The 72089-nt window shown below is 41.0% G+C and overlaps 2 protein-coding genes across 3 annotated transcripts in view; both read left to right on the top strand.

The window, feature by feature from the left end:
* Positions 1–4275, top strand: part of LOC138873670 (uncharacterized) — a 4421-nt gene extending 146 nt beyond the window's left edge. The window contains exons 1-4 of the mRNA XM_070152147.1: positions 1–86; positions 1014–2133; positions 3240–3556; positions 4112–4275. The exon at positions 1–86 is cut by the window's left edge and continues 146 nt beyond it. Of these exons, the coding sequence (XP_070008248.1) occupies positions 1–86; positions 1014–2133; positions 3240–3556; positions 4112–4275 (1687 nt within the window). The remainder of the gene's footprint in view (positions 87–1013; positions 2134–3239; positions 3557–4111) is intronic.
* Positions 4276–38084: 33809 nt separating this feature from the next.
* Positions 38085–63315, top strand: LOC104231273 (neutral ceramidase 2-like). 2 transcript variants are annotated; one of them, XM_009784239.2, is made up of 10 exons: positions 38085–38245; positions 38689–39101; positions 39258–39466; positions 40005–40349; positions 54338–54602; positions 54703–54973; positions 55069–55194; positions 55932–55995; positions 61721–61890; positions 62572–63315. In XM_009784239.2, the coding sequence occupies exons 2-10, from the start codon at positions 38752–38754 to the stop codon at positions 63118–63120; spliced, it is 2349 nt and encodes a 782-aa protein (XP_009782541.1). In that variant the 5' UTR covers positions 38085–38245; positions 38689–38751; the 3' UTR covers positions 63121–63315. The 2 variants fall into 2 exon arrangements, with proteins under 2 accessions (XP_009782541.1, XP_070006596.1); XM_070150495.1 differs by having other exon boundaries at positions 38174–38245; positions 38673–39101.
* Positions 63316–72089: the final 8774 nt, after the last annotated feature.

Genomic DNA, 72089 nt, shown 5'->3' with positions numbered 1-72089 from the left:
TCTTGTAGATCATCTGAGGGGTTATTGTAGTAAAATGAGATGCGCAAGGGGAAAAGATGAATTACTGATGGCATACTTCAGCCAGAGTCTGAGTGGGGCAGCTTTAGAATGGTACACCCGCCAGGACGCCAGTAGGTGGTACACATGAGACGATATGGCTCAGGCCTTCGCCCGACACTTTCAGTACAATATAGACATTGTCCTAGACCGCCTATCTTTGACCAAGGTGGAAAAGAGGCCCAGTGAAAACTTTAGAGAATTGGTTCTGATGGAGGGAGCAAGATGCACGAGTCAATCCTCCGATAGAAGAAGACGAGATGGTTGAATAATTTCTTCAAGCCCTGGAGCCTACTTACTATGGCCATTTGATTTCAGCCATTGGTAAGTCTTTCAATGATGTGGTAAAGATGGGAGAAATGGTGGAAGGGGGGCTCAAGTCGAGCAAGATCATGAGCTACTCCACCATAAAAGCAACCACCCAGGCAATCTAGGGTGGTACCGGAAGTTTGCTAGGCAAGAAGAAGAAGGACGATGTCGCCATGGTTGTCTCTGGACCATGGCATGGCCAAAAGGGTTCACCTCATCAGTACACCCATCCTCGACCCCGACCTCAAACCTACGTCCAAGCTCCATATAATCCACCCCAACACTACTTTCCCCCGCAAAATCCCCAATACTCAGCCAAGGCACCCCAATACCATGTTCACCATGCACAGTCATATGCTCAACCCCCTCTTTACCCGCAATGGCATGCTCCAGCTCCATAAAATACCTATCCACCTCCACAACCCTAACAAACCCCAATGGTTCAAATTTTCGACCAAGGCCGGAGTATAGAAGAGAGAGGCAGTAGTGAAAACAAACTTTTACCCCGCTTGGAGAGTCTTATGCTAGTCTGTTTCAAAGGTTAAGACAGTTGGACGTCTTGAGGCCGATTGAGTCAAAGATACCAAATCCCCCTCCAAAGAACCTCGACTATTCCCTAAGATGTGCCTATTGTTCTGATGCTCCAGGGCATGACATAGAGAAGTGCTGGCATTTGAAAAGGGCAATCCAGGAGCTCATTGATACAAAACAAATTGTAGTCCAAAGCCTAGACACGCTGAACATCAACCAAAACCCTTTGCCAGCCCATGCAGAGACGCATATGATTGAAATAGTTCACAAGGATGGGGAGCCCAAGAAGTCTTCTAAGTCTGTCATAATGATTCGGGCCAGTGAAAGTAATTTGGTTAAAGCTCCAGACTCTACCAAAGCAAAGCCCTTGACAGTTGAAGGGGAGACAGAAAAGCTGAGCTCGCTCAATTTGAAGCCACCGAGGTTGGTCGTGAAAGGGCCTTCGAAAGATATTGGGGCAAGTCCGGAAAGTTCAAAAGTGGTAGTGCCAGGGATTTCAAGTAAGCCTGTCATAGTTGTGAAGGGGGCTCCTATCACCCCTATCATTATTAAACCAGTGACCCAGCTGCCAGTTATTGATGCCAAGGCTGTTTCGTGGAATTACAAACAAGTAATAGTGACATACAAAGGAAAAGAAATAGAGGAAAAAGTTAATGAAACTGGAGGATTGACTCGTTCTAGGAGTTGTTTCACCCCAGAAGAATTAAGGAAAGCCAAGCCATTCAAGGATGGCCAAATGCCAATAAAGAAATTGGTCATCGAAGAAGAGGCTCAGGAGTTCCTGAAAAAGATGGAAGTGCAGGATTATTCCATTGTGGAGCAGTTAAGGAAAACACCAGCTCAGATTTCACTTTTGTCTTTGCTGATACATTTAGATGAACATCGCAGGGTCCTGATGAAGATTTTGAATGAAGCACATGTTCCTGATAAGATCACAGTGAATCACTTGGAAAATATAGCTAGCCAGATCTTTAAAGTAAACAGGATCACTTTCTCAGATGATGAACTTCCTATGGAGGGTACAGAACACAATCGAGCTCTTTATCTCACGGTGAAGTGTGAAGATTTTATTGTCTCAAGGGTTTTGCTTGACAATGGCTACAGTGCGAATATTTGTCCTCTGTTTACTCTGCAAAAACTGAAGATTGGCACCGAAAGAATCCACATGAATAGTGTGTGTGTTCGAGTCGTTGATGGGGGAGGTAAAGACTCTATTGGAGATATAATGCTCAAATTGTCGATAGGGCCGGTTGAGTTCACCATGGAATTCTAAGTAGGGGTGGGCATCGGTCGGTTCGGTTCGGTTTTGTAGAATTTTGGTTCGGTTAATTAGGTTTTCAATTTGTGATTTTAATAACCAAAATCGAACCATAGTAACTTCGGTTCGGTTTGGTTTATTCAAGTTCGGTTCGGTTTAATTGGTTCGGTTTTCGGTTTCAAATTCCATTTTCCTAGCTAAAAATATCTCTCTCTTTATTTATTTATTTTATTTATTACCAACCACACTATAATTAAGATGTAAGGTCCATCCTGCACTACATCAAAACAATATGCGGCATTCACGCTCCAAAATAAAGAAGTTAGGGGATGATTACTGTTTCTGGGATACTGTTTGTACTTTTTTGTACCACCTTGGTACCTGATGAATAAAATTTACCTTATCAAAAAAAATGTACTAAGGTAATGTACGGAACTAGTATATCCTTCTAATTGATGGAGAACGACCATATGATTGGATTCGCTAAAACTTGACATTTTTAATGTGGATACATCTTTCTGCTTTTGCTTGGACTGAGGCGATGTTGATATGTTTATTCGCTTTTATCCATTATTAGTATTTTAAAGCACTTAATTTGCTTAGACTTCTCTTCTTTGTAACTTTGTAGTGGGTATATTACTGCCTTTCCTAATACAGTATATATGAGATCGTTTTCTTTAGTTTAAATAGTTCAATGAAAGGGTAGTTTTATTGTGTAGTAGGCCCTAGAAAATTTTCTTGTCCATCAAGAAACTTTTGATAAGAAAATAAGGAAAATAGATAGATGGGTGTCATAATGAGGAAAGAAGAACAGAAGAAACAAAAAGTGTCGCCAAGATTGAAAAGGGGGGATAAGACATTTTTGAAATTCGGTTTTTCGGTTTAACCGAAAATTGAACCATTAAAATCGAACACCAAACTTTTTAAAACTATAAACCGCAAACCGACCGAATAAACCAAAAAACCGAAACCGAATAAATCGAAATTTTCGATTCGGCCGGTTTTTTTGGTTCGGTCGGTATTATGCCCACCCCTAATTCCAAGTGTTAGATGTGGATGTCTCCTATAATCTGTTGTTGGGCAGGCCTTGGATACATGCTGCTAAAGCAGTCTCGTCTTCTCTGCACCAAATGGTGAAGTTTGTATGGGACAGGCAGGAAATAGTTGTGCACGGTGATGAGAACTTATCAGCTTGTAATGACACAATTGTTCCGTTTATCGAAGCTGAAGATGATAAGGGACCTTGGGCCTATCAAACTTTCAAAACAGTGTCTATTGAGAAGGTTCTTGAAGGAAAATGCATTCCGGGTCCTAAGCTATCCTCCGTGTCTGTCATGGTAGCGAATGAAATATTAAAGAATGGTTTTGTGTCGAGCAAGGGTCTGGGCTCATCTCTGCAGGGTATTGTGCATCTAGTGCGCCCCAGTGGGAATCCGAGTACATTTGGTTTGGGATTCAGGCCTACAGATAAGGACGTGAAAAGAGTTAAAAATCCAAAATAGAAGGTATGGTCACTCCCCAAGCCTATCCCGCACATCTCTAAGTCTTTTGTCAAGCCAGGGGCCGAAAAACCTCCAACCTTATCAGTGCCAAAACCTGTGGTCGATGTTGATGAAGAGTTGATCAAGAGGTTCCAGAGTCTGTTCGATGAGATCAATGTGGTATAAGTTGAAGGTTCTAGTAAAGCAAATGTGCAGCTCGTTGGGCCAAATGTGAAGCTTAGCAATTGGTAAGCTACTCCTCTCCCCACCAGGAAGGAGTTTTGGTAGTTTGCTTTGTTTTCCTTTCTGTTATCTGGATTATTCCAGGGTTGTAATCCAGATTTTTAGTTTTTGCTTGTTTTGATGTTTAAACCCTTCTATCCTTTCATTTTCAATGAAATGCAATTTCTCGTTTTTCCGTTATTCCTAATAGTGTTTTATTTTGTTTTTTTTCTTTTGTACAGTTCTTTTTAAGCTAGTTGCAATGACATGACATGCATGAGGAATTTTCAGCCAAGTCCTAAAAGCCAATCCAATTCTGAAACAATAATCCAAGAAGTAGAGTATGATGAAACAGAATATAATAAAGAAGCAGCATTTGAGGAAATCAGTAAAGAGCTAAAACACTTTGAAGAATAACCAAAGCCTAATTTGAATGAAACTGAAGCAATCAATTTAGGGGACCAGGATAATTTTAGGGAAACCAAGATAAGTGTGCATCTGTAACCACAAGTTAAGGAAGAAATAATCAAAACATTGTTTGAGTATAAAGATGTCTTTGCATGGTCGTATGATGATATGCCGGGCTTGAGCACTGATTTGGTAGTTCACAAATTGCCAACTGACCCAGCATTCCCTCCTGTCAAGCAAAAGCTAAGAAAGTTCAAGACTGATATGAGTGTAAAGATTAAAGAAGAAATCACAAAGCAGCTTGGTGCAAAGGTCATTCGGGTCACTCGATATTCCACTTGGTTAGCTAATGTTGTGCCAGTACTAAAGAAGGATGGTAAGACCATTTTATGTATAGATTATCGTGATCTTAATAAAGCAAGCCCAAAGGATGATTTTCCATTGCCTAACATTCACATTCTGATCGATAATTGTGCCAAGCATGAGATTGGGTCTTTTGTGGATTCTTACGCGGGATATCACCAGATCTTGATGGATGAGGAAGATGTAGAAAAGACAGTATTCATCATGCCATGGGGAACATATTGCTACCGGGTAATGCCATTTGGTCTAAAGAATATTGGGGCAACTTACATGAGGGCGATGACTACCATATTTCATGACATGGTACACAAGGAGATTGAGGTTTATGTAGATGATGTAATCATAAAGTCAAAGAAGCAGTCTAACCATGTCAAGGATTTAAGGAAGTTTTTCTAAAGGCTCCGCAGGTATAACCTCAAACTCAATCTAGCAAAATGTGCATTTGGTGTCCCGTCTGGGAAACTGCTGGGATTCATGGTCAGTCAACGCGGTATTGAGTTGGATCTATCGAAGATCAAAGCCATCCAAGAGTTACTGCCCCCAAAGAACAAAACTGAGGTGATGAGTTTGCTTTGAAGGTTAAATTACATCAGCAGGTTCATTGCTCAGCTCATGACAACTTGTGAACCCATCTTTAAGTTGTTGAAGAAGAATGTTGCAGTCAAGTGTACTGACGAGTGTCGAGAAGCATTTGATAAGATTAAGAGGTACTTGTCAAACCCACCTGTGTTGGTCCCACCAGAGCCTGGGAGACCTTTAATTCTCTATTTGATCATCCTGGATAATTCTTTTGGCTGTGTATTGGGTCAACATGACATCACGGGAAAGAAGGAGCAAGCAATCTATTATCTTAGTAAGAAGTTCACTCCTTATGAGGTTAAGTACACTCTGCTTGAGAGGACATGTTGCGTCCTGACTTGGGTGGCACAAAAGTTGAAGCATTATCTTTCGTCCTACACTACTTACCTCATTTCTCGCATGGATCCTCTAAAGTATATCTTTCAGAAGCCTATGCCCATAGGAACACTGGCAAAAGTGGCAAATTTTACTCACAGAGTTTGACATCATCTATATGACTCGGACCGCGATGAAAGCCCAAGCCTTGGCCGACCACTTGGCCGAGAATCCGGTAGATGAAGAATATGAGTCACTAAAGACTTATTTTCCTGATGAAGAAGTCATGTATGTTGACGAGCTTGACCGTGATGAAAAGCCAGGTTGGAAACTCTTCTTTGATAGAGCTGCTAACATGAAAGGTGCCGGAATAGGGGCTGTACTCATCTCTAAAACAGGGCAACACTACCCTGTAACAGCCCAGCTTCGATTTTATTGCACTAACAACATGGCTGAGTACGAAGCATGCATTCTGGGTTTGAGGTTAGCTATAGACATGGGAGTCCAGGAAATACTGGTTCTGGGAGATTCAGATTTGTTGGTTCACCAGATTCAAGGAGAATGGGAGACTCGGGACTTGAAGCTCATACCATACCGATAGTGTCTGCATGATCTTTGTCAATGATTCAGGTCAGTAGAATTCAGACATATTCCCAGAGTTCATAATGAGATTGTCGATGCCTTGGCTACTTTGGCGTCAATGTTACACCATCCGGACAAGGCTTATGTCGACCCCGTGCATATCCAAGTTCGTGATCACCATTCTTATTATAATGTGTTTGAAGAGGAAACTGATGGTGAACCTTGACTCTATGATATCAAGGAATACATAAAGTCAGGGGTATATCTAGTACATGCCACAGGTGATCAAAAGAGAACCATCCAGCGTCTGGCTAGTGAATTTTTCTTGAGTAGGGGAATCTTGTAGAAGAGGACTCCAGATTTGGGACAGTTGAGGTGCATAGATGTTAAATAAGCTTCAACTATCATGGCCGAAGTGCATTCTGGAGTTTGTGGGCCACATATGAATGGGTATGTGTTGGCAAAGAAGACACTTCGAGCAGGTTATTATTGGTTCACCATGGAACGAGATTGCATCAGCTTTGTTCGCAAATGTCATCAATGCCAGGTGCACGGTGATTTGATTCATTCCCCGCCATCTGAGTTGCATACAATGTATGCACCTTGGCCATTTGTTGCTTGGGGCATGGATGCCATTGGACCAATTGAGCCAGCAATATCGAACCGGCATAGGTTTATTCTGGTGGCCATTGATTACTTTACCAAGTAGGTCGAAGCTGTAACTTTCAAGTCCGTGACCAAGAAGGCAGTGGTGGATTTTGTTCATTCAAACATCATTTGTCGGTTCTGAATTCCTAAGGTGATCATCACAGACAATGCTGCCAACCTCAACAGTCATTTGATGAAAGAGTTATGCCAACAGTTCAAGATTATGCATCGAAACTCCACTCCGTATCGTCCCAAGGCGAATGGAGCTGTTGAGGCTGCTAACAAGAACATAAAAAAGATACTTCGTAAGATGGTGAAAGGTTCTAGGCAATGGCATGAACAGTTGCCTTTTGCCTTACTAGGTTATCTCACTACTGTTCGCACTCAGTAGGTAAAACTCCTTATTTGCTGGTATATGGAACTGAGGCAGTTATACCTACGGAAGTTAAGATTCCATCCCTTTGGATCGTTGTAGAAGCTGAAATTGATGATGATGAGTGGGTCAAAACCCAGCTAGAGCAGTTGATTTTGATTGATGAGAAAAGATTGGCTGCAATATGTCATGGTCAATTGTATCAGAAGAGAATGGCAAAAGCATACAATAAAAAAGTGCGTCCTCGGAAATTTGAAGTGGGCCAGATGGTATTGAAACGCATCATTCCTCATCAGGCTGAAGCTAAAGGCAAGTTCGCTCCAAACTGGCAGGGGCCGTTCATAGTGACAAGAGTGTTGCCCAATGGTGCTTTGTATTTAACAGACATAGAAGGCAAATGTGTAGATATGGCTATCAATTCTGATGTAGTCAAGAGATACTATGTATGAGTTCTTTGCTTATCTTCAATTATATTTTGTACTTGGCATGTTCAAAGTTGAAATGACGAAGGTATTTTGTTCTGCTACCCAAACACTTTCATCCTTTGTTACCCCTTTTGAGCCTTATTTGTTTTCTTCATACCCCTCTTTTGGAATCAGGAGAAGAATTAGAGAATGAAAAAAATGAAAAATGATGAAATGAAAAAAAAATGATGATGAAAAAAAAGGGAAAAAGAAAAGAAAAGAAAAAAAAAAGAAAGAAAGAAAAAAAAAGTAACAAAAACAAACAATTTTCCTTTGAACTACGTGCGACCTGATTCCTTTCAAGGATACGTAGGCAACTTTACATGGTTCGGTCCCCTCAAAATGAAAATCCAAGATTCCCCCAAGCCGGAGAAACTGGGGCAGAAGTTTTGGTTTTGCAAAAGATCTGATTCCAAGAGTTATATTTTGGAACCCATTTCATCTTAAATTATTTTGAGCCTTCATACCACCCTTTCTTTCTAGTCTTGTCCAAAAGCCTACATTACGGTCCAGAGAAAGACCTTCCGATCAATCTTTAAGGATGCCAAGTCAAGTGATATAGAGGTATGATTTACATCATGGGTAACACTTTGTTCATGGGTACAAAAGAAAAGTGAATAAAATGAGCGAGTCTTATTGGTGAAAACCCTCGCGGGCACCGTAAGGCGATGGTGAGCTGAGAGAAAATTTAAAAATGAGGGAGTCTTATTGGTGAAAACCCTCGCGGGTACCGTAAGGCGATGGTGAGCTGAGAGAAAATTTAAAATGAGAGAGTTTTATTGGTAAAAACCCTCGTGGGCACCATAAGGCGATGGTGAGTTGAGAGATGAACAAATGAGAGAGGCTTGTTGGCAAAAACCTTTGGGGCACTATAAGTCGAATGAGGCTCGTGACTTTTCAGAGAAATCAGATTATTGAAAGCCCGGTTTTGAAGTATGAAGGCATGACATGAATTGAAAATATGATTGTTCGGACAAATTAGGTTGATCAATCCGAAATGCATGACATTGGAGCTAGCCGCTTCACTCAGATAAGTCTTTTTTTTCCCATTCTTCTTTACATAGTCATCTGTGTTCAAAATTTTCCTTTGTTCCTTTTTGCCAAAAATCATTTCACTTTGCTCTTTGAGTCTATTTTTATGAGTCACTTTCAAGTTAGCCCTTGTTGAACAAGCAGGAAAGGATTCCAAAGCCTACTACCAGCTTCTAAATTGCACAAAGTAGAGTTCGGCCAGGCACATCACAATTGACATGAATTAGAATAAGCAGTATGGTGATAACTGAGGTTCAGGCAATCAAGTGAATCTTGAATTTTGAGAAAACACAAGGATTCAGCAACTTTCAGAATGAAAACACAATGCAACAAGTGAGTGTGAGAGATTCAGGTCATTCATAGGTTTTGTGGTCCAGTTCCAATAAAAAGGTCAAAGAACTCCTTGCTGGCCCGAAGCAGCTAATTAGAATGAAGCATGGCAGTGGCAGAAGCAGACACTCAGCAACGATGCCACAAACTAACCACCACATTTTCAAACTAACAAGATTTTATTTGTCTAAAATAGGGGCAAGAAAATTTCTTAATCCACAGGGAACCTTCCATGGGGAAAGCATGGTTCAGGGAAAAGAAATTTATTCTTTCTGCAGAGATCCTCCAAAAGAGAGCATGACTCAGGTAAGTTCATTTTCGCCTTTTCAGGACCCTCCTGGATAATCGGATTTTAGGTTTTTAAGCTTTCAAGACCCTCTTGGATAATGGGATTAATTTTCAAGTTTTCAGGACCCTCCTGGATAATGGGATTTAGGTTTTAAGTTTTCAGGATACTCCTGGATAATGGGATTTAAGTTTTAAGTTCTCAGGACCCTCCTGGATAATGGGATTTAGGTTTTTAAGCTTTCAGGACCCTCCTGGATAATGAAATTTAGGTTTTAAGTTTTCAGGACCCCCCTAGATAATGGGATTTAGTTTTAAGTTTTCAGGACCCTCCTAGATAATGGGATTTAGTTTTAAGTTCTCAGGACCCTCCTGGATAATGAGACCTAGTTAATTTCAAGACCTTCATAGATAACAAAATTTAGCGTAAGTTCTACCTTTAGGAAATATAATTTAGCTTTAAAGTTGTCACTCTTAAGATGAGATTTAATTTGAAGTTTTCAGGTCCCTCCTGAATAATGGAATTAGCTTTTAAATTATTAGAGCTCTTTTAGGTAACATGATTAGATTAACACTCACAGATGTGCCCAGATACCAAACTAAGGCAGAAAAGTTTCTTTTGTTTTGTCTGTTTTGTTGTAATGGCAGGCGCCCACCTGGAGAACATGGGAAATACAATTAAAGTTTTGGCAATCATGCGCCCACCTGGATAACAAGGTAAATACAGTTCACGTTTTGGCAATCAGGCGCCCGCCTGGAGAACAAGGGAGTACAGTTCAAGTTTTGGCAATCAGGCACCCACCTGGAGAACAAGGGAATACAGTTCAAGTTTTGGCAATCAGGTGCCCACCTAGAGAACAAGGGAAATACAGTTCAAGTTTTGGAAATCAGGCGCCCACCTGGAGAACAAGGGAATTCATTTCAGAGTTACTTTATTTCGCAAACTCAAGAATATCAGGGTCCCGCCTGAAGAACATGGCCCATTTTTCAGTTTCATGTTGAAAGATCAAATAGAGATTCAAGGAAGATTCAAGACAAGAAGTAGATAGGATCTTGTATTTTTCTTTTACTTTTGCTGTAATTTTTCCTTTTATTTTCGATGTAATGGCAGGAATCGCGGACCGGAACCTCGACGGTACTTCACTCGACTCTCCACATCAGTATACTCCATCACTCTTCTCACTCGTACTACACGTGGCTTGATTCCTTTATAGCCAAGGATATGTAGGCAGCTCAGATACCAGGACTCGGTCACATTCTCTTTTCTTTTAGTTTTTATCTCTCTAAATAAGGGTCGTGTCAAAAAATATGTCTTGTTGTTCTTTGCCTGAAAATACTTCGTATTTCCCGTCAAAGAGGGGCAGCTGTAAACATGTAATTTTTGACCCGCACATTAGAATTACCTTTAATAGTCCTAGTATTTTTAAGATATTTATTTGAATTTATTTCTATGGATTTCACTCTATTATTAATTTTAATTCTATTTTTAGGCACAAAAATTGAAAAATACAAAAATAGTTTCACTTTTCTATTTAATTTAGTATTTAGAAAGATATATTACTTTTAACCTATTTTTATTCTAATATAATCCTTGAAAATACCAAAAGTAGTTTCAAATTTAAGTTTTAGTTGTTATTTGTAATATTAATAGTTTATAAAAATCAATTAAGAGTTTTTATATTTTTTGTAGGTATTTAAATTGAATTTTCAGCTTTTTTGGCCCAATTTTGTAAAACTTTCGGAGCCCAATTCAAACATGAGCCCAAAATTCAACAACCCACTCCCTTAAATCAACCTTCACCCACGCCCCAAGCCTAAACCAAATAACCAGACCAGACCCGCCCCGTTTTCCCCTTTAATCTTGGTCATCCATTAACTTTAATCCAACAACCCACAATTAATTCCCCCACCACATAAAACCTTAACATTTGCTAACCCTAACCCTAAAGACCACCCCAAACGGCGCCCTTCTCCTCTCAAATCTGCTGCTTCCAACTCGAGCCAAACTCGCCGGAAAACTCAGAAAAAACTGGCGAGTTCGCTCAGCCGAGTTTCATGGCCCCCCCTCTCATCTTCTCCTTCTTCCACGTCATCCCTTCTGTACTAAATCTCATGATTCCTTAAACTGATTCACGTGTTCTCTTCATTCCTTCCATTTTTGTTGAGGCAATTTCAGACCCTTGAACAAATCTTGGAAGAATGGGAACCGTTGGATGAAGATTTTTGTCCAAAGTTTCCATTTTTTTTATTTTTTGTTTGTCAAAAGGGATTTTCGGATTTTTGTTTTGGGGTCTACATGGTTTTGGGCATTACTTGGAGAAGAGGATAAGAAGATTTGAGAGGGGCTATATATTTAGGATTTTCGGACAGAAAGGGAGAAAAAAAGGTTTGGAAAGAAGCTAGGGTTGAAAAAAAAAAATTCTCCTTCTGTCTTCATTTGGAATTTTTCGGATTTCTTGACTTAGTTTAATATAAAAAAATATAAATACAAACGAAAAATAAAATAAAAGATTTATGTTTCTCTTTCCGATTTAGGATTTTGGTTATCAATATGGAATTTAGCTGAGTTGAGGTGCCGATTTGAGTTGTCGTCCGTAGTTCGAGCTCGCAGTTCTCGCCTCACTCCTGCTTTTGTTTTTTGCAACTTTTGGTTCAAGTTCTCGTCGCGCTGTAATTTTCGAAGATTTGAATATACTGGAAAGCGATTTCAGGTCCATTTCCTTTCTCCCTATCTTGCTGTTTGGTCTGATTGTTAGTATGATACGAGTTTTTGGTTTGAAATGGGCTTAATGGTTTAAAACTCGATGAAGTTTTTGTTAAAAAGGGAGATGGACATGAAATGGTTTCAGTTGAGGCTATTAATTCCCAATGAAGTATAGAGTTAATTGCTTGGTTTAATGGTTTGCTTGATGTTTTCTATACCAATATTTCTTGTCTTTTCCTGTATGAATCTTAATTAAACTATTAGGTTTGGTTTAGATTATTTCACTTTCATGTTCTGTTAGAATTCATGAGCGATATTTCTATATTAGACTCAAATGCCTCTTGCTATAAAATCCTCATGAGGCATCGCCATTAGTTTTAAGGTTTATGTTCTCTGATTGACAAAAGCAGGTTGATTCATATGATGTTAATCTTGGGTTTTGAATGAACTGTGATTAAACTTGAAACATTCTGATTATTTAAGTTTATCCCAATCATGTAGAAGACATTAAGTTTGAAATTGGAGCTAGTTTGTATAAAAGGTTAATCTATTTTGGAAAAATATCATGTCAATGGTTAGAAACTGTTTGCTATGTGAAAGTAGCGTGTTAATGTCACTGTTGATTGGAGTGAATGGAAGTTTCCAGGAAATGTATCTCTATCTTAACTCAAGTATAATAATGTGATTCATGAAGGGTTATTCACTTTTGTTCTTTTATGAGTCATTGGAGTGTATCGTTTGTTCCAAAAATGGATAATGAATTGTGAAAGACTATTGTTTCAGTGGTAGTGTACGTTGATTTGCCTAGGGCTTTAGGATTAGGAGAATGGGTGCATGGGGGTTAACACAACACGATTGAAATTTTAACATAGATCTTATTATTATTTTTGTCCACTTGCTTTATCTTTTAATTCCCTAGTATTCTTGGTTTGGTCGTTCGCCAGTTACTAGTAGTATGAGTCATTTGGATAATTATTTTGTTTGACGTTTCTTTGTCATTATTTGGTGTGGTCAATTCAATTAAGTAGATGAATGGGGTTGTGGGGATGGAAAAAGTCAAACATAATTAAATTGTTACATGCTTTAGTTTTCTCTTATTTATTTGCTTTATTTGTTAGAAGCATGCTTAAGCCGACTACATTTGGGTAGGCAAACCTTAGGATTTTTGTTGGTTTCGAGGCGAGAGGTCGTTCCCTTAGTTAAATTTATCCGGGGTATGCCCCGAGATATTTGTATATATTTTATTTCGGGGAATGCCCCGTAGAACTTTGTAATGGGAGGTCTAAAGTAGAACTTGTAGTGTTTTATTCTTGTTTTATATTTTCTTTTATTAGGTGGGGGAAGACCTCGAGCCTCATGTGTGTTTATTTTGCTTTTCCGTGATTTTACCTCAACTTGAATATTTTAAAAACCGACTAGATCGAGTATGCAACCATACTAGCTGCGGGACTTGGGGAGTGTCTGACACTTTCTCCCCGTGTCAAATGAACCCTCTTAGCCGAATCTCTGGTGCGGACTTGGTTGTAGAGTCTGAAATGTTTTAAAAGGAAAAATTATTTTAAAAAATGGTGACCTGGCACACCGAAATCAAAGTTAGATGGCGACTCTGAGTTATTTCCTTTTGAACAAATTTTTGTCACTTTCTAATTGAAAACTCTTTTGAGCTTTACAAATCTTTTATTAATTTAAGAGGGTTAGTAAGTTTGTAAAAAGGGTTGTGACAATAATTCTCTTGTGTAAGTCTAAATTTGCGAAAATAGAGAAAATATCATTAGAGATTAATGAGTCATTTTAACATATGGCACAAGAGTATACTATGGAAAGTATGAGACTGAGCAAGATTTAATCTAACTATACACAATTTACAGACTTTCTAACCAAATAAAAAAAATTCAATTTTTCCATTTTTTTCGTTTATCCTTGAACTGGTCCTTTTAAGTGATCTTAATCATCCCTAATTCCAACATGTTCCTCTCAAAGTGATCTCTACTTAAGGCTTTTGTGAAGATGTCAGCAATTTGCTTGTCAGTAGCACAAAACTCCACAGTGATCAAGCCTTTCTCATAGTTGTCCCTCAAAAAATGGTGTCTTACATCTATGTGCTTAGTTCTCTTATGATGAACCGGATTCTTAGTCATACTAATAGCACTAGTGTTATCATAGAAAATATGGATGCAACCAACTTCAATACCAAAATCTATCAAATGTTGCTTGATCCACAACAATTGAGCACAATCATGAAGTAGCAACAACATACTCAACTTCAGCAGTAGATAAGGCCACTGAATTTGCTTTTCAGTATCCCATGACACAAGACATGAACCAAGGAAGTGTGCCATACTTGAGATGCTCTTCCTATTCACTAGGAAACCAGCATAATCAGCGTTAGCATATCCCACTAGGTTAAAATTACTACCTTTTGGATACCAAAGGCAAAGGTCAGTAGTGCCTTTCAAGTATCTTAATATTCTCTTGACAGCAGCCACGTGAGATTCCTTTGGATTCTCTTGAAATCGAGCACAAAGCCCTACACTGAAAATAATGTCAGGTCTGCTAGCAGTAGGATACAAAAGAGAACCAATCATTCCCCTATACAACTTCTGATCAACAGATGAACCAGGTTCATCTATATCCGATTTCGTGGATGTTGCAATAGGAGTGTCAATTTCTTTGGATGTTCCTTCCTGATTTTGTTATTGAGGAATAGGTTCATGGACAGGTTCCCTCGAGGTTTGAGGATCAGTTCCTCTCTAGTTAGTTCCCCCTGTCATGTTGCCTTGGATGGAAGGACATGTACCTTCTTGTGATGCATCTTTAGGCTGGGCTGTGATTTCACCATTGGAGTTTCTTATCAGCCCAATCTCTTCATATCTTGTTCCTGCCTCTCAGAAAGAATGTTGTTTTTTTTTTAAAAAAGAAAATAACATATACATTTTTCTACACACATAGTTCTTATACTGTATATCTTATAAGCTTTACTATGTGAAGAATATCCCAAGAATAATCCCTCATCACTTCTGGAATCATACTTACCTAGGGAGTCTTTGTCATTATTGTGCACAAAGCACTTGCATCTAAATGCCTTAAGATGTGATATATTTAGCTTTCTCCATTTAAGTGACTCATAGGGAATCTTCTTAACAAGAGGTCTAGTCATGCAACTATTAATGATGTAGAATGCAAAAATTCAGCAAACTTAGCATTTTAAAATTCAGTTCCATGATCAGACCTAATTGATGCAAGTTGATTATATAATTATTTTTGAGTTTTTCTAACAAAAGAAGTAAACATGTCAAATGCTTCATCTTTAGATGTTAAAAACAATGTCTAAGAAAATCTAGAGTAATCATCAACAAGCACCATCACATATCTTTTACCACCTCTATTTATTCTTATTGGACCACAGAGATCCATATGGACTTATTCCATCGTTCTGGTGGTTCTTACCATTTTCATGCTTTTGAAAGAGGATCTTATCTGCTTCTCCCTTGCACAAGCCTCACAAATTTTGTCTTCCTTCAACGTAATGTTAGGCAGTCCTATCACCAAGTCCTTGGAGACTAGTTTGTTTAGTTGACTTAGACTGGCATGTCCAAGTCTTTTGTACCAAAGGAGGGGATCATTGTCCAATACACTTAAGCAAGTGAGTTCATTTTCTGAAAGTGTAGACAAATCTACAATGTATATATTGTTTACTTTTTTTCCATGCAAAACAATCTTGTCAGTGGTAAGATTAATCACAAAACATTTGGTTGAGGTGAATGCTACCAAGTTACCTCTATCACGCAATTGTGATTGTCTTATTAGGCTATAGTTTAGGCCATCTATTAAGTAGACATTCTCAATAGAGTGAGAATCAGTCTTACCTACCTTTTCAACCCCAATGATCTCACCTTTCTTCCCATTTCCAAAGGAGACATTACCTCCTTTGAGGTCCTCGGGTGAAAGGAACTGGTTCTTGCTTCCTGTCATATGCTTTGAGCAGCCACTATCCATGTACCGTATTTGGCTTCTCCCCTTCACTTGGACCCGCAAAAGGAAATCAGGGGTTAGTCTTAGGAACCCAAACTTGTTTGGGTCCCTTTCTATAGGCAAAAGGGTGAATCGGATTCTTTTTAGCCCAACCTGGCAGCCTATTTTTCCCTTGAACAAATTCTTTATTCTTTTGACTAGCCTTTTATTTTACAATACATTCAGATTTATAGTGACCATTTTTACCACAGTGTGTGCAAATTATGTTCTCAGGAAGTGTGAGGTATTTGCTTTTGGGATCCCAATTAGGTGTAGGGGTCCCGTAGCCAGGTCCTCTCCTATTGCTACTATGGTGTTCATGTAGCCATGAAAGTGCATCAGAGGACCTATTCCATTTATAGGTTTAGTCTAGCTCATGCTTGACCTTGCTCAGATCCTCCTTTAGGACTCTTACCTGCTCATTTATTTTGTACAACTCATCTTTCATTTTTCCTACATTTTCTTCTAAAGTGAGTTGTGTGTGATCAACTTTCTTTTTACTAGTTCCTAATTTCAATTTTAGATTTTCAAATCTAAGCTCTAGGACAGTGGTGTCAAGTTCATGAACTTGGTTCTTTAACTCAACATTTTTACTTTCACTTTCACTAGCCCTAAGTTCCAGATTTTTGCACTTAGCTTTCAAAATCACACACTCCTTAGACAACTATTCCTTTTCATTATTTAGATTCTCATATTCATCAATGAAATCCAGGAGTAACTCAGATAGACTTTCTTTAGACAAAAATTTAATCTTGTCTTTGAGATGAATTATACTTACCTCAGATTCCTCATAGGATTCTCCAATTGCCATAAGTGCTTGTTCATCTTCATCTTCACCCTCTAAGTCCTCATCTGAGCTTTCTCCCCAGGCAACAACCATATCCTTTGTTGATCCTTTGTTCTTCTTGGGTTGAACATGTTCCTTCTTCTTGTTCCTTCGTTCAGCTCTTTCCTTCTTCCATTCAATTTCCCATTGAGGGCAGTTTTTGATGTGGTGATCAGTCTTCCCACACTTGTAACACCCCTCATTGGTTTGTTTTTCAGGAACCCCTGGTTTGTTGTAGCTTCCACTTCTTGAAGGACCCTTTCCTCTCATTAGGTACTTCTTGAAGTCCTTTGTGATCATTGTCATTTCATCCTCCTCTCGATCAGCACCTTCAGTGATTCTGAATGCTAGGCTCCTTTCCTTCTTGGGTGCATCCATCTTCATGGTTTGCCTTCTAAGTTCATAGGCAGTGAGATTTCCAATTAGCTCATCCAACTTAAGAGTGGCAATGTTCTTTGATTCCTGAATGACAGTGATTTTGCTTTCCCAAGTGACTGGCAGAACCCGTGTCAAAATTTTCTCAACTTTGTCCTCTTCAAGAATAACCCTTCCAAAGAGACTTAAGTTCATTTGTCAGTGTGGTGAACCTTGTATACATCTCCTGGATGGTTTCCCCTTCCTCTATGGTGAAATTCTCATATTAAGAATACAACAGTGTTCCTCTAGACCTCTTCACTTGAGGTGTTCCTTCATGAGCTACTTGCAAAGTATCCCAGATTTCCTTAGCAGTGGTACAACTTTGAATTCTACTGTACTCGTCTGGATCAAGTCCACACACAAGCCATTTCTTGGCTTTAGCATTCTTTTCCCATTTCCTCAAGTCCTCAGCATTACAGTCAGCTCTTATTTTTGGCACATCTACTCCTTCAACATTCTTCTTCATGGTAGCCAGGGGACCATCAGTGACAATGTCCCTTAGCTGATAGTCTTCTCCGATAATGTGATATCTCATCCTATTTTCCACCAAGAGTAGTACTGGCCATTAAAGAGTGGAGGCCTATCAGTGGATTGCCCTTTCCAGTTTCCAAGTGGTGTGCTCATCTTGATCTGTTCCTAAGGTGTTAGCCTCTTCAAGGATAATCTGCTCGGATACCAATTGATGTTTTATACATCAATACCACACAAGAGGGAAGGGGTGATTTGTGTGGTGACCAATTTTCGCTTAAAATGTTTATGAAAGGACCTGGTTCTTCTATGTATTCCAACTACTACTGTTGTGGAATAATAAACATAGAAAGTAAAAAACACAAGTATTTTTACATGGAAAACACCCAGCTCAAAAGGTGAAAAAACCACGACCTACTACTCAGCAGGATTTTCCCCAACATTTCACTAAATTACTGAGCCAAAACTGCATTTACAAAACTCTTTGTAAACCTAAGGATTACCTCTAATCCCGTTGTAGCAACCAGCCTCTAACTGTTGTGACAACTTCAAGTTAACTCTAACTTGAATACTCAAAGTATCTATTATAATTGTTTCTAGATAAAGCTGAAAAGTACAATATGAAAACACCTACTACAATTGAACTAGAAATAAAGAAAGACACATAAAACTAACTAGAAATAAAGAAAGACATATAAAACTCTTTATGGAGCTGGTTCTTCAATCTGGTTCACATAGCTTCAGGTTTGCACACTTGAATTACGCACGAACTGCTTGCAAAAAGCCTTGCTATTTTGCTCTCAATTTACGTTTAACTTCTGCATTTTTGTGCAACACTGTAATGTGAGAACATCCTGCAATTTATAGAGTTAGTAGATGAAGAAATAACTAGAGTTCTGATGCAACTTTTCCTTGGTGGAAGAGTTCTAGTTGATTTCAACTTCTAACTCCTTCCCTATCTTGGATAGTGTTCTTTTTGATTAAGGAGTCCCTCTCCATATCAATTATGCAACCTTTTCAATCAGGAGATATTAAATACACCAAGTTAATCTTATCTCCTTCACGTGCATCCCACATACTCGAATCTGCCCGTTTTGTCAACCTCAAGGATGGACCTGGAGGATGGACCTGGTTCATCCTGAGTTCCTTTGTCAGTTTTCAAAACTAACCTTTACTTGGGCCAACAATAGCCCCAGGTCGAAATTTGACTCGAGGATCGAACCCCGAACGGTCAACTATTATCGATCATTCATCGAGCATGAAAACCTAAGGGTTTATATTATAAGTCTGACACATCGGACTAGTTATCGACGAGCATCAAAGTTTATTCCAAAAAGGCAAAGGGAAGACAAGAAATGACGAAAGGCAAAGATCCTTATATATATAATAAAGGTGCACAAAGACATATTTGCAAGGTTCACGTCTGGAGCCCTTACAGAAAAAAGGAACAAATAACAACCTAATCTACCACCGGGGCTTGATCGAACGGAGCTCCATCGGAAGTTGTGCCTTCAACGGCTTGTCCCTCGACCCCTAGAACATCAACAATCGCCTCCCCCTTGGGGACTTCACCTTTATCTTCATCATCCTCTGAACCGCTGGCCGAACCACTGTCTGAACTGTCATCGGAAGAAAGTAGAGCTGTCGATTTTTCCTATAGGGCCTTCACCTTCTCGATCTCAATAGACAAATCGATACCCTCTGCATGTATATCCTTGAGAGCCTATCTTCGAGATCTTAATTGGGCATGCTCTAGGGCTCGGGTCAGTTCAAGCTCGACCAGCTCAACATCAGATTAGGTTTTTAGCTTCTCGATATCAAGGCCCCGAGCTAGGCTCTCCTCCTTCGCGCTTCGAAGCTGGCGTTCGAGTGAAGCTAACTACTCTTTTAGGGTGTCCTTCTAAGAAGCGAGATCATACATATCTCGCCTCAACTTCAGGGCATCGGCTTCTTTTACCTTAAGTTCCCCCGAAGTTGCGCCTCCACTTCGGCTTTCTAACTAAACTGCGAAATTTAACGATGTCAGCCATTAAAACAAAACAAGTGTGTGACAAACTCTCTGGAAGTATTTTACCTTCTCAACATATTCGGCTCGATCTTGGCACACCTGCACCAACTCAGCTCGAAGATTATGAATCTCAAGCGCTTTCTGTGCATATAAGGCTTTTGTGGCGTCCCTTTCCTCTAAAGTTTTCTTAAGCTCAGCCTCGCACTGAGCAAGTTCTCACTCGGGGACTATTTATAAAGCCTCAGGGATATCTTTGTTTCGAGTTCGAGCAAATGCTCACTCGACTATTAAGCCCAAGGGCTATCCGAGTTCGAGTAAGTTCTCACTCGGGGACTATTTACAAAACCTCAGGGCTATCTTTATTTCGAGTTCGAGCAAATGCTCACTCGACTATTAAGCCCAAGGGCTACCCGAGTTCGAGTAAATTCTCACTCATGGTCTATCTATAAATCCTTAGGGCTATCTTTATTTCAAGTTCAAGCAAATTTTCACTCAATTAAGGGCTACCCAAGTTCGAGAAAACTCTCACTCGGGGACTATTTGTAAAAGCCTAAGGGCTATCTTTATTTTTAGATGATCGAGCAAACACTCACCCGGTTGCTAAGTCCAAATGCTACCTGAGTTCGAGAAAATGCTCACTCGACTATTATGTTCCGGGTCTAGTATTCGGACTAATCGTAGAGTCATACACTTGGTTTTCACAAACGAAGGAAGAATGGAGTTCAACACAAATCGAAGGCAAAATGAAGAAATTCTTATATTAATAAAAGATATTTACAAAGCCCATGAGGGGCCCTTACACAGAAACAAAGAAGCAAAAAACAATAGCCAAAGGCCTAATCTACTTTCAAGGGTATATCCTCAAGAGCAACATCTTAGAGAACCTTTTCTTCAGGGACTCCATTTCGATCTTTCGAGCGGCGTCTTCGAGAACCTCCTCCGAAACAACAATAGATGAAGAAAAGGATATAGGCTATTGTGAGCACGTAATTTTTGCCCTACATGAATTACCCCCATAAATTCAAAACAAAATAATTTCTTTCAGTGTTTGCAATTTTGGGAATTTTCGTGGCACTTTTTGTTAATTGTTTGCATTTTTGTTGGTGCATTTTAATTAGTGAAAAATACAAAAAAATATGTCGCGGATCGCGGGTGCATTTCATGTGGCGTGATCCAAAGGCATATTTTAGACGACGCTAAATCTCCTTAAAAATCAATAAAAGCGGTTAAGGGTTAAAATTTGCACATTGGTTCATAATTGTTTAAAATCAGATAATTTAGCTAAATATAATAGTTGAGCGACCGTGCTAGAACCACGGAACATGGGAGTGCCTAATACCTTCTCCCGGGTAAACAGAATTCCTTACTCGGATTTTTGGTTCGCGGACTGTTAAACGGAGTCATATTTTCCTCGATTCGGGATGTAGCCGGTGACTTGGGACACCATAAATCTCCCAAGTGGCGACTTTGAATCTTTACAATAAATCCCGTTTCGATTGTCCTTTAATTGGAAGAACTCTTTTATACCCTCTTCCGGGGGTGTAGTAAAAAATGAGGTGTGACAGCTCTGGCGACTCTACTGGGGATCGAACCCAGAATCTCTGGTTCAGGGTTCAAGAATTCGAGCTTAGAATAATTGTTATAGTTGGTTTATCCATTGTCTGATTTTGTTACATGATTTGGGCCTTATGTGCTAATTGATTGCTTTTACCACTTTGATATTTTGTGAACTGTATATAAACTGTTGCGAAATCCCTCTTCTCTCTGAGTCTTCTAAATCATGAAGAAGTGTGTACTTCGTGTGACTTCTTTTCTATTAGAGTCATATTCCAAATTTAGAACGAGGTTCGGATAAGTTGCAAAGCCGGTGAAGCTTTTGTATTTCCGGTACGCTGCCCCCCTCGGCTCGAGCTCTCCGCTCGGGTAAGCCAGGTCTAGAACAATAAACCCCAGGATTTAAACCTAGTAAAACAGAGCTTCATGCCGGATCCCTAGTAGGAACGTTTGTTTGCATCATGTGCATTTTGACTTTGGAGACTCAACACATGGGTTGGGTCTGTCTAGTACAGGTACACCCGAAACAAAAAGACCATCCTGATGCATCCTACTTGCTACTTGTGCATTTATTTGCTTCGGACTTGCATGCTGACTGGCTTATGAATATTGGGAAAAGTTGAGGAAAGAGAAATAGCAGTATGAGGGTTAAAGAGAGTAATTCGCCCGTTCTGGAAAAAAAAACCAATGTACAAATAGTGCCGAAATTCTGCCGAATTTTCGAGAAAATAAAAAAAAAAAGGAAGAAAGAAAGAAAAAGGAAAAAAATTCTGCTTTCAAAATAGTTTGTTTTATTTACCAATGAAATGAAAAGAAAAAGAAAAGGTTTTTGTTTCCAAAAATAGTTTTATTTGTCAATGAAATAAAAAAAGAAAAAGAAAAAGAAAGACTCTTGTTTTCAAAAATAGTTTGTTTTATTTGCCCGAACTACGCCAGTTTGATTCTCACGGGGTGTGAGATACTAGGCAACCCCCATCGGGTCCAACTTTCTTTTTACAAAAATAGCCCGAAAGCAAAAAATTTCACTTTAAATTGAAAATAATTAGGGTGACGCCATTCTTGTCGGAAATAGCCGAATGCCCCTAAAAAGGGCGCCGGAAGGCTGTTTTTGCAAGAACAACCACTTTTGGTCACTTTTAAAGGTTTTGGCTGGTTAGCCGACACAACCTTAAAATCTTCGTTTTCGAAGTGCTGAAAGACCGCGTTGGCAAGGCCGGATGTTTTGTGGAAATTTTGAAAAATGGTCATTTCTCTTAAGTCAAAATGAGTCATAAGTTTTCTTTTAATTAAAATCACCTTAATAAATGTGCAGGATGAGCACAAACCAAAATGAACCTTTCTCAGCCCATGAAGAGATCCCTTTGGAGTTACATATATGGTGTCATTATTTGGGGGACTACAGCAGGAAAGTTGTGACAAAAGCATTGGGCGGTTTTATTGGGCTCTTGAAGGTTAAGACCAGAAAAGACGTGATTGAGGCCTTGACACCATTTTGGGACCCAGCACATAATGTGTTCCACTTTGCAGATTTTGAGTTAACTCCTACGCTGGAAGAGATAGCAGGCTATGCCGGGTTCGAAGGGAATCTCAGAAGTCAATACCCGGTAGCACCAAGAGCAGTGACCTCTCACAAATTTTTGGACTTGTTAAGCATCAGTCGGGACATCCGAGATGGAAATTTGGCCAAAGGATTTTGTACCTTCTACTTTCTGTATCGACGTTACGGGAATCTCCGTGGCTTCGAAACGCCAGGTACTGGTCTTACTCACGCTGGAAATCAAGACAAGTGGGAAGCTCAGAGAGGATTAACTTTCATAGTGGCATTCCTGGGTATTTTGGTTTGCCCGAGAAAAGACGGGAACATAGAGATGGGGCTAGTAGGGATAGCTGACTTTATAATGAAAAAGGCAAATGGGACTATAGTGCCGCTGATCTTGGCAGAAATTTACCGAGCTCTTACTCATTGTCGAGAAGGAACAAAGTTCTTTGAAGGGTGTAATATGCTGTTACAAATATGGATGGAGGAACACCTTTGCCACCGTCCCGGATACTTGAATTGCGGTATGACTGGCCTCGAGTGCATTGAAAAACATGAAAAGCGAGTAGAGGGTTATGAGTTTCCGGATGGTACGGAAGCATGGCGTGCTCATTTGAAATCTTTGACCGCAAATAAGATTGAATGGACATTTGGTTAGCTCTCAGTCAACGAATTAATCTATATGTCGGTTGAGGTGTGTTTTTTGCTGTTGATGGGTCTTCGAAGTATCCAGCCTTATGCTCCGCACAGAGTCCTACGTCAGTTAGGCCGATACCAGACCATCCCACACAATGAAGATTTGAGTCAGCAAGTCATTTAGTTAATGCCAAAAGCTGCCTTCCCAGAAGAAAAAGTGCGTCGGATTTGGCATCAGTGCAGATTCTTAGGGCCTAACACTCAAGTACGAGACCTATCCAGAGGATAGGTAGAGCCCAGTTATACTGCTTGGTATGGTAAAAGATCCCGAGTTCAACATGAGCCTGACAGGCCCGCAAAGAGACCCCATTTCCAGCAATTCACCGACGGAGCTCAAGTGCAAAGGGACTGGCTGACCAAAGAAAACGAGTACAGGGCTACCATAAGCAAATTGGAAAAGCAAGTCAGAGAACTTCAATTCGAGAATAGCTTGCAAGTCGCGGCGGATGAAGGAGAAAAGAAAAAGCTAGCCAAAGAAAATGAGGCCCTCCGAGCTCAAATTTAGAAAATGAAAGTAGCGGCAGAAAATCTAGCCCGAAACGACAGAGACAAAAAACTCATCGCTAACCTGAGGCAGAAAGTAAATGACTATAGTTTTGATTTGAACAAAGCAGAAAGTGAACTAGCCAATGCTCGAAAGAAATTGGCTAAAAACGCAGATGAACGAGTATGCCTGGTTAAGTAGTTGAGAGAAAGGTACGACGATGAGGTTGCAGGGTTAAAGAAAAGGGTCATCGCCACAGAAAACAAAATGATCAAACAGGCAAAAGACTTCAAAGTTGAAAGGGAACATTGTTATACAGCATTGGCGCAATTAGAAATAGATTTGCAACAACTTAAAGAGCAAAATCATGCGGCTGAGCAAACTTTGGAAGCCAGGGCCCAGCAGATTGGGTGTTTGTTACAAGAAAAAGGCGTCATAAGAGAGAGAATTAGAAACATCACTGACTACATCGTTATGAAGTGCCAGATCTGTGAGGATATAACTCGCACTACCTTCTTTGTAGCAGTAATGACATTTGTTAAACAGATAATGAACGACTTGGATCGACTTCAAAGGGAGCTTGCATATAGGCCCACAGCGAGACCGAATGATGTCCCGCGGGCACCAAGAGCATTGATGTATTCATGATTTTTCCGTTTGGGTCTGCATTTCCCTTTTGTTAGCATTTGTCAATCATATTGGGTTTGTATTTTCTTTCTGCTAGAGTCCGTCAAATTGTTTTCGAGTCTGTATTTTCTTCTGTTGGAGTATGATGTCTATTTTCGGAGTCTGTATTTCATATTTGCATCGAAATCTATTAGTCTTTTGGAATTTGTTAGTTTTGAGTTTTGTAATGGAAGCATTTGTTTTTTATGAAAACTGAAAATCCCAAAAAATGTTTTATTTCACACTTATCTCCAAGAACTACGCTTGGTCTGATTCATGCGGGGTCATGATACGTAGGCAATCTCCATAGGATTCGACTGTAACCAAATAAAAAAGAGAGAGAAAGAAAATAAGAGGAAAAACAAGAGAGTAAAGAAAAGAAAAAGAGAGGAAAAACAAGAAAGAAAAGAGAGAAAATAAGAAATCAAGAGAGAATAAAAAGAGAACAGAGGCAAGAGTGAAAGGAAGAAAACGAAAAGAAAAAAAAGAGAAGGGGGAAGTTTGCAATTAAAAGGTCGGGATGACGCATGCAACCGATCAAATACATAATAGAGTCGGTTAACTGTTTAGGTGCATTCACGCCCAATGTGCGGTTGCCAATCTGTTAAAGCCTAAATCGTTAACAAGGTTGTTGTTGATGTATTGAGTCCAGGCAAGTGGTTAGTTGATTGGCATTCTGGCAACTCACTCATACAACACCCGATCGAAAGACAGGCTGAATATGGCCAACTAGGAACCGGAAACAAGTATTGTCGACCCATCGAAAGAAGTGGAAGAATTGGACGTTAATGCAATGAGGGAAAAAATGTATAAGCTAAAGCAACAGATGGCTAAAATGTACCAAGCCTGGGCGAAGGGGCATCCACCACCGGTTTATCCCGCCAACCCTGCTTTTATCCCACCATCAGCCCAACCTCCGGAGCCTCCCACTATGAACTCATCTCTAGCCTTTCCCCTCAACCAACAATGCCATGGCGCCACTTCCCATACTTCTCAAGCTCCACCACCCAAACAAGTCCCCTACCCTCCCCCACCAATTACACTTGTTCTTGTGGCACCTCCACCTGCTACATTACACCGATCTTCTAGTGAACCCCTGTTCTAAACTCACGATAACCAGTACTATCCCCCTGAACCCACCTTCAAAGTTCTAGAACCATATCCTTACACCCCTCATCTTGATCTCCCAGCAGAGACCGAGAAACCACCCAAAAATCCCGAGCATGAAGAGATGATCAGAAAGGTCAAAATCTTAGAACAGTCATTCCGAGATATAAGGGGGTTGGGAGGTCAAGTAAGTGTGGCCTATAAAGATTTATGTCTGTTCCCAGATGTTCAGTTGCCAGCGGGGTTTAAAATGCCCAAGTTTGATATGTACGATGGGCATGGCGACCCAGTAGCACACTTAAGAGGATTTTGTAGCAAAATGAGAGGAGCAGGTGGACGAGATGAATTACTGATGGTATATTTCAGCAAAAGTTTAAGTGGATCGGCCTTAGAATGGTATACCAGACAAGATCACAACAGGTGGTACACATGGGACGATTTGGCCCAAGCCTTTGCCTGTCATTTTCAGTACAACCTTGAAATTATCCCAGACCATCTGTCGGTGACAAAGCTTGAGAAGAAGCCCGGTGAGAGCTTCAGGGAATATGGATTCCGTTGGAGAGAGCAAGCAGCGAGGGTTGACCCTCCGATGAAAGAAAGCGAGATGGTTGATTATTTCTTACAGGCTTTAGAACCCACTTATTTCGGTCACTTGGTGTCAGTAGTAGGTAAGTCCTTTAATGAAGTCGTAAAAATGGGAGGCATGGTTGAAGAGGGACTCAAGTCCAACAAGATCATGAGTTATTCAGCGATCAAAGTGACCACTCAGGTCATTCAAAACGGTACTGGGGGTGTGCTCGGGAAGAAGAAGAAGGAGGATGTTGCGACAATCGAGTTAGGAGCTTGGGTTGGATCCAGGAACCTTCCCCGTTACTACAACCAGTCACGACCACATCCCCAAACTTACCCCCACACTCCATATAACCCACCACAACACTATTACCCACCGCCAAATCCCCATTTTTCTGTCCATCACGCACAAACCTATACCCAACCTCCCGCTCACTCACAATGGCGTGCGACAGCTCAACAAAATCCATACCAAGCTCCACAAAATAACTATCCATCCCAAAAGCCTACAGAAATCCTCCTGGAACAGGTTTTCAACCCAATCAAGCCTTTAAGAATGAGAGGTTACAGAAGCAAAAGACCTTCACTCCTTTGGGAGAATCATATGCTAGTCTATTCCATCGACTGAGACAGTTAGGTATGCTGAATCCGATCGTGGCTAAATTGCTGAATCCCCTTCCCAGAAATCTTGACCGCTCGGTGAGTTGTGAGTATTGTTTAGGGACCCCGGGACATGACACAAAGAAATGCTGGAAATTGAAAACAACCATTCAAGAACTCATTGACACCAATCGGATTGAGGTCCAAGCTCCGGAGGCGCCCAATATCAATCAGAATCCCTTGCCAGCCCATCATGAAACAAATATGATTTAGATAGTGCATAAGGGATGGGAGCTTAAGAAGCCTTCGCAGACCATCATGATGATTCGGTCTAGTGAAGCCAGGCCATTTGAAAAGTCAACATATGAGAAGTTTGTGATCAAGTTGAACAAGGCAAATAATGAACCATCTGTGGAGGTCAAGAAGGGGTCCTCAAGTGACGTTGCAGGAAAACATGAAAGAGCAAAAGTGGTTGTGCCAGGAGTAACGAACAAGCCTGTGGTAATTGTGAAGGGCGCCCCCACAGATCCTGTCGTCATCAAACCGGTAACTTAATTACTGATAGTTAACAGCAAGGCAGTCCCATGGAATTATGAACGAGTGACAGTGACTTACAAGGGGAAAGAGGTTAAAGAAGAAGTGTGTGAGACTCATGGTTTGGCTCGATCGGAGAGATGCTTTGCCCCCGAAGAGTTGAGAAAAGCTAAGACCTCAAAAGATAATCCAGTGTTGGTGAAGAAAGTGGTGACTGAGGAAGAAGCAGAAGAATTTCTGAGAAAGATGAAAGTGCAAGACTATTCCATTGTGGAGCAGTTAAGGAAGACACCAGCTCAGATCTCGCTCTTGTCATTATTGATCCATTCAGACGAACATCGTCGTGCTTTGATGAAGATCTTAATCGAAACCCATGTTCCTGACAAAATCTCAGTAAACCACTTGGAAAAGATAGCTAACAAGATATTTGAGGTAAACAGAGTCATTTTTTCTGATGATGAATTGCCCGTGGAGGGTACCGAGCATAATAGAGCCCTCTATCTGACGGTGAAATATGAAGATTCCGTGGTTACTCGGGTACTGGTTGACAATGGGTCTAGCACGAACATTTGTCCTCTCTCCACATTGAACAAGCTGAAAGTGGAGGATGAAAGAATTCACAAGAACAGTATTTGCGTTCGGGGATTCGACGGTGAAGGGAAAGATTCAGTCGGGGACATAGTGCTTGAGCTCACAAAAGGGCCAGTTGAATTTACTATGGAATTCCAGGTGCTCGATGTGGCCGTTTCGTACAATCTGCTGTTGGGACGACCCTGGATCCATGCTGCCAAAGCAGTCCCATCTACTCTGTATCAAATGGTCAAGTTTGAATGGGATCGATAGGAAATTGTTGTACACGGCAAAGATAATTTGTGTGTGCCCAATGATGTCATTGTTCCGTTCATAGAGGTTGACGATGACAAGGGACCATGGGTTTATCAGGTTTTCGACACAGTATCGGTAGAGAAAATTCCGGAAGGTAAGTACATTCCAACTCCAAAGATGGTTGCAGCATCAGTCATGGTAGCTGTTAAAATATTGAAAAATGGTTTCGTACCGGGCAAGGGTTTGGTGCATCTCTGCAAGGTATTGTGCAGCCAGTTTCTCTTCCAAAGAATCTGGATACTTTTGGTCTGGGGTTCAAGCCTACAGTTGCAGATGTGAGACGAGCCCGCAAAATGAAACAGAAAGCATGGGCATTACCAAGGCCAATCCCGCGTCTGTCCAGATCATTCGTCAGGCCGGGTATCAGAAAGCAATTGTTGTCAAAGGTCCCTGGATCACTGATTGGTGCTGATGGAGACTTGGAAAAGTTGCTCGAAAGGTTATTCGCCGAGGTTAACATGGTTGAGGCTGGGGAAGGGACCAGCAAGGCAGATGTGCAACTCATGGGACCACGCGCAAAAGTCAACAACTGGGAAGCTACTCCTCTTCCTACCCGGAGGGAGTCTTGGTAGTGGGTTTTGATTTTCTTTTAGTTGTCTAGATTATTCCAGGGTCTGTAATTCAGATATTATGTTCCATCCAGTTGGATGTGTTTAAACCCTATTATCTTTAAATTCAATAAAATACAACTGTTCCTTTCCCTTCATTTCTTCTAATTTTATTTTTGTTTTCTTCTTTTGTATAGTTCTTTTTATGTTGATATCAATGACATGAAATTCATGAGGAATCTTCGGCCCAGTTTTAAAAGCCAATCTAACTCTGAAATAATAATACAAGAAATTGAGTGTGATGACGAGTTGGAATTTGATGATGATGATGAGGCCTATGAAGAAATTAGTAAAGAACTAAGTCATTTTGAGGAAAAGCCCAAACCTAATTTGAACAATACAGAAGCAGTTAATCTAGGGGACAAAGATAATGTCCGTGAAACTAAAATAAGTGTACATCTGGAACCTCAACTCAAGGAGGAGATAATTAAAGCACTGTTCGAATACAAAGATGTTTTTACATGGTCCTATGACGACATGCCGGGTCTAAGCACCGATTTAGTGGTTCACAAGTTACCCACTGACCCGACATTTCCTCTTGTCAAATAGAAGCTGAAAAAGTTCAAAACAGATATGAGTGTAAAGATCAAAGAGGAGGTCACCAAGCAGTTCGATGCCAAAGTCATTCGGGTCACCCGGTATCCCACCTGATTAGCCAATGTTGTGCCTGTGCCGAAGAAAGATGGCAAGACCAGGGTGTGTGTTGACTATCGGGATCTAAACAAAGCGAGTCCAAAAGACAATTTCCCATTGCCGAACATCTATATCTTGATTGATAATTGTTCCAAACATGAGATTGGTTCTTTTATGGATTGTTACGCGGGTTATCATCAGATCTTAATGGACGAGGAAGATGCAGAAAAGACGGCATTCATCACGCCGTGGGGAACGTACTGCTATCGGGTCATGCCATTTGACTTGAAGAATGTTGGGGCAACCTACATGATGGGAATGACAACAATATTCCATGATATGATACCCCAGGAAATCGAGGTGTACGTGGATGATGTGATCGTGAAGTCTAGAAAGCAGTCTGACCATGTCAGGGATCTAAGGAAGTTCTTCCAAAGGCTTCGTAGGTACAATCTCAAGCTTAATCCTGCAAAGTATGCTTTTGGGGTGCCGTCAGGAAAGTTGTTGGGGTTCGTAGTCAGCCGCCGAGGCATTGAACTGGATCCATCAAAAGTCAAGGTCATCCAGGAATTACCACCTCCGAGGAACAAGACCGAGGTGATGAGTTTGTTGGGAAGATTGAATTATATCAGTAGGTTCATCGCTCAGCTCATGACAACTTGCGAGCCTATCTTCAAACTATTAAAGAAGGACGCTGGGGTCAAATGGACAGATGAATGTCAGGAGGCGTTTGATAAGATAAAGGGGTATTTGTCAAATCCACCCGTGTTGGTCCCGCCAGAACCAGGGCGACCTTTGATTCTATATTTGACGGTTTTGGACAATTCATTCGGTTGTGTATTGGGTCAACATGATATCACTGGCAGGAAGGAGCAAGCCATATATTACCTCAGCAAGAAGTTCATATCGTACGAAGTTAAGTATACTCATCTTGAGAGGACATGTTGCACCCTAACTTGGGTGGCGCAGAAGATGAAACATTATTTGTCATCTTATACTACCTACCTTATATCTCGCTTGGATCCATTGAAGTATATCTTTCAGAAGCCTATGCCCACAGGGAGGCTTGCAAAGTGGCAGATCCTGCTCACAGAGTTTGACATTGTCTACGTGACTCGAACTGCAATGAAAGCACAGGCCTTGGCGGACCATTTGGCCGAGAACCCGGTTGATGAAGATTATGAACCTTTGAAAACTTATTTCCCTGATGAAGAGGTGATGCACATTGATGAGTTGGAACAAGTCGAGAAGCCAGGATGGAAACTTTTCTTTGATGGGGCTGCAAACATGAAGGGCGTGGGGATAGGAGCAATACTTATTTCTGAAACAGGACAGCACAACCCTGTTACGGCTCAACTTCATTTTTACTGTACCAACAACATGGTTGAGTAAGAGGCATGCATTCTGGGTTTGAGGTTAGCTGTGGATATGGGTGTCCAGGAAGTCTTGGTCTTGGATGACTCGGACCTACTAGTGCACCAAATTCAAGGAGAATGGAAAACACGGGATTTGAAACTCATACCGTACAGACAATGTTTGCATGATCTTTGTCAACGGTTTCAGTCAATAGAGTTTACGCATATCCCAAGAATACGTAATGAAGTCGCTGATGCTTTGGCTACTCTTGCGTCAATGTTACATTATCCAGATAAGGCTTATGTGGACCCTTTGCAGATTCAGGTCCGTGATCAGCATGCTTACTGTAATATGGTGGAAGAAGAACTTGATGGGGAACCATGGTTCCTTGATATCAAAGAATACATCAGGATAGGGGTGTATCCGGTACATGCCACAAGTGATCAGAAAAGAACAATTCGACGATTGACAAGTGGATTTTTCTTCAGTGGAGAGGTATTGAACAAAATGACTCCAGATCTGGGATTGCTAAGATGCATAGATGCTAGACAGGCCACAACTATCATGACTGAGGTACACTCCGGAGTTTGTGGACCGTATATGAATGGGTACGTTCTGGCAAAGAAGATTCTCCGAGCAGGTTATTACTGGCTCACTATGGAGCGAGATTGCATCAGTTTTGTGCGCAAGTGTCATCAGTGCCAGATGCACGGAGATTTGATTCATTCCCCACCATCTGAACTGCATACAATGTCGGCACCATGGCCCTTTGTTGCTTGGGGCATGCATGTCATTGGGCCAATCGAGCCAGCAGCATCAAACAGACACAGGTTTATTCTGGTAGCCATTGATTATTTCACCAAGTGGGTTGAAGCGAAAACTTTCAAATCTGTGACCAAGAAAGCAGTGGTCGATTTTGTGCATTCAAATATCATCTATCGGTTTGGGATTTCGAAGGTAATCATCACGGACAATGGTGCTAATCTCAACAGTCATCTGATGACATAGACATGTCAGTAGTTTAAGATTATACATCGCAATTCCACCTCATATCGCCCTAAGGCGAATGGAGCAGTCGAGGCAGCCAACAAGAATATAAAGAAGATACTTCAAAAAATGGTGGAAGGTTCTAGGCAGTGGCATGAAAAGCTGCTGGTTGCATTGCTGGGCACACTACTGTCCGTACTTCAATAAGGGCCACGCCTTATTTGTTGGTGTATGGCACGGAGGTAGTAATACCCGCAGAAATTGAAATCCCATCCCTTTGGATTGTCGCTGAGGCAGAAATTGATGACGTTGAATGGGTCAAAACTCGCTTGGAGCAATTAAGTCTGATTGATAAAAAGAGATTGGCAGCAGTGTGTCACGGCCAATTGTACCAACAGAGAATGGCGAGGGCATATAACAAGAAGGTACATCCACGGAAGTTTGAAGTGGGTCAATTAGTGTTGAGACGTATCTTGCCTCATCAGGCTGAAGCAAAAGGAAAGTTCGCCTCAAACTGGCAGGGGCCATTTGTTGTAACCAGAGTGTTGTCCAATGGCGCATTATATTTGACAGATGTAGAAGGAAAATGTGTAGAAATGGCTATCAATTCTGATGCAGTCAAGAGATACTATGTATGATTTCTTTCTTTAATTGTACTTGTTTGTATTTGACATATTTTGAAGATTGAAATGACGAAGGCGTTTTGTTCTGCTATCTAAACACTTTATCTCTCGTCGTCCCTTTTGAGCCTTATTTATTTTCTTTCTTACCCCTCTTTCGGAATCAGTAGCGAATATAAAAAACACAAGCGTGAAAGATAAGAAAAGGAAGAGAAAAAAAAGAGAGAGGAAAGAGAAAGAAAAGAATGAAAAAAAAGAATGAAAAAGAGAAAAAGAGAAAAGAAGAAGAAAAAAAATAAAGGAAAAGAGAGAGAAAAGCAAAAGAGAAAAAAAAAAGAAAGAGAAAAAGAAAAATCACAACAACAAAGTAATTTCTAGGACATGAACTATGTTCGACCTGATTCCTTTTAAGGACACGTAGGCAGTCTCACGGTTCGGTCTCATCAAACAAAAATCCAAAAGTCCCCATGCAAGAAACTGGGGCAGAAGTCGTGGTGTTGGTGAGAAACCTGATTCCGAAAGTTGTAATTCTAACCCATTTGAATTATTTTGAGCCTTTTATACCCTTTCTTTCTAACTCCATCCAAAAGCCACGTTACGGTCCAAGGAAAGACCTGCTGATCAGTATTCAAGAAATGCCAAGTCAAGCAGGTAAAAGTAATACATGTCAGGGGCAACACTCTGGTTCAAGCAAGGAAAAGAAATAAAATGAGAGAGTCTTATTGGTGAAAACCCTTACGGGCATCGTAAGGTGACGAGAGTTGAGAGAAATAAAAATGAGAGAGTCTTATTGGTGAAAACCCTCATGGGCACTGTAAGGCGAAAGTGAGTTGAGAGATGAACGAATGAAAGAGGTCTGCTGGTGAAAACCTTTCAAGGCACCGCAGGATGAACAAGGTCAATGTTTGGGTAAAGTAATCAAACCATGGAAATTCTGAGGCAACATAGTACGACGACTGAAAGTTGGTTGGTTGGACAGATTGGGCCGATTAATCCGAGGTACATGTCATGATCATTGGTACTAGCTGTTCCACTAAGATAAGTTTCTTTCTTTTTCCCCTTTGTAACAATCATCTGGTTTTGGATTCTTCTTATCCTTAACCCGCAAAGTCATTACATTTCATTTTCTTTTGGGTTTATTTGTCTAAGAAGTCAATATCAGTTTTGTTCAAAGCAAGTCAAAGCTCACTACCAACTTCCAAAATTGCAAAGCACATCGTGGTCGGAGCATACTAAGGATAACATGATGTAAGAGGGGGTACAAGGAATCACCGGAAGTTTCATCGGTGGAATGGTTTGGTAGTGTCAGGGGAGACGCAAAGGTTCAGATAAAGGGTTCCAAGGTGTGAAACAACAGCATGGGTATAGAACACTCGGTTCGTCAAAGGTCATGGGATTTGAAAGTCAGTCAAAAAGTCAAAGAGGTTCAGGGCCAGCTCGGGGAAGCCAGTCAAAACAAAACAATACAGCGGGGAGACCTTCAGCAAAGAATGCCATCAACTAACCACCACATTACTGACGAATTTTTCTTTGATTAAACAGGGGCCAAAAATTTCATTTGTTTCAGAGAAACCCTCCGTGGAGAAAGGCAGTCACCAAACAGGTTTGATTTTTGATTTTCAGGGCCCTTCTGGAAAACGGGACCTAGTTCAAAAATAACGTAATCTAGCATAAATGCACCCCAAAGGAATATAAGTTGGTTTAGAAGTTTGCATGTTCGAAGATAGGATTTAATTTAAAATTTCCAGGACCCTCCTAAATAATGGGACTTAGCTTTAAGATTTCGATTAGATAACAACATTTAGCGTAATGTCTGCTGTATGATAGTATAATTCAGCCATGAAAGTTGTCACCCTTAAGATAAAATTTGACCTTTGATTTTCAGGACCCTCTTGGATAATGGGGAGTAGTTTAAAGATTCTCTTAGATAACAAGATTTAGCAGGAGTCACACCTTTAGAAGATATAACGTAGATTTAAAATTGTCATTTAATTAAGAGTTGTCAGGACCCCCCTGAATAATGGGACCTAGCTTTCAAATTCTTAGTAATACTTGGTAATATGATTTAGTTTTACACTCACATCTATGCCCAGCCACCAAACTGGGGCAGAAAATCTTCTTTGTTTTTCTCTGTTTTGTTTAAGTCAGGAGCCCGTCTGGAGAGCAGAGAATACTTTCAAATACAGAAGTCAGGAGCCCGCCTGGAGAGCAGAGAATACTTTCAAGCGCAACAGTCATGAGCCTGCCTGGAGAACAAGGGAATACAATTTAAGTTTTAGTTTTCAAATTCTTTGTTTTATCTATTTTGAAGTCAGGAGCCCGCCTAGAGAGTAGGGAATACATTTCAAGTTCAGCAATCAGGAACCCGCCTGGAGAGCAGGGAATACGTTTCAAGTCAGCAGTCAAGAGCCCGCCTGGAGAGCAGGGAATACTTTCAAATGTAGAAGTCAGGAGCCCGCCTAGAGAGTAGGGAATAATTTCAAGCGCAGCAGTCAGGAGCCCGCCTGGAGAACAAGGGAGTACAATTTAAGTTTTAGTTTTCAAAATCCTTTGTTTTATCTATGTTGAAGTCAGGAGCCCGCCTGGAGAGCAGGGAACGCATTCACGTTTCGAAGTCAGGAGCCCTCATGGATAGCATGGGAATACATTCACGTTTTGAAGTCAGGAACCCGCTTGGAGAGCATGGAAATACATATCAAGTTCAGCAGTCAGACACCCACCTGAAGAAGGGGAAACATCTCAGCTTACAATTCAAGGCGGCAACAAATGGATGTCACCGGGAAAATACAAGTCAACAAGGCAACAAGAACCGCGAGAAGCAAGTTTGAAGATATAGATAGGATCTCTTGTAAACTCATAGATCGTAGTCTAGTCTAGCTTCTTTTATTTTTGACATGGTGTAATAAGGGGATTCAGTAAGCAGTAGCAGCAGCAACAACAGTGAAATCACAGCTCCATGGTAGTCCCAGCTACCAGACATTCCTGAACTACACTGACCTGATTCCTTTTTAGCCAAGGATATGTAGGCAACCTCAGAAGCAGGGTGCGGTCAACTCTTTCAAAAATGCTTCCCATGGAGTATTCAAACGGGCAAAAATCGCTCGTGTCCACTCACTTATCTTTGCACGAAAACTCTCCGTGTTTCCGGGCAAAGAGGGGCAGATGTGAGCACGTGATTTTTGCCCTGCATGAATTACTCCCCATAAATTCAAAACAAAATAATTTCTTTCAGTGTTTGCAATTTTGGGGATTTTCGTGGCACTTTCTACTAATTATTTGCATTTTTGTTGGTGCATTTTAATTAGTGAAAAATACAAAAAATATGTCGCGGATCGCGGGTGCATTTCATGTGGCGTGATCCAAAGGCATGTTTTAGACGACGCTAAATCTTCCTTAAAAATGAATAAAAGCGGTTAAGGGTTAAAATTTGCACATAGGTTCATAATTGTTTAAAAGCAGATAATTTAGCTAAATATAACAGTTGAGCGACCGTGCTAGAACCACGGAGCCTGGGAAGGCCTAATACCTTCTCCCGGGTTAACAGAATTCCTTACTTGGATTTCTGGTTCGCGGACTGTTAAACAAAGTCATATTTTCCTTGATTCGGGATGCAACCGGTGACCTGGGACACCATAAATCTCCCAAGTGGTGACTTTGAATCTTTATAATAAATCCCGTTTTGATTGTCCTTTAATTGGAAAAACTCTTTTATACCCTCTTCCGGGGATGTAGTAAAAAAGGAAGTGTGACACTTATCAAAGAGCATAAGCTTTTAACAAGCAAAGAAAATTGTGGCTCGGTGAAAAACTTGGCGAGTATGGATCTCATCAGCACCACTATTGTGAAGCCACTTCTTGAGACATTGTACTGGTGTGGAAAGTAAAAGGAATGAAGCGCCACACCAGGTTGAAGTTAAGAGAGATGAGCGGTGGTATAAAGACTACATATCTTAGAATTTGGTGCCCTTCCCTTATTGATTCGGGCCAACAACAACAACAACAACAACAACTCAGTATAATCCCACTTAGTGGGGAAAAGCTTTGAAAAAGAGCCACGACATAACTGACAAAGTTGCTGCCGTATAACCTTGTGGTCACAGGTTCGAACCATAAAAATAGGAGGTTAGAAGAGGATGTAGAAAAGGAAAAGGGCTAAAGGTTGAAGAGAGAATGAGTGAAGTTTTGGTTCAAGTAATCCCTTATTTATAGGGAAATGACGACGAAAATGACGGCGCGTTCAATATTTTTGGGGAAACGGACCGGCGGTGCATTCAATGTTTCTGGGGAAACAAACCGACGGGATGTTTCGATCACTTCAAACGCTTACTTCACGAGCATAACGTCATCACGAGAGGCTCGAGAAAATCAAGGTCAAAGTCGTTTCATATCATTCTATTCCAAGAAACGCGGGGACTATCTGTATACGCTCAAAATCAGGGAAGGCCGATTTTAACACTTCTATGACGTTTCTAGCCCGGCCTCGGTGGACTCGAAGCACATTCTAAGGCTCTTCCCTGAAGCACTCACCTCGAGAGGGTATATCGAAGACTCATCACAACGTACCTCGAGGCAACATGAAAATCGACGACCGCCATAGAAAGGCGGGAAAGCTCCTAAGTACACGTGGTTAGAGCTGACCAGGTCTGCAAGAATAGTACAAATCCGTATTAAGCCATTATACAGCTGTACCAATAATATTTCCTCATTATTATTAGACATATACTATGTTGGGATTCCCCTTCCTATATAAAGGGTACCCTTGTCATTTTGTAAGATATATGAATATTGAATACAATAGAACATTCTCTGCTTTTCTTGCCTAAACGTGCTCAACAATTGCTCTACAGATTCATTACTTGTTCATTTATTATTCCTTTATTGTTCTTCATTTATTGCCCATTCTTAACCGCAAAAGGCTATCTTCGAGGCCTTTCTTCATCAATCGTTCGTTGCTAACTGCCCTAATTAGACCTCGAGCCCCCCTGTTCCAGCCAGCTCGAGGCCCAGTCTTGCGGCAACACTGGTTTGCATATCTTATTCTCTTTACTTACACTTAGCATCTATTGCCTAACAACTAGTATGAAAATAAATTACATATTTTTAGAACCACAAAATCAAATATAATTGTTAATACCATTTTTAAGGTAAACAGATGGTATTATGTACTCCCTCCGATCCACAATAAGTGACCAATTTACTTTTGACACGCCTATTAAAAGAATACTAAATTCTATACAAAAATAACTAGTATTGTTAAACTACCTTTAATTAAATATTTAATGTGAGGAATAAGAATTTCCATTTCTTCGCAATTGGATTGCAAAAATGTAAGAATTACAATTTGTTTTCTATGAATTACAATTTGTTTGGGAATGGATTCCAGCAAACGTAGGGACCCGGATCCGATTAGGAAGACACGTCAGTCCGCCAAGCTACAACGGTGTCGACGGTGTGAACCGGAACTATCACATTCCCATAGCAGGAAATTGAAGGAAGCTTCGTAAAATTGTATTTTGTAGGATAAATACGTGTAAATGCAAACCAAAAAGTATATGTAACTCATACTTCACTCCTCCGCAACTGCCGTTCTGTTTTTTCCTCCCCTTTCATATATATATATATATATATATATATATCCATATTTCCCACTCTGAGAATTGCTATTATTAGCACCATCTCTTCCTCAGATTCTCCTACTGAGGTGGAAGGAAGATCTTCTTTCTTCTCCAATTTGCTGGGTAACTTCTTAGCTCAGTTTTAAATAAAGGGTTTTTGGATGTCCGACTTTTTTTGCTTTCATTTGTACCATTTGATTGATTTCATTTGATAAATCATATACTTCAAACCCATCTCAATTAAATTTAACTTTTACACTTCACTTTTAAATGCTGGCATCTTGCTATTCGTATTACTAATATTGCCCGTGGGCCCGGCCCGAGTGTGTTGATATTACTTCTAAAACTTGCATTTTTATGGAATGTTTTGGTTTTTTTTGTCTTCCTAACTACTTGTTCATCGCTAAGAGGATTTGAATTTTACTTCTAAACCTAGTAACTGCTTAGTGTGAAGTTTTCCTTCCATCTTAGAGGATTTACCATTCCTCCAGCTGATAGTGGATAGATCTTTAGCTGCAATCAATTATTTTGTATTTTGAATCTTCAAAAGCTTGTTATTTTGTCAGAGGATTAGGAGGATGTTTTGAACTGATTAAGCTGCAAGCCAGTGTCATCGTGGTGATAACGTGATGGGAGTATCTGATTGTCTCAAAGTTGAGTTTTGGAGATCCACAGGAGGGATGATTTGGTTGGCTCTGTTGGTGTTGCTATTATCACAAGTGAATGGAAAGGGAGCAGCGGAAGCTTCCAATTACTTAGTCGGGCTTGGAAGCTATGATATTACTGGGCCGGCTGCTGATGTCAACATGATGGGATATGCTAACACGGAACAGATTGCATCAGGCATCCACTTCAGGTTGCGAGCCCGTACCTTCATTGTAGCTGAACCTCAGGGGAGGCGTGTTGCTTTTGTGAACCTTGATGCTTGCATGGCCTCGCAGGTTGTAACCATCAAAGTTCTTGAGAGATTGAAGGCTAGGTACTCATGCCCTCCTTAACTGAATCTGTCAAGCATGAGAAGATGCAAAAACTTAACATCTTGTTATGTTAACTGGATTCAGTTTCATGCTTGATAGTGTAATGAGCACTATTCTTGTTTGATTACAAATTTTTGTGGCATCTTCTGCTTTTGCAGGTATGGGAACCTTTACACAGAACAAAATGTTGCTATTAGTGGGATTCACACCCATGCTGGCCCTGGTGGTTATCTACAATATGTAGTGTATATTGTAACATCTCTTGGTTTTGTCCGTCAATCTTTTGATGCTCTAGTTGATGGGATTGAGCAAAGTATCATACAAGCTCATGAAAACCTCCGACCTGGATCAATATTTGTCAATAAAGGTAAGATGATGTTGATTTCTTCTGTATCTTTTGCTGGATAATGAGACATGGGTTGCAGCTTTAGTTTTCTTCTATTACATCTTAACAATTGTTCATCATGTGTCATTTTACTTTTTGTTCTGATGGTTGGTTGCTGTCCTCTTAGTTGTTTATTGCATGCTGTTTATGCTATTATGTAACGGATAAGTGCTGCCAGGAGAAAGTATATTGGGTAAACATACTGTTTACCTACTTGAATTAGCATGCTGATATTTGGTCTTTTCTTTGATCTTATCCGTCTGGACTATGGTGTTTTTTAAAAAAATATCTGTTACTGTTATATTTATTGCTAGTATTATTTAATCAGCTTTTTTTAGTGGATGGGTTGTGTGCATTTGACTAAATTGCTCAAATACTGTGTCTTTGCTTCTGCTTGTGTTCTTTTCAAGTTTTACACCAGTAAAAAAAAAACTATATATTCCATAGCAGAAACTCTAACAGTTCTTGGGTTATTAACAAGTTCTTCTCAGCATTATACTAATTCAGTTTTGGCTGTCAGGGGAGCTACTGGATGCTGGTGTGAATCGTAGCCCTAGTGCTTATTTGAATAACCCTGCTGGGGAACGTAGTAAATATAAGTATGATGTTGACAAAGAAATGACCCTTTTAAAGTTTGTTGATGATGAATGGGGTCCAGTAGGCAGCTTTAATTGGTTTGCAACTCATGGAACTTCTATGAGTCGAACTAACTCTTTGATTAGTGGGGATAACAAAGGAGCTGCTGCACGGTTTATGGAAGATTGGTTCGATCAGAAAAGTACTGAAATGTCAAACTTTAACATATCTAAAGTGCGTGAACTTCCCCGAAGAGTCTCAAACATCATACCAACTGTTCATGGAAAGCGTAAGTGATCTTTTCCTTTCCATATTACGAATTATCTCAGTAGAGCTAAAGTGCTGAATTGTAATTACTAGTAATTATACTTAGATTGCACTTTCCTCTGAGAATTTTGCACCTTTTATGTGAATCACTTGGGTTTGATTTCCTTTAAACCACAATATTATCTGGATTAACATTAACCTTGGAATTGTTTGACATGAGCTATTCTAGTCTCAATATTGAAGTAATCAAACACATTGTAACACGATTTAACTTAGTTTCCTGTCCTTAGCTGTCTTTTTTTTTTTGATAGGTAAAAGGAAATTTTATTGATAAACTGAATGGGAACAGCCAATACAAAGCAGAGAATCCAATTAATTCTAAAGGATTCCTAAGAGTCTAAAATTACATCCGAATCATTTTCAAAAACAGCAGTGCACCAACTTTTCAAATAATGGATACATCTGTTTGTAACTAAATAAACATTTTCCTCCTTTCTATCAAAGCATCTTCGGTTTCTTCAAGCCAAATGCTCCACGTTATGCACAATGGAATGGTCATCCATATCTTTAGAAAGCTCAACAACAACAAGTTTAACCTTCTTACCCTCAGAATAGTTGTGGCAGTCAGAGAGGCTTCAATTTTTCTCTCCTAATTAAGGTATACGTCTGGATCTCTTGTTTCCTTGAAAGATGGTATCTTCATCTTGATGCTACTAATGTTGTCATCCTCAACTCTAGCTCGTGGTTCCCTTCTTCTTTGATGAATTTCTTCAAACACATCCTCAAAGTCGCCAAACTTATCCTCCCCTTGTTGGGCATTAGGAGCTCGAACAACTTGTCTCCTAACTTGAGACCTTGGGTTTCGATTGACCCTCCTTAAGTCATCTATATTAACAGGGTTTGCCCTCCTTAGCTCAGCTATGGTGGCGTTCATCTCCGCCATTTTATGTGAACATCATTCGGATTGATGTACCATGTTATTCAAGTTAACATTGTTTTCCCCCTTAATATCGCCAACACGTAGGGTCAATCTCTCATCTTCGCTACCATCGTCTTCTTTCCATTCGGCATACTGTAAGTTCAACTTTTCAAGTTGTTGAGGCATAGCTCGTCTCCTTTCTTCATAACTACCTTTCTGTTTGAGACATCTTGAACAAAGATTAGAAGAAATATGTATCTCTTAAGTTTGGCTTTTTCTCAAATATGTATCTCACCTCTCTTGCCTTTTTTCACTCAAAGCAATTCTTGCTCGTTAATCTTTAGATTTATTAATCAACCTTACTAGTCATAACCCGTAGTGATAAGAATAAGAAGTTAGAAAAAAAAAGGAAAGGAAAGTGAAAGACCAAACCTAGAAAGAATAGGAATTGGTTAATAAGAAAAGAAAAAGGAAAGAATTTAAGAAACCCATAACCCAAAAGAATAAGGAAGAAGTTACTTTAATCCTCAAGAATTATGATTCAATCTTCTTGTTTCCTTTCTTGACTTGGAAACCAAATGACACTTGAACTCTCAAAGTAATTGAGCAATAACACTTTTGATTTTCTTTTTTTGGCGGATATTTTAATTTGTTTTTTTTTTATTTGTTCAAGAACCTCCCATGATTATTAAGATTGAAATCTTGGTTACCCGATGCTCTGATACCACTTGATAACATCTCATTAGGGTCCAAGAATTACTAAAGGAAAAATAAAGAAAATCATGAAACGTGCGGAAGCTAGAAGAAAAAAAAGAAACGAAAAAAAGACTGAAATTAAAAATAGATTGAATTCAAGAAAGAGTTTCTAAAATTTAAGAGATCTATTCTTGATGTTGAATCCTAACAACACCAATTAGCTAACGAAAAACTAACCGCCTCTGATAGAAAATTAAAGACAAGTGTAGATTGTGAAACCCGATCCTTTAGAATAACAAGAACAACAATAAACCTAAATCTATCACCTTTCTTGAGTACCTAGAAGTGATCTAAGATTTCGGAAAGAGTTTAATCTTGCCACTGAAGTTGAGTCTGGAAGGTTAAGAATAAATCCAAGAGTAGCGGCACACAAGAGTGCAAGAAGAACCTCCAATTTTTATTGATGATAGTCTGTAATAATCCCTTGGGTAGGTTATACAGGGGGATGAGGAGATCGATGAAGATGTCGCGCACCGTATTGGGGTGGGGTGGATGTAAAAGAGGTTAGCATCTGGAGTCCTATGTGACAAGAAGGTGTCATTGAGGCTCAAAGGTAAGTTCTATAGAGCGGTGTTAGACCAGTCATGTTGTATGGGACAGACTGTTGGCCGGTTAACAACTCGCATATCCAGAGGATGAAAGTAGCAGAAATAAGGATGTTGAGGTGGATGTGCGGGCACACTAGGATGGATAAGCTTAGGAATGAAGATATTCGGGAGAAGATGAGCGCGACCCTGATGGATGACAAGATGCGGGAAGCTAGGCTCAGATGGTTCGGGCACGTGTGGAGGAGAAGTCCAACGCCCCAGTAAGGAGATGTGAGCGGTGAGCTTTGACAAGTATAAGAAGAGGTAGAGAGCGGCCCAAGAAGTATTTGGAAGAGGTGATCAGGCAGGACTTGGCGAGGCTTCGGATTTTCGAGGATATGGCCCTTGATAGGAAAGATTGGAGGTCTAGCATTAGGGTCGTAGGATAGGGGATAACAGAGCTCTTTGCTACTTTGTACCGGGTGAGAGGCTAGTTTGACATGGTTGTGTCCTAGAGTGCTAGTGATTATTGCCGTGTTCATACTTCTCTTTCACTTTTCATAGTATCGAGCCTTTCTTACGTGCTACTGTTATTGTTTTTCATCTATTTTCTGGTACTTTTAATTCTGTTATTATTTCTATGCTTTCTGCTGCTTGTACTTATATGTTGTCTTTTTCATATGCTTGAGCCAAAGGTCTATCGGAAACAGCCTTTCTACCCCTTGGGTTAAGGGTAAGGTCTGCGTATACTCTACCATCCCCATACCCCACCACTTGTGGGATTTTACTGGGTTGTTGTTGTTGTTGATAGCCCGTAATAATCTAAGTTTAAAAACAATCTATCTTTAAAAACAAAGAAGACACCTCTTATATAGGTAGGAGGGGGTCACGAAATTAAGTCTAAAAAAAAGGAAATACAGTCCTAAACTACTTCGGATAACAAGTCCAACTACATTAGGAAAAGGAAAAACACTAGAAAACAAAAACCAAGTCAATCTTGCAAAGTAAGTCCAACAATCTTAGGAAAATGAAAAAATAACCTTAACTACCTAGGAAAGCAATAAAGCTAGTAACAAAATATATGAAAATAAGTTAAAAACCAATTTAGGATATGATCTTGAAAGTCCCAAACCAATCTTGGACAGGATCTTGAAAATTTTGGAAATCTTCAAGACAACTTGCAAGCAATTTGGCACCAACTTCTAGCATGCTCAATGTACCCTTCTTGTGCAGGAAGTACGTCCTTTTTAAGTTCTAAACATGTGGCTTCAGGTAGGACTTTTTGGGCTGCAAGTTTGGACACATTTTAGGTGCCAAATTGATCCAAAAATGGATTGGTTTGGACCTTCTTCAAAGGATGTCTCTTGGGCTCCAATCAATCTCTTCATGGACATGAATTTGGGACATAAAATAATTGTAACACCTAGCTGATTCATGTCCTTTATCCTTGAGCTCTTCCTCCCAATTAACAACTTGTTTATGTGCACTTGAAGTCCAGTGACCTTGTTTTGGAACTCTTTAGCTTGAGATCTTGTTAAAGGCCATATTTGAGATTCCAAACCTTCGTCCTTGTCCTTGAATAGAGTCGAAAATTCTAGGATGCTTCATTTCCTTCCATTATATCCTTTCTCTAGCTAAGTCTGCATTAGTTTCAAGAATTTGTAGATCTTCTGAGACAACTTTTTTTCACGTAATTTTAGGTCTACTCCTTCCCCTTTTAACACCTTCAACTCTGTACTATTTTTTTTTGATAAGGCTTCAATCACCGTACTTTCACACAATGTTGTCAAAGGCTCATTTAAGGCGCGTTTAAGCCCTAAAGCTCAAAAAAGCTCAGGGAGGGCGCTTTGCCTCGCTTAAGTTGCGCTTCAGTGTAGGCAAGGCACCACGACATGCCCCTTATTGCCCATGAGTTCTATCTTGAATGGAGCAATGCTAGATTACAATTATAATCGACAAATAAGTGTATTAGTTGTTGAGAAAAACAATATGAATGAATTTGTTACTTTTCTCTTGAATTACGTGATTCTTCGTGATACACGATTACCTTGTCTTGACTGGCGATTTTCTCTCTCCCATTTCTTTATCCCCGAAATTTCCCCAGCCTTAACGGCCACTCCCATACCCGCCGGCGACCACTCTCCAGGTAAGTCCCCCCCTCGCATCCCATCTCTCTTCTCCAATCTCTCACTACCCCCACCCCCTTCTGTTATCTCTCTCATAACCCCCCCTCTCATCCCCGGTTGGTTCTTCACCCCACTGCCGGAGCGACGCCGGTGGATGTCTGAGCGCCCTCTCTGTTCCTAGTTCTCTGGAACACTGCTCTCCCCATCTCTGGTCATCTCCCCTTCTTTTTCTTCTTCTATCCCCGCCCCCCTTCCCCAAGGAAAACCACAAAGATTTTGTATTGGAGCTCCGACGACCTTTCGGGTTTGGTCCTTTTCGATAGCGGGTTTCCTCGAAAACAGAATTGTCAACACCAGTGGTAGCGGTGACAGCCCTTCTGGTTTTTGGGTCGTGGTATATCTTGTGTTTTCAGGGAAGTTCGCGAACTTGTTGAAGACAAGTTGGACGCACGAGCACTAGCAAAGGAGAGCAACCTGGACGAGCGTCATCAAAGGGTGGTGGGAAGCAGTGCGTGAGCATACAACTACATCAAGTACAGCCAGTCAACACAGGTTTGGTTCTCGGGAGTTGGTACCTCCTGTTCTACAGTTTCCCTTTTGGTGTTAGCTAAATTGCTGTCACTTTAGTTCACAATAGTTCATTCATTCTACAAGTGTACTTGCAGTGACTTGTCTCCTTCTAGTTTGATTCGTTGGCCGTTGGGCACTAGCGAGCCCTCTTTAGATTGGCAGTAGGGGTAAGTGGCTGTAGTCTGGGATGATAGATTAAGGGCATGTCCTCGTGTGGGGCAGAGTGTGGGGCCGGGGTCAGGGTGTGGGACGGGAGGTAGGGGAGGTAGAAGGGGCAAGGGAGCCTATAGGTTGAGAATCGGGTCATGGAACATAGGTTCACTGACGAGTAAGTCCATAGAGTTGGCAAAGATCCTCCAGAAGAGGAAGATTAATATAGCGTATGTCCAGGAGACTAGGTGGGTTGGATCGAGGGCGAGAAACGCGGATGGATATAAGTTATGGTACTCTGGAGTCCATAGGGGTAAGAATGGAGTGGGTATCCTGGTTGATAGCCAGCTTAGAGAGTCGGTGGTTGAGGTCAGAAGGGTGAATGATAGACTAATGACTATTAAATTGGTGGTGGTGAGTGTACTTTAAATGTCATTAGCGCGTATGCACCGCAAGTTGGTTTGAATGAGGAGATTAAAAGGCGTTTTTGGGAGGGGTTGGATGACATCGTTCGTAGTATTCCGCCTTCCGAGAGGTCATTCATAGGAGGAGATTTCAATGGTCATATTGGAGCGTCCGCAGGTGGTTATACTGAGGTACATGGCGGCTTTGGTTTCGGGGAGCGGAACGGAGGGGGCACTTCGCTGTTGGACTTTGCCAAGGCATTCGATCTACTGATTGCAAACTCAAGTTTTCCAAAGCGGGAGGAGCATTTGGTTACTTACCAAAGTTCGGTGGCGAAGACTCAGATTGACTATCTCCTCCTTCGGAGATGCGACAGAAGGTTGTGCGAGGATTGCAAAGTTATCCCAGGTGAGACCCTTGCAACGCAACATAGGCTTTTGGTGATGGACATTGGTATTATGATAAAGAGGAAGAAAAGGTCAGTACGAGGCCGCCCGAGGATTAAGTGGGGCGCCTTGACTGAGGATAAAGCCCAGGAGTTGGCAGGAAGGTTATCGGCAATGGGAGCTTGGAGAAGTAGTGGGGACGCAAACACTATGTGGTCGACGACGGCAGACTGATAAGGAAGGCGGCGGGAGAGGTGTTAGGGATATTTTCTGGACGCACTGGTGGCCACAAAGGAGACTGGTGGTGGAATGCCGGTGTCCAAGGTAAAGTGGAGGCGGCTTACCTGCGATTAGTAGGGAGCACTGGCGAGGAGAAGAGAGCGAACAGAGAGAGATATATGGTTGCTAGGAAGGAGGCGAAGGTGGCAGTAACGGAGGCTAAGACAGCAGCTTTTGCCCGTCTATATGAGGAACTAAGGAACAAAGGCGGGGAGAAGTTATTCCGACTCGCAAAGGTGAGAGAGGACGACTCGGGATCTGGACCAAGTGAGGTGCATAAAAGATGATGACGACAAAGTTTTGATGGGGGAGGATCAGATTAAAAGGAGATGACAGACCTACTTTCATAGACTTCTAAATGAAGAAGGGGATCAGGATATTGTACTAGGTGAATTGAGGAATGCCGACAGCCCCCATGAATTAAGTTATTGTAGGGACATTGAGGTCGATGAGGTCATGGGGGCAATGCGTAAGATGAGGAGGGGCAGAGCTACCGGGCCAGACGAAATTCCGGTTGAACTTTGGAGAGGTGTGGGTAGAGCAGGCTTGGAATGGCTTACTGGGTTGTTTAATGGTATATTCAAGACTAATAGGATGCCTGAAGAGTGGAGGTGGAGTACAATGGTTCCGTTGTACAAGAACAAAGGCGATATCTAGAGCTGTAACAACTATAGGGGTATCAAATTACTGAGTCATACCATGAAAGTCTGGGAGAGAGTGGTAGAAATGAGAGTGCGAAGGACGGTGTCTATTTCAGATAACCAGTTTGGGTTCATGCCGGGGCGATCTACCATAGAAGCTATCCACCTTATTAGGAGGATGGTGGAACAATACAGGGATAAGAAGAAGGATCTCCACATGGTGTTTATCGATCTAGAGAAAACGTACGATAGGGTACCTAGGAAGGTCTTATGGAGCTGCTTAGAGGCTAAAGGGGTCCCGGTTGCATACATTAGGGTGATTAAAGACATGTATGATGGAGCTAAGACTCGGGTTAGGACAGTAGGAGGCGACTCCGAGCATTTTCCGGTTGTTACGGGGTTGCACCAAGGGTCGGCGTTCAGCCCTTTCCTATTTGCCCTGGTGATGGATGCCATAACGCATAATATTCAAGGGGAGGTGCCATGGTGCATGCTATTTGCTGATGACATAGTCCTAATTGACGAGACACGGCGCGACGTCAATGAGAGGCTAGAGGTTTGGAGACAGGCCTTTGAGTCTAAAGGTTTCAGGTTAAGCAGGACGAAGACGGAATACCTCGAGTGCAAATTTGGGGACGAGCCGACGGACGCGGGAGTAGAAGTGAGGCTTGACTCTCAAGTCATACCTAAGAGGGGTAGTTTCAAGTACCTTGGGTCAGTTATTCAGGGGATCGGGGAGATCGACGAGGATGTCACACACCGTATAGGGGTGGGGTGGATGAAGTGGAAGTTAGCGACGGGAGTTCTGTGTGACAAGAAAGTGCCACCGTTACTAAAAGGTGAGTCTTATAGAGCAGTAGTTAGACCTGCCATGTTGTACGGTACCGAGTGTTGGCCGATTAAGAAATTACACATCCAGAAGATGCAAGTAGCAGAGATGAGGATGTTGAGGTGGATGTGCGGGCATACAAGGATGGATAAGATTAGGAATGAAGATATTCGAAAGAGGGTGGACGTGGCCCCCATAGAGGACAAGATGCGGGAAGCACGACTTAGATAGTTCGGGCACATTCAGAGCAGGAGCACTGATGCACCTGTGAGGAGGTGTGAGCGATTGGCGGTGGTGGGTACGAGAAGAGGTAGAGGGAGACCTAAGAAGTATTAGGGAGAGGTGATCAAGCGGGACATGGCGCGACTTAGGATTACTGAGGACATGGCCCTAGACAGGGAATTGTGGAGGTCGAACATTAAGGTTGAAGGTTAGGGGAAGTTGTGAATATTTCTACAGCGTACTAGAGTGAGCCTAGCCAGTTAGGAGTTGGGCTTAGGATGCTACTGGTCAGCTACTGATGCAGGGCTTTATGCGCTGGGTATTAGTTTACCTTCCATCTCGCTCGTATTTACTATATTCTCTTATATTGTTGTTATTTTGCTATTTTAGGCTCCTTTATGTTATGTTATGTATTTTATGGTATTTTATTATGAGTCTACCGATGATACTAATATATCGTCACTTGGTGCTTTCTAGAGCTGAGGGTCTCCTGGAAACAGCCTCTCTACCCCTCGGGGTAGGGGTAAGGTCTGCGTACATACTACCCTCCCCAGACCCCACTTGTGGGATTATACTGGGCTGTTGTTGTCTCTTGAATTACGTATATATTTTTATTTTTTTCTTGCGTTACGCCTTATTTTAACTAAAGCCCCCACTTAAATTGCGCTTTGCGCTTAAAACCCAATTGACCTAGAGCGCATTTTAGAGCATTTCGCCTTTGACAACATTGCTTTCACACCTATGGAGCTGTGCATATGTAGGCCGAGGCAGGATATGACCAAAACCATCTTGTGAGAAGACACATGAGAAAATATGATATATTGATATTGTATGTGATGCAATACAAGAGGTGCTATTTATAGCTACTCTATATAAAGGGGATACTACTCCTATTCCAATGGGACAATTACATAGCTATCTCTAACACTCCCCTCAAGCCGGAGCATATAAATCATATGTACCGAGCTTGTTACATATATAATCAATGCGAGGACTAGTGAGGGACTTGGTGAAAATATCTGCAAGTTGATCATTCGATCTCACAAACTTCGTAGTAATATCTCCTGAGAGTATCTTTTCTCTGACGAAGTGACAATCAATCTCAATGTGTTTAGTTCTCTCATGAAACACCGGATTTGATGCAATATGAAGTGCAACTTGATTATCGCACACAAGTTCCATCCGACTGATTTCACCAAATTTCAGCTCCTTGAGCAATTGTTTGGTCCAGACTAGTTCACATGTTGTCATAGCCATTGCTCGGTATTCTGCTTCTGCACTAGACTGAGCAACTACATTCTGTTTCTTACTTTTCCAGGACACCAAATTTCCTCATACTAAAACACAATATCCAGACGTAGAACGTCTATCAGAAGGTGATCCTGCCCAATCAGCATCCGAGTACCTAATGATCTGCTCATGACCTCGATCCTCAAACAGTAATCCTTTACCTGGAGCCGATTTTATATACCGGATAATGCGGACAACTGCATCCCAATGACTATCACAGGGAGAATTTATAAACTGACTTACAACACTCACAGGATAAGAAATGTAGGGCCTAGTCACTGTGAGATAATTTAATTTACCAACCAGCCGCCTATAGCTTGCAGGATCGCTAAGCGGCTCCCCCTGTCCAGGCAGAAGTTTAGAATTCGGATCCATCGGCGTGTCAACAGGTCTGCAACCTGTCATCCCTGTTTCCTCAAGAATGTCTAACACATATTTCCTTTGAGAAATAACAATACCTGAGCTAGATTGAGCAACCTCAATACCTAGAAAGTACTTCAATCTGCCTAGATCCTTAGTTTGAAAGTGCTGGAAGAGATGCTGCTTCAGATTAGTAATACCATCCTGATCATTGCCCGTAATAACAATATCATCAACATAGACTACCAGATAAATACATAGACTTGAAGCAGAGTGGCAATAAAACACAGAGTGATCAGCTTCACTACGAGTCATGCCAAACTCCTGGATAACCGTGCTGAACTTACCAAACCAGGCTCGAGGAGACTGCTTTAGACCATAAAGTGACCGACGCAAGCGACATACAAGGCCACGAGACTCCCCCTGAGCAATAAAACCAGGTGGTTGCTCCATATAAACCTCATCCTCAAGATCACCATGAAGAAAGACATTCTTAATGTCCAACTGATAGAGGGGCCAATGACGAACTGCAGCCATGGATAGAAAAAGGCGAACTGATGCCACTTTAGCCACTGGAGAGAAGGTATCACTGTAATCTAGCCCAAATATTTGAGTGTATCCTTTGGCAACAAGACGTGCCTTAAGTCGATCAATCTGGCCATCGGGACCAACTTTGACTGCATAAACCCAACGACAACCAACGGTAGATTTACCTGAAGGAAGAGGAACAAGCTCCCATGTACCACTTGTATGTAAAGCAGACATCTCGTCACTCATAGCCTGTCGCCATCCTGGATGAGACAATGCTTCACCTGTAGACTTAGGGATGGAAACCGAGGACAATGAAGATATAAAAGCATAATGGGGAGATGACAGACGATGATAACTCAAACCAACATAATGAGGATTAGGGTTTAGTGTGGTCCGTATACCTTTTCGAAGTGCAATCGGTGTACTAGGAGCAGGATCCGCAGTAGGAGCCGTGTCAGGTGCAGGACGAGAACCAGATGGGCCTGATGTAGGGCGCGAACGACGATGATAAGTCAAGAGTGGTGTTCCTGTGGCTGGGGAACTAGGAGGGATAACACTGGACTCCTCAAAAGTTGGTATGGGTGAAACCTCTGTGGTTGAAGGTGGAGGAGGATTACTAAACTCCTCAAAAGTCGGTATAGGTAAGACCTCAGATATGTCATGGTGGTCAGCAGAAGTGACATCAGTTGTGAAGAAAGGTTTAGACTCGAAAAATGTGACGTCAGCTGACATAAGGTACCTATGAAGATCAGGTGAATAACAACGATATCCCTTCTGAACACGAGAATAACCAAGGAAGACACACTTGAGAGCACGAGGAGCTAACTTATCTTTCCCCGGGGCTAAGTTATGAACAAAACATGTGCTCCCAAAAACCCGAGGTGGAAGAGGGTATAAGGCTGACTGGGGAAACAATATTGAATGTGGAATCTGACCCTTGATGGGAGATGAAGGCATCCTATTAATCAAATAACAAGCTGTGAGAACTGCATCGCCCCAAAAACGCAGCGGAACACGAGACTCAATTAGAAGTGTGCGAGCAGTCTCAATAAGGTGCCTATTCTTTCTTTCTGCAACCCCATTTTGCTGAGGGGTATAAGGACAAGATGTCTGATGAATAATTCCATGAGAAGACATAAACTGCTGAAACTGAGAAGATACATATTCTAAGGCATTATCACTGCGAAAAATGCGGATAGAGACACCAAATTGGTTTTTGATTTCAGCACAAAAACTCTGGAATATAGAGAATAACTCAGAACGATCTTTCATTAAGAAAAGCCAAGTACATCTTGAGTAATCATCAATAAAGCTAACAAAATAACGAAATCCCAAGGTTGAACTGACTCTACTAGGACCCCATATATCAGAATGAACCAAGGAGAAAACAGACTCTGCATGACTCTCAACACTACGCGTAAAGGAAGCTCGGGTATGTTTCCCAAGCTGACACGACTCACAATCTAATCTAGACAAACTGGATAAACTAGGCACCATCTTTTGAAGTTTGGATAAACTCGGATGTCCTAAACGTCTGTGGATTAGATCTGGAGGATCTGTAACTAGACATGTTGTGGAAGGACTGAGCGAGTTAAGGTAGTAAAGACCTTCTGATTCACGACCTGTACCAATTGTCCGTCCCGTACTGCGGTCCTGCATAATAAAAGAATCATCAATAAAATATATACCACAATTGAGGGCACGAGTCAAACGACTAACAGATGCAAGACTAAAAGGACAACCAGGAACATAAAGAACGGAATCTAGGGTGATAGAAGACAATGGGTTGGCTTGTCCAACTCCTTGTGCCTTAGTTTGACATCCATTGGCTAAAGTAACAGTAGGAAGAGACTGTGAATATACAATATTCGACAAAAGTGATTTATTACCAGAGATATGATCAGAAGCGCCTGAGTCCATGACCCATGGTCCAAGAGTACTAGACTGGGAAACACAAGCAAAAGAATTACCAGCAATAGGAGTGTCAGTCTGGGCAACTGAGGCTACTTGTGGAGATGTTTGCTTACTTGCTCGATACTGAAGGAGCTCATTATATTCTTCTTTAGATACAGAAAAGCCCTGGTTACCTGTAGTCTCGCTCTGAGCAACGTAGGCATTTTTGGGTGGACGGCCATTTAAGGAATAACACATTTCGCGAGTGTGTCCAAGTTTGTGACAATAAGAACACTTGGGTCTAGATCTCCCAAAACGACCGCCTCCTCGTCTATTCTCCATAGCTTGAAATGCCCGAACATCCACTGTCTGGGATGCAAGAACAGAGGAATCAAGTATCTGTGATGAAATCACTGGGTGACTTGGTGCTGCAGCAAGGCGAAGTAATCGAGAGAATAATTCATCAACTGTAGGGACAGTCGGACTCGCCAAAATCTGGTCTCGTACTGAATCAAGATCATGAGGAAGTCCAGCGAGTGTAAGAACTAGAAACATTTTCTGTCGCTGCTCTTGTTGTTTTGACACACTAGCAGAAACTGGCATCAATGTCTCAAATTCCTCCATGACTGCCTGTACCTGACCCAAGTAAGTAGACATATCTAATTCTTGCTTCTTTAAGTTTGTCATCCGTGATATCACATCATAGAAGCGAGATATATCATTAGTGTATAACGTACGAGCCTTTGCCCAAACCAAATAACATGTCTGGAATGGCCGAAACAAAGGCATCAACTTAGAATCAATAGAACGCCACAAGATGCTACATAATTGAGCATCAATTTTTGCCCAAAGCGCTATCGCCTTTTCATCTCCTTCGCTAGACTGTTTAATCAGATGATCTTGCACACCTTGACCTTTACACCACAACTCGACAGATGAAGCCCAAGCTAAGTAGTTTGAACCTCCCATTAAAGGTTCCGAGGTAATCATAACATTAGAGTTTCCAGAACTCATGCTTTTAGACCCAAAAACATCAATTCCCAAAGACATCTTGTAAATTATTACCAAATAAGAGAAATAATCAACTGTAATCCACTGAAAATAGAGTAAGGAACACTGAACCAGAATAGTAAACTACTGTAGCAGTTGGAAAGTTACTGTTGCAGTCGGAAAATATTCAAAGTGGTCGGAATGAAATAAAAACAGTAGGAGTAGGGTCGGAATTACCAGAAGACCCAACTGTTCTGAAGGAACTTTTTCAAAAAATGGCCGGAAGTCAACTTTTTGAAATCAGTATTCACGCCGGAAAAATAAAAAAGTGGTCGGAATTTGGTGTAACCTGGATGGGTAGGCTCGGAATTGCAAGGGAAACAATCTGTCCTGAAGAGTCGTCGCCAAAAAATGGCCGGAAGGTGGCCCACGCAACGTTGGAACTTCGCCGGAAAATTTTCTTTGGACAGCTACAGTACCGCCGGAGATTTTCACTGGGATTTGGTCGCCGGACAGTGACTACTCTTGTGGTAGTGTTGTATTTTGTGCACAACACTGACCGAGACAAAGCAGATGCAAAACAACTTTGAAAGTCGCCGGAAAAAAAGGGTTCCGGTGACTGATTTTACTTCCCGGAATCGCTGGAATTTATGCACAGCGATAAATCTCTCACGATAGCTCTGATACCATGTGAGAAGGCACGAGAGAAAATATGATATATTGATATTGTATGTGATGCAATACAAGAGGTGCTATTTATAGCTACTCTATACAAAGGGGATACTACTCCTATTCCAATGTGGGACAATTACATAGCTATCTCTAACACATCTCTAGTGACCTCTCATTTTATCCTCAATTCGTACTACTTGCACCTTCATCTTGTTTATTCTTGTATGATCGCACATCCATCTTAGCATCCGCATCTTTGCAACACTCATCTTATGAATATGTTGGATTTTAACGGCCCAACATTTACTGCCATATAACATTGTAGGTCTTATTGCTATTTGGGATAGATAGAATAATGTAAATAAGAGCAAGCCCAGAAGCAAAAAATACTATATTGCTGGTGAAGATGTTGAGAAAGTTAATCGTTTCAAGACACTCGTTAATCAGATTTTAACAACATGCAGATCATGAGCTACTAGAACTTGCTGCTTCTTTCCAGTCTTCTCCAGGTAAGCCAGTCACCAGGTTGATGAGTGTAGCCAGACGTGTCAGGAGTGCCTTCAGGTTGGCTGATAGGCCGAGATTTGTTTCTGCTTTTTGTCAAACCAACTGTGGTGACGTCAGTCCCAATGTGCTCGGTGCGTTCTGCATAGACACAGGGCTGCCTTGTGACTTCAATCATAGTACTTGTGGTGGAAAGAACGAGTTATGTTATGGTCGAGGACCAGGGTATGTGTTAATCTATTACTTTTGTTTAGGAAAATTTCCATCTTTGCGTAGTCCTATTTTGGTATTTTGAGCATAATACCATACTTTGCTTATGTGGCAGATACCCAGATGAATTTGAGAGTACACGCATCATTGGGGAGAGGCAATTTAAAAAAGCTGTGGAGCTTTTCAATAAAGCAACAGAGCAAGTAAAGGGGAAGGTTGACTTTCGTCACACCTATGTGGACTTCTCCAATCTCGAGGTGACAATTCCAAAAGAAGGTGCTGGTATTGAGACGGCTAAAACCTGTCCTGCTGCAATGGGGTTTGCATTTGCTGCCGGTACAACTGATGGACCTGGAGCATTTGATTTTCAGCAGGGAGATGACAAGGTATTGAAAAAGAATTCTCTTCTTTATTTGACCTATATCAATCAGAGTGAATGATCTTATTTTATGTTTGCTCATCTTCTGGAATTTTTTTTCAGGGAAATGTTTTTTGGAGGTTGGTGCGGAACTTGCTTAAAAAACCAGGCAGTGAACAAATAAAGTGTCAACATCCCAAGCCCATTTTGCTTGATACTGGTGAAATGAAGGAGCCCTATGATTGGGCAGTAAGCAGCTTTCTTCTTCTTTCCCATACTTTGTAAAATATTTAACAAATATCTGTTCTTCTGCCTCAAGTTTCTATGGGTAAAATACTTGTGTGCTTGTGGTTTCAAGCTAAATTGAATACTTATCTTTTTGTCAGGAAGGGTTTCCTATTAAGTTGCTAAAGCAGTGCCTGATTCAAAAAACATTGTTCAGAATCTCAATTATGTTAAAATCCTTTAGCATTATAGAACACATATTGCTTGCTCTATTGTTCACATTTCAAAATTTGAGGGCACAAGCAGAAATTTGTTTATTATCCTACCACTATCAGTTGACAACTTAGCCTGTACAACTTGAAATCCATAAACTCTGTTGCTTTACCCTTTTAATCTCACTCCAACCATATGCACGTGCACATATAGAGGAGAGAGGGAGAAATAATTGTACCGTCTGTATTTCCTGCTAATGATGAGAAGGTTTGGACTCAGTACTGTTGCTAAGTGAGTAAAAGAAACATTTGGAGTTTGATAAAAGAAAGAGTGAGGGGCTGTCCTGCTCAACAAGATGGTATTTTATGAATTGCTGGTAACACATGATTCATTTGTCTTGCTAATTACTTGCCATACTTGGTCTTTTGGCTTCAACACTTGGAACAATTGCTAAATGAGCAAACCACCTACTACAATACAAGAAGCCTTCTACATGATTTCCTGTTCATAATGTTCAATGATCAGTTCCTTTGTCCTTTTTTTTGCAGCCTTCAATACTTCCTGTTCAGATTCTAACAATAGGGCAGCTGGTTATTCTCAGTGTACCTGGAGGTATCAACCAATGCTTCGAATCTCTTTTCTCATTGGGTTTTCTTTAGACATAACTCGAACTAGCAAGAATGCTTATATGGTTTAGTTTCCCAGTTCCTTACCTTGAACTGATTACATACTGAACATGTTTTTCCGCCTCGTTTTGGTTCCATCAGCTACCATATAATTATTTACTGTATGTTGAATGAGTAACCCTTACAAGTGATCTTTAGTAGGTTCCTCTGAACTTAATTCTGTCCTTTCCATTAAATGCTGACTCTCTGTGGGCGCTGCATACTGTAATGAAGTAATTCTCGATGACTCACATCTCTATGAAAAATATCCCCACTAAGGAATAAAATCTCACCATGGGTGAAAATGAAAAGTAATAAAATGAATCAGAAAATTGATGATAGTGATATTATCAATCTTCAAAGAGAAGGAACTCTGCGGCGCATGCTTGTTACGCGGCGCCGCGGCGCCTTCCTGATGTTCTTTGGAAGGGCAACGTAAGGCTAAGCAACCGATGTCAGTGTGGTTGCTGTCCGCCAATGAGGTCCCCTCCGCATGCTAGACTAGATTGTCAGTGCCGTGCGGGAAAACCAATGTCACGAGCAATTGCGGAAGCTGAGAGAGAATTGGGTTTTGAATGATGATGATGATTTTATTGATGAATGAAAGCTGATTACAAAAGATGCGGTGTCGCGGGAGAGAGACACCAGTACAGAAAATTGATTGCTTGAAAATGTTTGATTGCTTGATTCCCCCTAATAATGCTTAAAAAAAATAAACCAAAGTTACATGACTTGTCCTAATAAAGCTGTAGAAGCACACTGAATGAAAATGATGTAAACTATCCTATAATTACAATGAAAAGGACTTAGTTTATTACAATGTAGAAACAAGTCCGATGGCGGCAACTTTGTCTTGCGGTTCAGGGTCTGCGCGCTTGGTGCTGTTGGCGCGCGCGACACTTGTTGTGTTTGCCTGAGGCTGGGCGCTGGTGTTTGGCATCAGGGTCTGTGCGCGAGGCGCTGCTGGAATGGGCCTGCAGCTGGGCGCTGACGAGGCATCCGGATCTGCGCGCGCGACATTCTCAGTGTGCGCGACGCTGTTGTCATTGACCAGCTGCTGGGCGCTGGCAAGAGGCATCGGTGGGGCGACAGAGGCGCATGCGCGCTTGTCACTTGGCAGCCAAGACCACGTGGCCGACCATGGCGCTCGGCATTGTGAGGCTTGCTAGGTCGCCATGGGGCGCGGCCAAGGGGTCATGGGGCGTGTCTGGAAAGCAGCCCATGACATTCTCCCCCACCTGAGTTGGCGCCGTCCTCGGAGCGTTATGATGATGATGATGATGATTCTGGTGGTTTTTGGTTGGGAGGTCTGTGCCCCTCTGTTCTTTGAGCTTGTTGTTGTAGCGATGTAATGATTTCATGCGGCTGACATGGAAAACTGGATGGATCTTTCACGAGGATGGAGTTTTCACTTGATATGTGGATTTCACAATGCGTTTTTCAATGGGTAGGGGCCCGATGTATTTTTGTTGCAGGCGAGGGTCATGGGTCCTCTCTGCAAACAAGTATCGCTTTGGGATGCATAGCATTACTTTGTCCCCTGCTTGATGTTGGGCAAAGCAAAGATTTTGTTCAGTGAATCTTTTTGCCCGCTCTTGGGCTCTGACGAGATAGCTCCGCACTATCCCCATATTGCGCTCCTATTCGCTCGAGAAGTTAGCACCTCGAGGAGATTTTGGCATGGTAGATGCATTCACTGTTTGCAGGAGGAGCGGTTGCTGTCCGGTAGCAATTTCAAAAGGGCTTTTGTTTGTGTGATGGCTCTTTTGAGAATTGAAACACAGTTGAGCAGCATCCAGGAGCTTCACCCAATGCTTCTGTGATCCGGTTGCAAAGTTGCGGAGATATTCCTCCAGCATGTCATCGAACCGGTCTGTCTGGCCATCCGATGGTGGATGGATGTCTGAGTTGTGACTCAATGTTGACCCAAAGCACCTGAAGAGATGGGTCCAAAAGTTGCTAGTGAAGCGTGAGTCGCGCCTACTAACAATGTCTTTGGGCAAGCCCCAATGTTTGACAATGTGCGAGAAGAAGAGTCGAGCTGTATCTTCTGCTGAGATGTTTTGTGGGGCTGCTATGAATGTTGCATAGTTTGAAAACTGATCTATGACAACCAAGATGGATGCAAGATTACCAACTTGGGGCAATCCCGTGATGAATCTGAGGGAAACACTTTCCCATGGTCTCTGTGGGACATGTAATGGCTGCAAGGGTCCCGTCTGTGATGAATGATTTGACTTGTCCTTGTGGCATGGCTGACAAGTCTTCACACGCCGAGGGGCGTCACCAGTTTTTTGAGGCCGATGACATGATGGCTAATTGTTGCTGCGAAGGGTAGCCGGAACCAGGGGTTCATGTTTGTTGACTACCTTCTCCAACTGCATGGCCGAGATGTTTCCAGCGGCCATCTTTATGGGAATGCATGGTATGGTGCAGGGCTTGGCCCCGTTTTCCCCCATCATCAGGAGCATGTTGGCATATGGTACCAATATGGTGTTGGTTTGCCTCATGAACTCCAAACCCACTATGATGTCGAAGTCATCTATGATTGCTACGCGCAGGTCGATGCTTCCTTTGTATGGGCCAAGTTTCACTGGGACATTTGTAGCTGTTCCACCCAATGTCTGGGGTGGCGAGTTGATAGCCTTGACGCAGCCTTTGCTCTTTTGCACAACTAGACCTAGGCACTCTACCTGAGTTGAAGCCAAGTAGTTGTGGGTAGCGCCCGTGTCTATCAAGGCGTGAAGGGCTTGCCGTTCACTTTCAATTCGACGAACATTAGGGTCCTCACTTGTTTAGGAGGCCTCTCGTCCATCTTTTCCTTCCGTTTCTTGGTGATTGGGACTGAGATTTTCTTAGGACATGCACTGGTCCCCGCTAAGGCATGTGGGATGGAGCCAACAATTGCATTGAAGGCGCCTACCTGGTCTTCTTCTGATGAGTCTGATTCATCTGACTCATCCTCGACAGTTCGATGAGCTTTGATCTTTACGTTTGGGCATTCATTGTTCCAATGTGCCCCGCCGCAATGACAGCATTCTGAGGGAGGCTTTCTCGCCTGATTGTTGTTGATGAATGCAGCACTGTTGCTACTGGAGGGAGGAGTCTTAGTTTTGGATGCACTCCGATCTCCCCCACTTTTGCTTGGGCTACCATTGCTTGGATGGTTCCCATTGAATCCCCCTCGGACAGGCGGTTGGGGCCTGTCGTTCTGAGTTCCCAAGTGATAATCGCCAAGGCATTCTGCAGCTTGAATGGCCTTGGGTAGGGTGTCTACCCGTTGTCTCTGTAGTTCCATACGGGCATGAGCTTTCAAACCTTCTATGAATGCGAAGAGTTTGTCTTTGTCCCCCATAGCATGAGTGCGGAGAATTCGTGCACGTACTCCTGCACTGACTTGGTGTGGCGGAGCTCCCGTAGCCTTCTCCTTGCGTTGTATTCCACATTTTCGGTGAAGAACTGTAGGCGTATGGCTGCCTTCAATTCATCCCATGTCTGGAGCGTATCTTCACCGGCCTTGATGGCTTCGTATTTGACCCGCCACCAAAGTTTGGCATCGCCCTGAAGATACATGGCAGCAGTTGCTGCCCTTTTGGATTCTTCCAAATAGCCCACGACATCGAAGTATTGTTCGATGTCGAAGATGAAATTTTCCACTTCTTTAGCATCCCAGGATCCGTCGTATGGCTTTGGCTCCGGTATCTTAAGTTTTTGTGGAATGGGGGTGAGGTTTGCTGCACCCCTGATGTGGTTGTCGCCTCCTCGAAGTAGGCTCTGTAGGGCAACATTGACAACGTTGAGCTGGCCTGTCAAGTTGTCTATGGTTTGCTGCATGGCAGTTAGTCTGTTTGCCTCTTGTTCCCGATGGGCTAAATCGTCGGCACGCTCCTGTTGGAGGTCCTCAAATTTGCCATGAATATTGGCAGTTTCAATGGCTGCCATTTGTCGGTCATCCTCAGAGTCACGACTGATGTTTGCAATGTCATTTTCCGCCTGCCGCATTCTGCGGTCCAGGTCGTCCAACCTTTGCACTAGGTTGTTGTTTTGATCAGGCACCATATCCACGATGGGTCGTAATCGGTCAACCGTCTCTTCTAGGGGTGCTAGGCGCTCCCCATGATTCACCATGGTCAGAAATGGTGATGATGGCAAATGTGTTCCCTCGTCCGATGTCGAGCCTAGGCTCTGATACCAACTGTTACGCGGCGCCTTCCTGATGTTCTTTGGAAGGGCAACGTAAGGCTAAGCAACCGATGTCAGTGCGGTTGTTGTCCGCCAATAAGGTCCCCACCGCACGCTAGACTAGATTGTCAGTGCCGTGCGGGAAAACCAATGTCACGAGCAATTGCGGAAGCTGAGAGAGAATTGGGTTTTGAATGATGATGATGATTTTATTGATGAATGAAAGCTGATTACAAAAGATGCGGTGTCGAGGGGGAGAGACACCAGTACAGAAATTGATTGCTTGAAAATGTTTGATTGCTTGATCCCCCCTAATAATGCTTAAAAAAAACAAACCAAAGTTACATAACTTGTCCTAATAAAGCTGTAGAAGCACACTGAATGAAAATGATGTAAATTATCCTATAATTACAATGAAAAAGATTTAGTTTATTACAATGTAGAAACAAGTCCGATGGCAACAACTTTGTCTTGCGGGTCAGGGTCTGCGCGCGCGCGCCGTTTGCCTGAGGCTGGGCGCTGATGCTTGGCATCAAGGTCTGTGCACGAGGCGCTGCTGGACTGGGCCTGCAGCTGGGCGCTGGCGAGGCATCCGGATCTGCGCGCGCGGCATTGTCAGTGCGTGCGGCGCTGTTGTCATTGGCCAGCTGCTGGGCGCTGGCGAGAGGCATCGGTGGGGCGACAGAGGCGCATGCGCGCTTGTCACTTGGCACAGCCAAGACCACGGGGCCGACCATGGCGCTAGGCATTGTGAGGCTTGCTAGGCCGCCATGGAGCGCGGCCAAGGGGTCATGGGGCGTGTCTGGAAAGCAGCCCATGACATTATCCTCGGAAGAACAACCCTCACTGTGTAGATGCTTGGAATCCTCTTGTGGTTGCCGCTTCATCGACATTATATAAGTCTATAAAAGGGAAAGAAAGCAGCACTTTCACGCTTAATGAAATTCCATAAGATGAAGCTACGTGGCGGCGGCACCGAAATGGAAGATGATAACCATGGAGCATTTGTATTTATTTTTTTTTTGGGGGGGGGGGAATAGGTGGATCGTTATTATGTGTTGGGTGGGTTTTAATTAGAAATGGGTTGGTCCTTTTTATCCAAAAAGGGCCAGCCACGTGTATTTTTTAAGATGGGACCAAGCCATTTAATGGGGTGGGGGCAAATATGATCCAAAAGTGTGATGGTAGGGGTAGTTATACTAAGAAATTGTAAAGAAGGGTAGATATAGCTTATTTCCGACCATAGAGGGGGTGTCATCTAAGAAATTGAAACGAAGGGCAAGTATAGCTTATTTCTGACAGTAGAGGGGGTAAATTTGACATTTTTCCGATAAAATAGTGCATTTATCATCCTTGAAATTTCTGCCAAATTGTTCAGCATCACCTACGGCATCTAGAAAGAAAGATGTTTTTCTGGTGATTTCTTATGCAGCAGATTCTTAGATTTCTTCTCACACTTGACATAAATCTTCCTTTTATACACACAACAGAATTCAGTACCATGGCAGGAAGACGTCTGCGAGATGCTGTGAAGATGGTGCTCACAAGTGGGGGTACCAAGGAGTTTGATAGCAATATTCATGTTGTGATAGCTGGGTTGACTAATACATATTCGCAATATATAACGACCTTTGAGGAGTACCAGATACAGAGATATGAGGTCAGTTGATTAGATAATATAGTACATTATATTATAAATGTTCAGAGGAAGTCTTGTATAATTGCACATTAGTACAGCCTTCTATACTCGTACATTGCTAAACCTAAAGTAAGTGAACCCTCTATCCCCATCCGATTTGAAGAATCAAGTAAAAAATAAAAGGAATTGGTATCCCATAAAGTAAGGTTGTAAATACAGTCAACAATAAAACTGACTCCAATGATATCTATTCACAATGAGATTAAGCACAAGGAAAATGGATTTTCTTGTGTGGCAAATAAAACGTCTATGATTATCATTTCATAAAAAAGCTTCTTTATACGGCACACTCCTATGACTACGCCTTGATGCTCTTCAAACTCTGAAATCTAGGTTCGTCATTTTAGTTGCAATCGCTCTCTGCTGCTAGCTTATTTCCCCCAGTCTTATTAGGCATAGTCTGTCAATATATCTGGAGAAGATCTCTGAGGAGTTGATTAGTTATTAGAATGTTTGTGGTTTTAGCAACACCAAAAATTTGTTTTTCTGCTTTTCTCTTCTGAAATTAGGTCATTATGGCAAAAAATTAGAGAATCTCTTTTGACATGTTAATATCATCTGTCGGTTGTCTCTTGGAACTAGCATTTCAAATGTACAATAAGTTGCTGTACTGTTGATCTTAACTTTGTGAAATTTTTTTAGGGTGCGTCTACACTGTATGGTCCATATACACTTAGCGCTTACATCCAACAGTTCAAGACTCTAGCAGCTGCTCTCATCACAGGACAGACCTTGCAAGCAGGCCCTCAACCCCCTAATTTGCTAGGAAAGCAGATAGGCTTGTTGCCTCCAGTTGTAATGGATGCGACACCACTTGGTTCCAAATTTGGGGATTTAATTACCGATGTTCCTCAAAGCTCCGCCTTCAAGAGGGGTGACCTTGTCACTGTTTCTTTTTGGTCAGCATGCCCCAGAAATGATCTCATGACTGAGGGTACATTTGCTCTTGTTGAGATTCTTCAAGGAAAGGATACTTGGGTTCCTGCTTATGATGATGATGACTTCTGCCTTCGCTTTATATGGTCAAGACCTGCTAAACTCAGCACTCGAAGTAAGGCGACAATCGAATGGAGAATACCGGATTTAGCTGCTTCAGGTGTATATAGAATCAGGCATTTTGGTGCTGCAAAGGCTCTTTTGGGTTCAGTTAAGCATTTTACAGGTTCATCTAGTGCTTTTGTGGTCGCCTGAAAAGAACCTTGGGGAATTTTCTACGTCATCCAAATTATGTGGTTTCAAATATTACTACTGTATAATTATAATAAGAGACGAACCATTTGTTGTCTTCCAACCATTTCCATTGGTTTTCATGAACCAGCTTGGTAGTTTCGACTTCTACTACATCTTCAGTACTATAGTTTCGACAAGTACTCGGAGTTTTTACCATTTTGTCTCTTGTTTTTTTATCTTGAGGAGAAATTAAGCGACCTGGCTCTTCTAACCAAAATTCTCTTTTGCACTTCATCCTCGACCTGTTACAGAAGAAGTTGTATGCACCATGTGAAGCTTGAAAATGCTATATTGATGGCTACAATGATGAGAAAGGCAATGTAGTATTTAACTTATAAATACTAGCTAGGAGACTTACGGGTATCTTTTAGCGGAAGCTGATTGTCTGTTTCAACCACGGCTTGAATTGCCGGTCTATTCAAAGTGAAAAATTCATTGGTTTCAACAATCTAAATATCCCCTCAGAGATGCAAAGAGTTTTCTTCATAAATCGTAGCGTCGTTATCTAAAATGGAAAAGTGTTGTCTTTTCCAACACCATTTATATGTATATATATATATATATATATATATATATATATATATATATATATATATATATATATATATATATATATATATATATTAGGTTTTAGGAGGAGGACTAGCTGGTGTGCTAAGGGGCCAATTAGCACCCGTTTTGGGTGGACCCAACCCAATGGCTTTTTCCAACATCTCTTACTTACACATAAGAAAATGCTCTAGCTCCACCAACCCAAAGAAAACATACTCTCCTTTTAAATTCTGTTGCATCATTTCATACTAGATAAATAGACCGTGCGACCAGCATACTATGAGAGCATGTTGCTATACATCTATTAGAAATATATAGCTTTTCGTCGTCATGAAAATCTTCAAGTCGATCATACAAAGTATGCTCAGTTCCCTAGATCACTTGAATTACATCGATACATTTTCAAAACCTCATGTATCATAGTTTTTTGTATTCACAATCATGACCCATAAGTCATAACCGGTACTAGCAAACACTACGAAATGAGATTCCATCAGTAATCTTCCTCTTCTCATGAGTTTGTCAACTTGAATTCAATTCGCTTTTCTTGTCATGTTCCGCCAAACCGAATCTCTCATGGTCATTTGGTAGCATACTAAGATAGCGAATATCGAATCAAGTTGTCAGCCACTGATAGGAGTCGTGAGGGAACTCAATTTGGGATCTCACACAACAATAAGTCGAGATAAAACTTATGTTAACCCTTTTGGTCGACATTTACACACATGGTATGAAAACATGTGCTACAACATTTTCTCCTTTCCCATGGACCATATGTTTTTATCTTACAAGATAATGCTGTACAGATGATGTTCAGATACCATACATATTTGAACTAAATTCCTTGATCTACTCAATAAATACGAACTCACATCTGGCCTCTTAAGATAGATTAGGTGAAACCTATTTTCACCATTAAAATACTATAATGACCCTTTGTTATTACTTGTGCGATGCTAAAGATCTTTAAGACGTGCTCTCAAATAATCCATTTGATAATTTGCTTAAGATCTCGTCTCATCTCCCATCAACACTAAATTGATGAGGGCAGTCACCTGTGTGAGAAGGCTTACCTCTATCTACACGGCATACTTTCAATAATATCAAAAGATATGATCGTACAATAAACATTCAAAATAAGAATATGCATAAACATTTAAATAATAAGTGTAAGCAATCAAACTTATTTTTATATTCTAAAATAATAAATATTTGTGAACGTCGAAGAAAATAAATAAAATACTAATGACTATATAAGCCCACACAGTCCTTGAGACCCTGCATGAACAAAAATATGCATCTCTAGGAGCCGACTGAGTCAATGGTTCTACAACCATTTGTGCAGATACACTTCACGTTTACTTATTTGCATGCAAACACGTCTTTCATAAAATTGATTTTAATGTCAATTTTTTTTGGCTTTAAAATAATATTTAGAGTCCTTGGTGCTTGAAATAGCAGCTTGACAGTCACATAGACTCACTAGATCGATATTAACTGATGTACCAACAAATGGTCTAAGGCCTTTTTTCTTAACCAAACAATTGCTATGCTACTGAGGAGAGAGCCACAAACTTGGCTCCCATCAAGGATAAAGCTACATTGACTGCTTTTCATCTGCTCTATGATATGGCTCCATTATAAAGCAGAAAATACATATGGAGGTGGACCTAATCTTATTCATAACTCCTCCACAATATAATTAGCATCAGTGTATCCCCTCAGTTTATGTTATGCCCTTATGGCAAAATGCACAATCAGAAGTTTCCCTGTGATACCGCATGATTCTCTTAACTGCTTTATGACGTGCTGGATCTAGGTTGGTTTCATATTTATTTACAAGCAAATTGCGAAGCAGATATCAAGTCTAGCAAGCATGTCTTGCATTGGACTACCAACCACACTGGAATAAGGAACTCTACTCATTTGTATCTTTTTTTTTTGAGTCTTATGACGCAGTCTAGCATATACAGTCTTTGTCGATTGGAGTATTCATAGGGTCATAATTTTGAACCATTTAAAGAACAATTTCCTTAAATATTTTCTCGAAATCTTTATTTCTAGAATGTATGCATGTTTAACCATATCTTTCATCTCTGAGTGAGACGATAATAAGGTCTTTACCTTATTTATATACTCTAAATTATTTTCTATCTATATATATGTCAGTAAGATATAACGGCATAATTACAAAGTTGCTCTCATATCTTTTTGTATAAGCGTAATGATCCCTTATGAACCATTATTAAGTCAATAGAAGTGATCACACTAGAAATATGCATATACCATTGTCTTGAAGATTGTTTATGGCCATAAAAAGACTGCAAAGAAGTCTACAAACCATAATTGTGGCCTTCTAGGATGAAACCCTCAAGTTATTCAATTTAATTCTTCACATAGTTCTTCATTGAGTAGGACAATCTTTACATCCATTTGATGCAATTTTAGATCTAAGCCAGCACTAATATCCAAAATTAAACAAATAGAGGCGATTCCACATAGAAAGTGAGAATGTCGCATTGTAGTTTTTCTCTTCATGTGGCGTATGTAAAAATTGCACGGGCGCCTTATTTGGTCGCCCCCATTTAACCTATACCCATTTTTTTTTAAAAAGTTTTAACTTGTACCCACTTTTTAAACAACTTTAGCCCCCTTTCTCCTCCTCCTTCTCCTCCTCAAAGTTATATTCGCCCTCAACCTCTTTCTGAAGTCACACTGCACAGATTGTATTTCTGTCAGTGCAGAAGAAATAAACAAGAAAAAAATAGGAATATACAGTGCAATTTTGCATCATAAATGCCTCTCCGAAGAATATCGAAGTCTTGTTGCTTGATTGAATGGTGGCAATAGATGATATGTTAAATGCTGATATAACTGGTTTACGACGAAGCTACAGATCCTATTTGATATTGCATGGCATTAGCAACAATATATTGGTGTCAAGTCTTATTGTAATTCTTCTATTCTTCAAATGTTGGGATGGCATACCACAACGTTTCCGTTTTATTGAGAGCAGTTTCCATTAACTGTTGCATAATCCATCAGTACAGTAAATTACTCTCATTTCTTGTTTCGCTGTTTAGTGATGGAGTTCAGTAAGATGACGCTGGAAATCTTCTCGAAGTTAGAGCAGAAATGGCTGTATCATTATGAAGGGAAGAAGACTCTAGAGCTGAAGTTCGCCAGTTACAAACAAAAACTTCAGCTCTAGAGCTGAAGTTCGCCAGTTACAAAACAAAAATTTCAGCTCTAGAGCTGAAGTTCGCCAGTTACAAAACAAAAACTTCAGCTCTAGAGCTGAAGTTCACCAGTTACAAAAACAAAATCTTCAGCTCTAGAGTTGAAGTTCCCCAGTTACAAAACAAAAAATTCAGCTCTAAAGCTGAAGTTCACTAGTTAAAAAAACAAAAACTTCAACAATTATAAACAAAAACTTCAGCTACTATGCTTAAGTTCAGCAATTACAAATAAAAACTTCATCACACTTGGTTCAGCACACTTGCTACTTCAGTCCCGTCTACTAGAATGCTGAAGTTTTGCGTGATTGCCTTTGCTACTTCAGCTCCGTATGCTGAAGTTACGCGAAAAAGTGGGTACACTTGCAATTTTTTTTTTTTGCAAAACGGGCACAAGTTAAAACGTGACCCAAAAAGCGAGTATAGATGCAAATGGCCTATGACGTATACCCCTTAGCATCAAGTTGAGTCTTTTATTTCTCAATTGTGCCGCAAGCCATATGCTTAACTTTGAGACTCTATTTGGTTCCAATAGTTTTTGTTACTTTTAGAATACCAACTAGTTCCTGAGCTTGGTTGCTTCTTTTAGACTCCATTAATTCTTCCATTGCATTCGTATGGCAGGAAAGAGCCTTTTTAAAATTTTCATTTTCATATTTAAGAGCACCACGCATTGGTTGAGATTCAAGTAATCTGTTATTATTCCTGTCTAGATCAATTTCGCTCTTACTCAGACCACATTCATCTCGCTTTCACTTGGGACAAGAAGAGAATATTTATATTTTCTTCCATTTGAAGCAGGATCACTTTCATTCGCATCTGATGAAGAAGGTGGATCTTGATGAGAAACTAATTCATCATCGCTTAAAAATCCTCCCACTCGAATGAAGAGACCCTATTTGATCTAGATCCTCAATTTTATAAGGAGACAAGTCTTAACCTATCTCACCCTTCTTAGAAAATTTATTCCTAACAATGTGACATTTTTTTAATTCAAATTCAGTTACGCTCCCACTATCTTGCAGCCCCATGAACAAGTAACCTTTTCAAGCTTTAGAGTATCTCATATAGATACACTTGCTTCTTCTCTAACCAAATTTGCTTGTAATGACCCGGCCAGTCGTTTCGAGAGTTGTAGCCATGTTTCCCTATTCTTATGCTTCTTTGTATTCTACAACTGTATTATAACTTATCGGGTTAGTTGGTTCGAGTCCGGAGTGATTTTGGAGTGAGTTGAGACACTTAGTCTCTTGTGAGAAGGTTTAAGTTGGAAAAGTTGACTGGATATTGAATTATGTGTAAACGACATCGAATTTGAATTTTGATGGTTCCGTTAGCTCCAGTAAGTGATTTTGGACTTGGGAGCATGTCCAGAATGTGATTTGGAGGTCCGTGGTAGAATTAGGCTTGAATTGGCGAAAGTTAGAATTTTGGCGATTCTGGCTGGCAGTGGAAATTTTGATATCGGGGTCATATTGGATTTCCAGAAGATGGAGTAGGTTCTTGGTGTCATTTATGACTTGTGTGCAAAATTTGAGGTCATTCAGATTTGATTTGGTAGGTTTTGACGATGTTTGTAGAATTCGAAAATTTAGAAGTTCTTAGGCTGGAATCCGGGGGTAATTTGGTATTTTAATATTGTTTTGAGTGATTTGAAGGTTCAACCAAGTTCGTATTATGTTATGGGACATGTTAGTGTGATTGGTTGAGGTCCGGAGGGTCTCAGGTTGATTTCGAGTGATTTACGGAACAAGTTTGGAAATTTGAAGGCTGCTGAAGTTGAATTCAGTTGTCATAATCGCACATGCAGATGTCTCATTGTAGGTGCGAGCCCGCAAAAGCAAGCAAGAGATCGCATATGTGAGATTGGAGGAGTTGGGCAGAAGGCGGAGGTGCGATGAAGTTCCCGCACTTGCAATGATCGCAAAAGCGAATTATGGGGCGCAAGTGCGTGTTTGGACCGCAGGTGCGATGGACTTACGCACCTGCGATAGTCGTAGATGTGGTCAACTGATCGCAGAAGCGGAGGCTGGATTTTTAATGATTTTCTGCAGAAGCGGAACTTTGTCCGCAAAATCGGCAAATGAGCCACAAGTGCGAAAAACCTAGGCATGATATTTAAACACAAAGGTTCACGATTTTAGTCTTGTTTCAACATTTTGGACTCGGGCTTAGGCGATTTTGGAGAGGATTTTCGTGGGGATTTCAGAGGTAAGCATCTTCTACTCATTTTTTATGACTTTTGTCAGATTTTGAGACGTGGGTCCGGGGACCGGGTTTGAGCCGATTTCGAATTTTGGCTATTGATTTTGTATTTTTCTTGTGGAATTAATTCCATTAGCCTATATTGATTGTATTGTATTGCTTGTGGATAGATTTGGGGTGTTCGGAGGCCGAGTTGAGAAGCAACAACATTGCAAAGTAGGATTTTGCTTGGTTTGAGGTAAGTAACGCTTTCAAACTTGGTTTTGAGGGTTCAAAACCTGAACTATGTGTTATGTGGTTAGTATTAAGGTGACGCACATGCCAAGTGACGGGAATGCAGGTGTAAACTGTGAGAATCGTGACCTGGTTCATTCCATGGCACCATTTAGTGACTCTTTCTTATTTATATCCGTATTTCTATCATGTGATAAAGTAAATGAGCTGTAAATCATGCTAGATATCATGTTAGGGCTTTATGTCAATACTGTTGCGACCCTTAGTGGTCGTTTCTTGCTGTCATCTCCCTGATTTCATTGATATTCTGTACTCAGTCATATTCATGCATTTCATATCATATCTCAATCTCAGTTGTTATTTATTGGCACATCATATCATTGTTCCGGGCTAGTGTCATGACATTATGAGCCCATGGGTGAGACTAGAGAGTGATGACTAAGTGAGGCTGAGAGCCTGATTATGAGTGACAGTTATGGGATTGGACTGCACTCCGCAGCGATTGTATTGATTTGTGATAGCGCTTGGGCTGAAAGAGCCCCTCCAGAGTCTGTACACACCCCCACTGAGCGCGATTGATATTATTATTTGGAGATGGATCTTCTCCATGAGGCTGGATTACCCAATGTCCTCGGTACTGGAGATTGATGGTCAGTGAGCCACATACAGTATATATTGGTTGTGAGGTTATTATTATTACCTGGAGATGGATCTTCTCCATAGGGCTGGATTGGCCTTCCTGAGTACTGAGTGACTGATGTCAGAGATGTATATAATCTGGGATGGATCTTCCCTGGGCCATATGAGCCATATACAGTACTGAGTGGACGAGTATTTGAGAGTGTAAGCACATGAGATATTCAACATGATGCATCACATACAACATGTGCATTGGTATGTAGATGTAACAGAGTTTATTCATTACCTTGTTCGTATCTGCTCTATTTTACTGTTTCAGCTGCCTATTAAATTGAAAGCAGGCCTACGTTTCTGCACATTCATTTTTATTATTTCTGTTTTGGTTGAGTTCGTTACTACCCTTCAGTCTACAGTTTGGACTCGTTAGTTACTAAGTTGGTGTACTCACGTTACCCCATGCATCTTATGTGCAGATTCAGGCATTTTTGGTCCCAGTGGCAGTCGCTGATCAAGTCTTCAAGCTTTAGGAGATTATCGAGGTATCTGCATGGCATTCGCAGGCCTTGACTTTTCTTATTTATCTCCAGATGTATTTTAGTTTTGTTCCTTTAAACATTGTAATAGTCTATGTTCTCCTCTAGGCTCTCATGCACTCAGTGACACCCCGATTTTGGGCAGTTATATCGTAATTTGGATTTTATTATGTTTTCAAAATGTTCCTTAATGATTTATCGCTTCCATATTTATTGTTTAAAATATTTTTGCGGTGTTGGATTATCGAGTTGAGGCTGGCATAGTTCCACGATAGGCTCCATCACGACGGGTCGAGTTTCCGTCGTGACATTGCTGTGAGAGGATTGTTCACTTTGGCGACACATCCTAAAGTCTCAAAATTCTTTAGGTTAGTTTCCTACTACTCCTCATCTCATGTGAATTAGGTGTAGCTGATTTTATTGGCACATGGTCATAAACATAGGCAACAATCAATAATGCATCTCCTCAATAGAAAAAACAAATTTTCTTGAGCCATCATCGATCTTACCATTTGAGGAAATTCTAGCTCCTTCTCTCTGCAACATCACTTTGTTGTAGAGTCTTAGGAATGGTCAACTGATGCATAATTCTTTTTACACCATAAAAACTCGTTTAATTAACTTTTAGCCATATTCACATATTTCTTAAAGTAACTTATTGCCATAGATTAATGTGGCACCAAACAGACATAACCAAAACGAGTACTTTCTATAATATAATATGATGATATTAGAAGCTCTATGCCTTACTTTCACATTTATAGAACGACAGACGTCCTAAAGTCCTAGTATTATTATCAAATGATTTTGTGGTTAGCTTTACTTTTCAGCTAGATTACGTTCACAAGTGGACTTATCCACATATTCAAAATTAGCCAAAAAGCTTCCCTTGAATGCGTTTGCATATCTTAGGCCATATGACCAAGTCTAGCATGTCAAATTCCATATTATCCTCATGATTATGTGACAAGGCAAGTGTGAAAAGCTAACATATTGATCAAAGGAACTAATATCCAAATTTATTTAATATCATTTATGATAAAACCAGAACAAAAATGAGTTAGTTCCTATGCCTCAATGTCATGAATTTATTTTAATTATTAAATCCAAACATAATAAAACTAACATAGAAACGATATTCTTCATATCTAAGGAGCTAATATCATGTTATATAGGTCAATGTCTCTATTTTTACGCAAAATTAATTCACATGATATGGTCTTTTTAACAATCTTAGTGTTGTTTACTCTCCACATTATACATGTAAGATCCATTGGAAGTCCACAAAGGCTTCAAGATCCCATCGTTATGTGGTCAATGGCTCCTAGGCCAACTATCCACAAAGGATTAAATTTAGAAAGAGAGAAAAAATAGAGCTAGCAACACATATTTTGCTATTCATAAGGGACAAAAAATGACTTTTTAGACTCATAGTGAGGTGTTTTTCTAGGCTTAGTGCAATCACTAGCATCGTGACCCTTTTGAGCACAATTGAAGCATTTCACTTTAACCACTATTTTTCTTTCTTTCC

This window comes from Nicotiana sylvestris, chromosome 7 (genome assembly GCF_000393655.2).
Source record: "Nicotiana sylvestris chromosome 7, ASM39365v2, whole genome shotgun sequence".
Lineage (NCBI taxonomy): Eukaryota > Viridiplantae > Streptophyta > Magnoliopsida > Solanales > Solanaceae > Nicotiana > Nicotiana sylvestris.
This window is presented reverse-complemented; position numbering and strand designations above follow the sequence as displayed.

Bases quoted from the DNA above. Each gene is read 5' to 3' on its own strand.
- LOC104231273 (XM_009784239.2), top strand. From the start codon at position 38,752: ATGGGAGTATCTGATTGTCTCAAAGTTGAGTTTTGGAGATCCACAGGA. The intron at 54,974-55,068 runs GTATTGAAAAAG...ATTTTTTTTCAG, and splicing joins TTCAGCAGGGAGATGACAAG to GGAAATGTTTTTTGGAGGTT. The intron at 55,996-61,720 runs GTATCAACCAAT...TACACACAACAG, and splicing joins TATTCTCAGTGTACCTGGAG to AATTCAGTACCATGGCAGGA.